Source organism: Thalassophryne amazonica, chromosome 6 (assembly GCF_902500255.1).
Source record: "Thalassophryne amazonica chromosome 6, fThaAma1.1, whole genome shotgun sequence".
NCBI classification, from domain to species: Eukaryota; Metazoa; Chordata; class Actinopteri; order Batrachoidiformes; family Batrachoididae; genus Thalassophryne; species Thalassophryne amazonica.
The window spans coordinates 52725608-52797696 of NC_047108.1; the positions used below are offsets into that span (position 1 = coordinate 52725608).

At 40.7% G+C, this 72089-nt stretch overlaps 1 protein-coding gene across 1 annotated transcript; it reads left to right on the forward strand.

The window, feature by feature from the left end:
• Nucleotides 1-44915: 44915 nt before the first annotated feature.
• Nucleotides 44916-55294, forward strand: krt8 (keratin 8). The gene is made up of 8 exons (XM_034172184.1): nucleotides 44916-45452; nucleotides 47843-48051; nucleotides 51071-51131; nucleotides 51244-51339; nucleotides 51705-51869; nucleotides 52154-52279; nucleotides 52376-52640; nucleotides 54472-55294. Exons 1-8 carry the CDS (start codon nucleotides 45024-45026, stop codon nucleotides 54702-54704), a joined length of 1584 nt encoding a protein of 527 aa, XP_034028075.1. The 5' UTR covers nucleotides 44916-45023; the 3' UTR covers nucleotides 54705-55294.
• The last annotated feature ends 16795 nt before the right edge of the window (nucleotides 55295-72089 follow it).

Here is a 72089-nt window from a genome sequence, read left to right on the forward strand (position 1 = left end):
CCAGGTGGAGTGTTGCAGAACCGAGGAACACCTGCAGCTCATCTTCTCCTCACAGCTGATGCTCATGAGCTTCTAATCTGGAGTCAGCTACCCCGCTCTGAGCTTAGTCTTTGCCAGAGTCTTCGGTGACCCTGACCTGCGAGAGTCTTCCGTGACTCCGTGACCCTGACCGGCTGGATTCGGCTCTTCTGTGAGCCTTCCATGAGAAATCCGTGACCTTGACCATGCCAGATTCAACACGTCGTCACTCCTTCCGCTTGCATGCACTCTGACGTCTGAGCTTCAGGCAGTTCATCTCCAGGTAACCTGACTATCTCTAATTCCCGTAATAGAGCTCATTGATCTTTTGGTGTTTCCAGACACTTTCCTGCACGGCTTCCACGGTGCATGCTACTTGTTCCCACACCACTCCCTGCACGACGTCTCTTTACTAAGAACTTTCTAAGTCATTTCTGAAGCCAAGTCCTGTTTAATTGGAACTGCATCAAAAGAGGTGCAGCATCTGACCTCTGAGGACAATTCATGAACTGTGAACATTCCTACCTAAAGCCTACAGTGAACTGTTTGTGGTTAAAAGCTTCCAGCGTTACGAGTGCAGTCACTGACCTCTGTTCTCCTCCGTCCTCCTAGTTCCTTGTCCTTGGCTCTCTGCGTCCCACCTGGTTCCAATTCCAGCGCCATATATTCCAGGAGTCCAGTTCGTTCTCAGACTCCCAAGTCTGGCCTTGTGTGCAATGTGGCTCCTGAACGCCCATGACTATATGTGGGCCCGGTCTGGGCTCAGCAGCCTTCCTCCAACTCAGCACCTCAGTTATTTATTATTGTAAATAAAGCTCTTTTGGTTTACAACCTGTTCTGGTTCTTGCTTCCAGTGTTTGAGTCCATCACCTTGTAATGGTTTGATCCCGTCCGGACCTCTAACCACAACAATTTCATGAAAACAGCAGATGCAAGAAAGGGAAGGGAGCAACTTTTGCACCATCAATAAGGTGCCACCATCTTATCTGTGATCAGAGACAATTTTTTTAAAGGGAGGGTAGCATTAGGAAAACACAGCAGGCCACAAAGCAGGTGATTAGAGAGCCTGTAGGGCTATTACTAAGTGGGTATGGAATCTACTAATGTATTGGGGAAACTAAGGCAGGAAAACCATTATGGTGACAGTGCCTTCTTTGTGCCAGGGATGGAGATTTTTCATATTGAGTGTGGCTTGTATCCATCAACATACCCATAAAGGATCAAGAGGTTTATACTGTACAAATGTAGTGGCTATTAGTATTTTGGATATTATTAGAACTGAGGATGCCCCACCTGCTGAAACATATCAAAAAATTCCACATTTATCCCCTTCAGCCTGTGTGGACCTCTGTAAACATAAAGCTCAGTTGTGACATCTTAAATCATTAGGACAAAACCACTCTTGAGTTCAGCTGGTCCAACTACCAATCCTAGTAAGGTTCTTCATCTAGGTTTCATTAATATAACTTCATTATTGTCAAAATCATTTTATTAATGGCCTAATTTTGGAACATCATTTAGATAGGATTGGCTTATGTGACACCTGGTTAAAGCCCAATCTCCTCCTGTTTTTAAATAAGTCCCACCTGTGCACAATTTAGTCATGTTCCCCATGATATAAAGCATTGTTGCTTTCACTGACAAATCTGTGTTTAGATTAATGGGCCATTGTAATCCTAAACTGAATTGATTTGAATATTTGGTTCTCTGCACTGTTTGTGGTGCCACAAGCAGTCATGAGCAGAAGGACAAAATTCAGTCATGTTACTTTGTCACTGTTTATAGGTTTCTGGGCCTATATTCCACTTTTTTAGATGAATTTGGTGAGTTTATTTATGACCTGGCAAATTGCACTGATAACATTCTGATTGTCAGTCTCTGAAGTCTCTGATGCCCTCATCAAAGCATTTATGTACATTATGGAAATATTGGGATTTCATGTGCATTGAGGAATTGATCCACAGTCATGGTAACACCCTTGTCATGGTCCTCCTTTGTGGTATTATCATCTCAGATATAGACATTGTTTATTTTACAACAGTGGTTTCAGTTCACTAACTTATTACATTTACAGTTTCATTATCCTGTCTACTGGATACCTCTTTATCATCTCTGTTTCACATTAGCTCCTCGACCATAAAGAAACTTTGTGTCAGACTACATGTTATTTTAGTGACACTTTCTGGATATGATCATTCAGTTGATAGCCTTGTAGATAGCTTAAACTCAGTGCCCACAAGTCTACTAGACACAATTGTTCCATCCACTATAAAATCATGCCACCAAAATGCAAATGCCTTGGCTCAATAAATGTCACTGTTATTACTAACTATAAATTGCACAGTCAGTCTCCTCTGTGTGGGTTATAACAATATGAGTAGTTATTTTTCAAATGAAATGGAGGGACTTTTCTTGTCCGGTATCTGATGCTTGGTGTTGGGTGTTCCCTTCCTGTCCTCTTTCCCGCTTGCCACACCCCGTTCTAGATCCTTCCTCACACACCTGTCTTGTAGTATTTCCTTCTAATCACTTCCTCTATTTAAGTCACACCTTCTACCCTACCTGTTTGTGAGATTGTTGAGCCTTGAGCCACTTTTGAGCACTTCCTTCACAGTATTTTTGCTTTGTATCATCTACCGTTGTTTTTGACATGCCTGCTTATTTTTGGACCCCGTCTCTGCCTCGTGCTTTGGTTACTGTTATTTATCTTGGCCTGCTTTTCTCTGTATCAAACCCAGCCTGACCTGGGTTCAGGCTGGGTTTAAACCCTGTTACGCTGTCATCTGAATCTTGCACTTGTGTCCAACCACTTTGTGCCACTAAGCCTGACACCTAGGGTGAGTACACCCTTAAACCTCTCCAATCAATATCAAAATGGAACTGGGCACATCCAAAAGCACTTAGACACCATGTGCTTTAAATCAAATGCTATAGATCATCAAAATTGGGCCCATAATCAACTATATGAGACTTCTACATTTCCACAAGTGCACCTTCAGAAGCCATTTGATATTAATGGATGAATTTGCATGTAAAAAAAAAAAAAATAGCATAACTGTCATCTACAACTGGGACCACTTCAGAGGAATATTTGTTAAATTTTCCCCTTATTTTCTGTGTTTTGCTTTAAGACACATAATGAAGCACACACAACAAAGACCTGCAAAAGGAATGGCAGCTTGTGTATGAGCACACAACAAAGAAAGCTGTTTGCATGTATACAGGCATGTTTCCGTGTGAGGATGTATTGTGAGAGGCTCTGTTTAAACTATCGCATGACTGCTGGTGATAGCTTAACACCTTTTGTGGACCATCTACTGACAGCTTCAATTATTGATATGGCCTTACACCTGGTTGGCGTATTAACACCTCCACACCCACACAAACACAGGAAAGTGCCTTTCAGCATACTGCAGCCTTATCTAAAAAATTACATTCAAAAATACTACGAAGGGGCACCGCCAGTTCAGAGGAAAGCCACACCCAGTGCAAATACCACAAACAGAGCAGTATGCATGATAAAACCTGCTGCAGTGAAATTGGTTTGACCAAGCGAACAAAGAGCGGGTAGATTGCATGATTACTTTTTCTTTGGGGGTGTTGGGGATTTGCAGGTCAGCTGTGTATAGGGATGGGTATTGATAAGATTTTATCGATATCGATGCCATTATCGATTCTGCTTATTGATCCGATTCCTTATCGATTCCTTTATCGATACCTTGTGAATTTTGTACTAAAAGTAGGCTTTACAGGTTTTCTATGTATTTCATTGAGTCTTAAAGTAAATAAATATGAAATTGGTCACTATATCCTTGATCTCTGGACTTAAAAAAAATAAACAAAACGTGTTTCGCTTTGAAGTTATTAATTCTGACTGGACTCTACCGTTCTAACTTGACTCGGCAGAGAGCCGCACAGCGTTCGGATCTGTGTGAACAGAACAGAGGACGAATCTCATTTCTTTCTCGCAACAAGGCCCAGTTAGTATCTTTAATCCACACAAAAGTGACTCACGATTGACATATTCAAGGATGAAAGTGGTGAAAAACAAAAAAAGCTGAAATCCAAAATTACCCCCAAACACCACCTGCACAAAAATGTTTGAATTCTGGAAGCTCTGAAATGCAATCTGGGACTATTCCAGACAATAAACTGCAGTGAGTGCAGCATTCATTTAGTGAGAAAAACAAAACAAAACAACTTTCCTTATTGAAATTATTTCCAGTAGTATTCTGCTCTTACTAGGATGCAGCAGTTTTTTAGCTTTGCAGATAGTTCTGGAGGAAATCACTGAAGAAATTAACACATTGAAAATATGGTTTGACCGAAACAAACTGTCATTAAACTTAAATAAGACAGGGATGAAATGGAGGTGTAAGAGTCACTAGGTGTTCACAGGAAACAGTTATTTATTTCTATATTTATTTATTTATGTTCATTGTTAGTTGGTTTTATATTTTCTGTTGTGTTTTTATTCAGGTTCTTTTTGTCTCTTTCTCTAAAAATGTATATAATCATTAGATTAGTTATTATTACTATTATTATTAATATATAAACAAAAAAAAAATTACAATTTGTAATACATTTGACTCTTTTACAACAAACACTTATTATACAGAAAACAATCCACCCGAACGTGCTGACAGCTGCAACTGCTTAATGCTAACTTTAACATTGAAAATGCCATAGACACGCTAACATGTTAGCATCGGTCCATTTTTAAGTTATAGAATACATCTACCAACTGTGTCAGAAGACTATAACAGGTCGGTTTAACGTAGAAAAGGTAAATAATACTCAAAGACATATGCTCTTAAGGGTTTTAGCAGGGGAAAATTAAGATAACGCGAAAGAAAAAAATGAATCAACGAAGCAATGATCAAAGCACTGTTTCGATCTGCGAATCACTGCTTTGATTGGTTCAAGGTTCAAAGCAAAGCCGCGCTGCAGAAAAGTTGATTACAGACCTGCTGCAGGGTCTGCAATCAATGTAGAGAAATTATCATTTTCCTGACAAACACCCCCCAAAACAACAGCCACTCTGAAGGACCGATAAGCGAATCATTAAGCAAAAAGTTTATTGATGTCGGTGGATCGAATCATTTCTTAACAATACCCGAAAGGAACCGGTTCTCGATACCCATCCCTAGTTGTGTATATTACATAATTATTAATTCCTGAAATTTAAGCTTTATGTGAAAAAGCAGGTAGCTCAGTATGGGAGTTGGGCTGCTAATAGACCCCTTTCCATTCTGGGCATGGTTACCCATGATGTGTCGCGCAACACCATTTTGTCCGGCAAATTTGCTACAGACTAAAGCTGAAGGAGGAACATTCAAATTGTCTAAACACACTGTAAACACCTCCATTTTCACCAAAAGAATCACTGCAACAAGGGAGGGAAGGTGATGGTCTAGTGATTAATTGTTGGGCTTGAGACCAGAGGACCCTCGGTTCAAACCCCAGCCTGACCAGAAAATCACTATGGGTCCTTTGGCAAGGTCCTTAATCCCCAAGTTGCTCCCGGTGTGTTGTGAGTGCCTTGCATGGCAGCACCCTGACATCGGTGAATGTGAAGCATAATTGTAAAGTGCTTTGATCTTCTGATGCAGATAGAAAAGCGCTATATAAATGCAGTCCAATTAAGCAGCATTTTTTCGCAACAAGTTGAAGGTAAAGGCTATTTATGGCATCAATCATGACAAAGTAGAAGCTTGTGACTGTAGTTTGGATGTTATTTGTTTTGTCAAAGAAAAAATAGTTCAAGTTCTGAAAGTGATGAGTTTTACAGATAATGTTCAACTGTATATTTCCAATATAGACTGCCTGCTCACTGTTGGGCCACAATGGAAACAAGGGCGTTATGCTTTTTTGTGTTACCCTGTATATTTATGTAGCCATATTTAATACATTTTATTCTGTATTATCTTACCTGTTTACATTTTATATGAATAAAAATCAATCAGTCAATCAATCAATCAATCAATCAATCAATAAGTCTGAAAAAAAATCTGCACCTTTTTTCAATGGGTTGCAAGTCACATCGCATCACAGCAGCTTACATCACCTTTTTGCATTATCAACATGACTACAATTAAAGTTTGATGATTGAAATCACTTCATCTGTTGTGTTAGATAAACTGTGCTATATATTTTTGATTATTTTGATGAAATTTTATGTTTAAGCTTTGAGCTTCGCTGTGGACTGGTTAGCCCATTAGCCGAGTTAATGATGCTTTCCTGAGGGGGACAGATGGGGTTTAAGTGGCCCTGCTGTCCGCACCTGGATGTCCAGTGATTGAGAAAAGGTCACATTTGACTTGACAGTTAAAAATACTTTGTTTGCAGTGACTGAAGTTAAATGGGTTAGCATGTTAGCTCAGTGTTGTTGTGATTCTGCTCATCTGTTTAGACAACGCATAATGTGAAATGAGTCGGTAATACTGACACACCTGAGACCAAATGCTCAGAGTACACTATGGAATCCTGCTTGCTCAGGTCAGGGTTGAAATTTGCAATGTTGAGCCAAGCTAACCGCAGCCGGCGTCTTTGATGTATAATGACTGTTTTTAATGTCAAAATATTTTAGTGACCTCTTGCCTTTATTTCCACAGTTTGTACAGCCAAACTCTACGCATGATTTAACCATTGACTCGCTTTAGCGATAACTAGCACTACACACCTCACCGGTGCTCGCTCTATGTTTACGTTCTCTGCCTTGCACTAGGAATCACCCTTTACATGTTAGATTTTAATTAGGACATCAAAAAACAAAGCAAAAATTCAGGCCTTGTATATTTGAATTCCTAAAATCAGGCACTTCAACCCCACAGTGAAAGGTAATCGCTACATCATGAATTAAAAGAAACAAAAATCTAAAAGCCAAAATGATGGTGTGAATAAGTGCCCCCTTTAGTATAGCATATGTAAACCATCACTTTTATATAGTTTTCTTTGGACAAGTCAGGGGATGGATACATGAACATTCCCAAGACACTGACTATGTCTTGCACATTATTTACATGAATTATGAAGAAATACAAACAGTATAGCACTCTATGGTAAATATGTGTGGAGTAGACAGTTCTCAAAAACTGTGTGACTGTATAAGAAGGTAAATAGTGAGGAAAGCCACCAAGACACCAGGACAGCCCTGAGGAAGATTTCTGTGGCTGTGATTGAAAAGATTGTGCATAGTGCAGGTTTTGAGTGTTGCATTACCAGTTACACAGCTTCGTGATGAAGTGATATAGAGAAGGTTTCTATAAAAAAAAAGAAAGAAATAAAAACACTTGAAAGTTCAGCTACAATTTGCCAGAAGGCACATTGGAGATTCAAGCATAGATTTGATGTTTTGTTGAAAGAAAATTATTCTCTGTGCAACTCTATGAAGGCAGGAGTGGTGATACAAAATGCAAAACCTGCGACAGCATCACGTCGACCCTTGAAGTTTTACAACAGTTTGAAGATGCAGAAGCTTTTATGAAACAAGATCAATTTGACTGATTTATAATATTAAAATCAAGCCATCATCCAGGTCAAAGCACATTTAGTTTGATTAAGGGGTCCATTTATGAAAGTAATCACATGTTACCTTAACATCTATTTTTGTTTTTTTATGTTACACCCCTAATGTCTAGGTCATTTTTTACTTCTTTTTTTTTTCCAATTCATTATTATGACTTTATTCATTATTCATTATTGTGACTTTAATGGCTGAAGTCCAATGCACAAAATCACACAAACCGCTTTTTGACACACATACATACATACATATACATATATATACACATACATACATACACACACATATATATATATATATATACACACATACATACACATATATATATATATATATATATATATATATATATATATATATATATATATATATATGTGTATATATACATATACACATACATACATATACACACATATATATATATATATATATATATATATATATATGTGTGTATATATACATATACACATACATACATATACACACATATATATATATATATATATATATATATATATATATATATATACATATATATATACATATATATATACACATACATACATACACACACATATATATATATATATATATGTGTGTGTGTATGTATGTATAGCTTTAACACTGTTTTCGCTTGCATGAAAGATTTCAGAAACCTTTCCACGTCATCACCCCCAGAATGCACTGTGCAGGCAAAAACATGGCGGCCGCGTTGTATTTAAATACGTGATGAATAAACGCTATTTTATATCATTCAAGACTTGTTTATGCACTTCTAACTATATATTATAATAGCAGACGTCAGTGTTTCAATTTTTTGACAAATTTGATGTTATAGTCGGGGTTCCTTTTAAAATAGTGCATTTAGTGCACTTTGAGTGCACTGAAAGTGAAATAGTGCACTTTCAATAGAAAGACAGACCTGTGGAGCTGAAAAGATGTGGGGGCAGTTATAAATGACAGTCCTGGTATCTGGATTCAAACGTTTAGCAACAATCCTTTGAACTTTCTTGGGACCAAAGCTCAAAATATTAAATCTTAAAAAAAATAACCCAAAGGCTGTAGACTTTAAAACGATTAATTTTGAATTCCAAAAACTGTTTCCACTGTAAGCCCTTGGCATGAATCAATTCATGCTCTTTTGTAAAATCCCATAATAGTCATTTGGTTCAATGGTGACCGCTTCTGGTTTCACATCCCACACACACACACACACACACACACACACACACACACACACACACACACACACACACACACACACACACACACACACACACACACACACACACACACACACACACACGCATGTCCAGACTGCTACTTCCACCATGCTGAGTTGTATTCCAGTATAGCTTTTTCTTTTGTTTGACATAGTAAGAAACTCCTTCATGTTGTCTTTAATCAATGGATTACAAATCTATGTATTACTTTTAAGTAATTGAAATCACATGGAAACTAAACCAAGGGCTAGTATTATAATAAGCAGTGCGTGTTTTCATTGGCAGCAGATTCAACGCACAATTTGTTGTAGTTGCAGTTAGAAAACTAATTTGACTTCCCGTTCCGTTTTAAACCTGTGTGTTTGTCTTTACATTGTTCGAGAAGCTGGAGAGGCTGTTTGTGTTATTGGACCAAAAAAAAGGCCAAGTGAACACTCATGTTGAAAGTATGAGCTGCTGTGGAGCAGCAATTTACACAAAGACTTGATCTGTCACAAAGTCTGATCAGGAAGTACGGCAACAACAGAACTGTGTTTCCACACACAACCACATTCTGTACAGAATCACACACTGTATGGTTCTGTGTATCTCTGTGTCCATGGAAACCGTGTCTAAACTGTTTCCGTGATATTCATATATATATGTCTGGCAAAGTCATCACAGTCCTGTTGTAAACCTGTTGCCATAGCAACCATGGGTGTGGTAAGGGGTAGAGTGACGGGGGTGTGGGCGGAGGAATAAGTGTGGCAGAGGGATCAGACAAGGACACACACGCGCACACACACACACACATATATATATATATATATATATATATATATATATATATATATATATATATACACACACAGAAACACAAGAACAGTGTGCGATTAATCTACACAGTAAGAATATGTTTCCATACTGTACAAATAACACTTTATTTGTACAGTCATATAAAACATGAAATCCTGCTCTACAAAAGTGGGGAGGAAGGCAAGCAGGAGACAGAAAATCAAATAAGGAACTCAACTGTTTGTGGGCTGTGGTAAAAAAAAAAAAAAGGCACATGGCCTCCACACTGAATCCAACCACGTTTTTCCATGGAACATGTTAGTTTGCTCCCATCCCTTCCTTTTCAAAACCCTTTCTTCTGCTCAGTCCTGCTCAGTATAATTGGCACCACTGAATTTTACATAAATAATTTAATTTCTAAAAATAAATACAGAGAATTTTTTTTTTTTAATTCAGACACTTTGTAAAATGTCTAAAGTTAGTGAACTCTACTGACACCAACCGTAGACCCCAGAGCAGAGAACAACAACAACAGTAAGTAAAGCTGGTTTATTATTAACAGTTCCAGGAGGTCCCAATCCTGGATAAGCGGTTGAAGATGAGTGAATGAGTGAGTGAGTTCCAGGAGCCTGTCAAAATAAACACCAGCAACAGTTTCTTAAAAGTTGTAGTTCTTAGAATGGCAGATGATAAGGATGGTCGCTCAGTTAGGCTGAGGTCAGGAATATGAGAGATCATGCTAACATGCTTTTTTTTTACCCTCTGAGATAAATGGACTTGCAGGTGCGTCCAACTCATTTTTTATAATTTTCTATTACTAAATCAGTGATGGAATGTCACAGAGACTTCATTCAACCACTTACTGAAACTACAGTGTCACCTCCCTTTTTCACCCCCGCTGTAGATGGTCTTTGCCTCATATCCAATCATAGAGCCCAGAGAAGGTCACATGGGTCTATGTGTGTTTCTCTCCCTCTGTTATTCTCATTCTTTCTCTCTGGCTTTAGCTAAAACAGGCTCATTCAGAGTGCACTATCACTCTGTTAAAGAGTCAGAGTGACATACGGCCACTAAACCCTCAGAAATGCTAAAACAACAAGCATCTTTTCTTTTTATTTCATCCTACAGACAACACATAGTCATTAAAAATTTGCTTTTGTCATGATATACAAGCTCCACCACCCTCCCACCCCACCCCCATGAGTAAATGGACATTATTTTGTAAGGGAGTTTTCAGTTTTCATCCAGTGATGGCTCTTTCTGGACATTTCTGGACAGCATGAAGGCAGAAAACTTCAAAGTGAAAATGGTGAGTTACTGAAATTCTGTGGAAAATATCACTAGAAACCAATTAAACCACATGGAATCATAATATACAGGAGAAAATAAACATGGGCATTGAATAACGCAGAGAATGAAATTTGGGGTTCCACAGGGGTCTGTGTTAGGCCCCTTGCTTTTCTCACTTTATATAGCGCCCCTTGGGCATATTCTGCTGCATTACGGGATTGCCTTTCATTGTTATGCTGATGATACTCAATTGTACATGCCGGTAACTGCTGGTAATCTTGCCCATATAAAAAGCCTTGGAAGATTGCCTTATATCTGTGAGAAGTTGGCTGTCTAGTAATTTCCTACTCTTGAATTCTGATAAGACTGAAATGATGATTCTTGGTCCAGCCAGACATCGGCATCATTTTGACCAGTTGGCGCTTTTGGTTCGTGTGTTGTGCATCATACAGACAAAGTGAGGAATCTTGGAGTACTTTTCGATCCTACATTGTCTTTTGGTCCCCACATTAGAGACATTACGAGGACTGCCTTCTTTCATCTGCGAAATGTGGCGAGGATTCGTCCCATCCTGTCTATGGCTGATGCTGAGACTTTGATACATGCGTTTATTTCTTCCAGACTGGATTATTGTAATGTTTTATTTTCTGGCCTGCCGCAGTCTAGCGTTCAAGGACTTCAGTTGGTACAGAATGCTGCTGCCAGACTTTTGACACAAAGTAGAAGGTTTGACCACATTACTCCCATTCTGGCATCCCTTCATTGGCTACCGGTTTCTGCCAGATCGGATTGTAAAGATTTATTGTTGGTTTATAAAATTGTTCATGGACTGGCACCTTCTTACCTGGCGGACTTGGTTAAGCCCTATGTACCTGCAAGGCCCTTGCGTTCGCAGGGCGCAGGGCTTCTGTGTGTTCCGAGGATGAATAAGAAGTCGGTGGGGTATAGAGCCTTCTCCTACCGTGGTCCGACTCTTTGGAACGATCTACCTGCTGTTATTCGGCAGTCTGACACGGTAGAGACGTTTAAATCAAGACTGAAGACCAACTTTTTTTAGATTGTCTTATCATTAATTTAATTTGTTTGTTTGCTTTGTAATTTCCTTTTATTCTTCTGTGTTTTATCTTTTTATTGTGCTTTTCTTGTTTTTAATTTTGATTTTAGATTAATTTGTGTTGTTGTGAATTGTGTGAAGTGCCTTGGGCGACTTTGCCGTGAGTTGGTGCTATATACGAGGTCTGTTAGAAAAGTAACGGACCTTTTTATTTTATGCAAAAAATATATGGATTTGATTCATATGTTTTTACGTCAGCCAAGCTTGAACTTTCGTGCGCATGCGTGAGGTTTTTCATGCCTGTTGGTTGCGTCATTTGCCTGTGGGCAGGCTTTGAGTGAGCACTGGTCCACCCCGCTCGTCGGATTTTTATTGTCAGGGAAATGGCGGAATGATTTGGGCTTTGCTCCATCAGACTTTTTTCAGAAACTGTTAGAGACAGGCAGCTGGAAACCATTCGGAAAATTAATTTGGCTTTCAGTGAAAATTTTTTGGGCTTCACAGAGATTAAGGAGTGTTACTACCGCTTTAAGGACGGCCCACAATGGCGCACGGCGCGCCGCGCTCCGAGCCGCGATTGACAGGCAGAAACGACCATTTCATTTTTAAACGGATGGCTGTATGGCTCCGGGACCATCGTGTACAATTTCTCTGGTTATCAGAAGAGCTGGACATCAGCCATTTTCCGGCAGATTTCACTTTTAACAAGAGATTTTGTCATGGAAAGCCGCACAGAGGCTTTGTGCTTCATGACAGAGCCGCTGATGGAGCGACACAAAGAACACCTCCGTTTTGGAGTGTCAGAGGACAAGTACAAGTGGACAAGTAGGTGCATCAATCCACCTACAGAACTCCTGCCAAAATCTGGAAACAAACTGGGGACCATGGTCTGAAACAATGCCTATCGGGAGTCCATGCAAGTAGAATACACTGTGAATCATTATTTCAGCTGTTTCTCTAGCAGACAGTAGTTTAGACAATGGAGTGAAATGAGCCATTTTAGGGAAGCAATCAATCACAGAAAAGATAACCATATTCTACATAGTGGGAGACAACCCAGCAACAAAATCTGAAACGAGGTGGGATCAGGGGTGACAGAAAACTGAACAGGTAGGAGGAGACTGGTTGGAAGGTTTTTGGAGCATTTATTTTAGCCCAGATACAACAGGCATTGATGTACTAACATGCATCATTGGACAAGTGCCTCCAGAATGTATGCTGAATAAAACTTTCAGTTCTGGTCTCTCATGGGTGGCATGTTAATTTGGATAAATGTTCACAAAACCTGTGCGTGATGGATATTAGGGATGAACTGTAGGTGAGGTGGATACTCTACTGACACCTGAACCCTCCTGACTAGCTGCTTAACCTTCCATGCCACTGCTGACAGGATGCAAGAGGAAGCAGGATAGCTGAACTCTCAGTGGGGTGATCACCGGAGGAGAACAAACAAAAGCGAGAGAGCATTGGCTTTTTTGTTGTAAGGGCCTGAATGATAGGAGAAAGAAGTTACCAACCAGAATAGAGCCCATATCACCTGAAAAGAGTTAAGCCTACAGGCATACTTAAGGGCCCATTCACACATAACACGAAAGACACAGAAACAGAGAAAATCCGCGATGGATCTGGCATGGTCAGCGTGGGACCAAGCCAGACCGAGACTTCAGCTCATGAAAAGCTTCCTGTTCACAAGAGGTCTGGAGAAATTTGACATTATTAGACACTAGATAATCAAAATTAGCAAACCTGAGGAACTGTTGAAGCTGTTTGTAAGAATCTGCAGTAATCCAGTCCTCCACGCCACTCAACTCTGAGCAATCCATGCCCACCTTGCCAGGGGAGATCACAAAACCTCCAAACAAAACAGATGACTGGTGAAATTCCCTATTTTACTGCCTTTATGAATAATGGATTTTGTATTAGGCATTCCAGTATTTTCTGACATGTCCTGTGTCAGTTTTGTACTTACTTAAATCAAAATATCTTCGAGATACACAATCAAATTTAACATGTCTCAAAGAACATTGTAAATCAGGTTTTGGAAGACCACCAGGGCATTAGTCGAAAGGATGTAACTAAATATTTCTCGTGGTCCCGACAGAAAGTCTAATCAGCCCCTGGGACGTGTGGCCCCTGGCTGATAGTCTATGGAACATTCATAATCTTGGTGTGGTGTCAAAGATGTAATTCTTCTTTTAGTAAATGGTTATTGCAAGTCTGTGTTACTCCTTCAGAATGACCATGATGTCAGGATGTTTGACTGCCAACTGTTGTAGTCCACTCTGTGAGTCACACTTCAGACAAACTGTTCTCCAACAACCCCAATTCCAATGAAGTTGGGACATTGTGTAAAATGTAAATAAAAACAGAATACAATGGTTTGTAAATCCTCTTCAACCTATATTCAATTGATTACACCAGAAAGACAAGATATTTAATGTTCAAACTGATAAACGTTATTGTTTTTGTGCAAATATTTGCTTATTTTGAAGTGGATGCCTGCAACATGTTTAAAAAAAGCTGGGGCAGTGGTATGTTTACCACTGTGTTACATCACCTTTCTTCTAAAACACTCAATAAGCGTTTGGGAACTGAGGACACTAATTGTTGAAGCTTTGTAGGTGGAATTCTTTCCCATTCTTGCTTGATGTATGACTTCAGTTGTTCAACAGTTTGATGGCGCCATCACGGATGTGTAAGTTACCCATTCCGTGAGCACTAACACAACCCCATACCATCATAGATGCTGGCGTTTGAACTTTGCACTGGTAACAATCTGGATGGTCATATTCCTGTTTTTTCTGGAGGACACAATGTCCATGATTTCCAAAAACAATTTGAAATGTGGACTCATCAGACCACAGCATACTTTTCCACTTTGCGTCTGTCCATTGCAAATGAGCTGAGGCCCAGAGAAGGTGGCGGTGTTTCTGATTTATGGCTATCGCTTTGCATGGTAGAGTTTTAACTTGCAGTTGTAGATGTAGCGATGAACTGTGTTAACTGACAATGATTTTCTGAAGTGTTCCTGAGCTCACGCGATAAGATCCTTTACACAATGATGTTGGTTTTTAATGCAGTGCCGCCTGAGGGATTGAAGGTCACGGGCATTCAATGTTGGTTTTCGGCCTTGCCCTTACGTGAAGAAAGTTCTCCAGATTCTCTGAATCTTGTGATTATATTATGGACTGTAGATGATGGAATCCCTAAATTCCTTGCAATTTAACATTGAGAAACATTGTTCTTAAACTGTTGGACTATTTTTTCATGCAGTTGTTCACAAAGTGGTGATCCTCACCCCATCTTTGCTTGTGAACGGCTGAGACTTTTTGTGACGCTCCTTTTATACCCAATCATGACACTCACCTGTTTCCAATTAGGTGTTCTTTGAGCATTCATCAACTTTCCCAGTCTTTTGTTGCCCCGTCAACCAAAACAGTCTATCAGTTTGAACATTAAATATCTTGTCTTTGTATTCTGTTTTTTTTTTTAATGTCTTGGAGGCATCCATTTAAAAATGACCAAATATTTGCACAAAAACAATAAAGTTTATCAGTTTGAACATTAAATACCTTGTCTTTGTGGTGTATTCAATTAAATATAGGTTGAAGAGGATTTGTAAATCACTGTATTCTGTTTTTATTTAGATTTTACACAATGTCCCAACTTCATTGGAATTGGGGTTGTACATCCATCCATTTTCTACAATGGCTTACTCCAATTAAGGGTCACTGGGGTGGCTGGAGTCTATCCCAGCAGTCATATGGCATGAGGCGGGGTACACCCTGGACAGGACACCAGTCAGTCGCAGGGCTACATATAGACAAACATATTCACACCCACACACAGGTCTATGGGTAATTTAAAGTTTCCAATCCATCTAACCTGGATATCCTTGGATGCGGGAGGAAGCCAGACCACCTGGAAGGAACTCACACAGAGACAGGCAGACCATGCAAACTCCACAGAGAAAGAGCAGGAAGTGATCCCACAATCTTTTTGCTGTCCGGCATCAGCACTAACCACCAAGTCACTGTGCCACCAAAACTGATCTATGTATAATCTTTATCCATGAATGCATGGGAGTGGCATGTTGGACTCGTGGTTAGTATTGTTGTCTCACAGCAAGAACGCTGTGGGATCACTGCCCACCTGTTTCTTTGTGTGTGAAGACTACATGCTTTCCCATTTTTTGCATGGGTTCCCCTCCTAGTGCTCCAGCTTCCACCCACTTCCAAAGACATGCAGGTTTGATGAATTGATGACTCTAAATTGACTGTAGGGGTGTGTGTGTGTGTGTGTGTGTGTGTGTGTGTGTGTGTGTGTGTGTGTGTGTGTGTGTGTGTGTGTGTGTGTGTGTGTGTGTGTGTGTGTGTGTGTGTGTGTGTGTGTGTAACTGTGAATGTGTCTATCTGGCTGTATGCACCCATGAAATGGACTGACATCCACTCTCAGGTATACCCCACCTCAGGCCCAATGACTGGGCGGACAGCCCACCCCCAATGATCCTTGATTGGAGATAGCAGATACAGAAAAGGAATGAATGGATGCATGTCACTCATCATTGTAATAAAGCTTTGAATCTCAGTCAGATCCAAAATGTCCTTTGTGCCACCTATTAGAGATCCTGCAAATAATTTTTTAATTTCATTTTATTTTCATTTACATAGTGCCAAATAACAAAAAGTTGCCTCAAGGCCTTACCAACCCCTAAAGTAAGCACACAGGGAACAGTGGTAAGGATAAACTCACCCTGATGATTTGAGGAAGAAACCTCAAGCAGACCCAACTGCATGAGGTTTGAGGGGTGACCCTCTGCTTGAGCCATGCTAACGACACAATTCACAATACAGGAAATTTTGGAAGATTTCTGGAGTTTTTGGGAGTCCTGCAGAAGAAAACACCCACTCCCATGTCTGGATGGAGCTGCACCTCAAACAGAGAGAAAAAACAGAATCAAGCAGCAGAAATACAACAAATACAGTATAATTTGTCAGCATTAAGCAACAAGAAAAACAGAAAAAATAAAAGGTGATCACCGGCAAGAATGGCTATTTTTCATTTCCAGAATATATTGAAGATTCGGCCTACTCTGTCCATTAAGCAGAAATGTTGTTTCCTGTTGTCCAGCCAATGTGACATGATTGGGCAGCATTTTGTACTGTCGCTGAAAACAAGAAAGTCAAATCTGACCTTGGGTCAGATAAGTAAAGGATGTGTACTCACATTAAGGACTGCATATCTCCACTCATACTTTCAAACATAGAAAGGACGAACATGGAGTCAGACTGTGGAGTTTTACAGTGTGGATACACCAAGTTATTTTGGTCAAGGTCTGTTTCCCCCTAAATTGGAATAAATTCTGCTTATATCCCTTGTAAATTTTATTATCACCAGTCATGGAGTGGGGAGGCCTACTACTCTGATTTGATTAACAAAAACATGTATTCAAACTTCCTGCCCGACAAGGTGGCAACACATACTCAAGGACAACGACATGTAAGTCACTCTCCATTTACAGCTCAAAATGTCTTAGATGACTTCCATCAGATGTTATTTGGTCAAATATTTCCCAGCATGCCTTTGTCCCACCACTGCACCCTGTTACTGATATGTGACCTTCACTGATCCCTCACTTAGATTTACTGCACTTCATATTATTTTGTTGGGTGTACTGGCGAAACTTGTCAGCACACCTATCTTTTTGACCCTATACCAACAAAACTGTTTAAGGGCCTGTGGTCTACACTTGGGCCCACTGTACTGGAAATTAATAATCTGTCACTAACCTTGGTGTCTGTTCCTAAATGTTTTAAATCCACAGTGATTACCAATATTAAGAAAGTAATCTTGATCCCAGTCAACTGAAAAATTCTATGGTAATATCAAACCCATCATCTTGTTCTAAAATTCTTAAAAAAAGTGGTTTCACAGCAGCTCATGGACCACCTTACTAAGAATAATCTCTTTGAGCCACTGCAGTCTGCATTTATAATGCACCATTCCATGGAGACAGCTCTTACTAAACTGGAAACGATCTTCTGCTTGCAACGGATTCAAACACCACCAATGTTCTGTTACTGTTAGATTTTAACACTGAATTCGGTAAGGTGGATCATTGTATACTACTCGATAGGTTGGAGAATCACTTTGAGATTGCTGGGAATGTCCTTGCATGGTTGAGATCCTACCTAACCAGTCACTCTCATTGTATCCTGTAAAATAATGCAACCTCAAACCTTGTTGCTATGAAATACGGGGTTAAACAAGAGTCCGTCTTAGACCCCCTGCTTTTTTCCCTTCATATAGCACCCCTTGGGCATATACTGCGATGTTATAGGATTACTTTTCACTGATATGCTAATGATACTCAGTTTTACATGCTGATAACTGCTGGTAATCTCATTTATATAAAGACTAGAGGACTGCCTTGCTTCAGTGTAAAGTTGGATGTCTAGCAGTTTCTTACTTTTAAATTTGGGAAAGACTGAAATGGTGGTCCTTGGTACATTGAGGCATCAATCAGGTGTCATACATCACACTGACAAAGCGAGGAACTGTGGGAAGATTTCTGATCCCACTTTGTCCTTTGACCTACGCATCACAGAATTCACTAGGTCTGCTTTCTTCCACCTTTGTTACACAGCAAAGATTCGTCCCATCCTGTCTATGGCTGATGTAAACTATGATCCATGCATTTGTCTCTTCTAGACTGGATTATTCTCTGTCTTAGCACGGTCCAGCATTAGGGGTCTCCAACTGGTTCAAAATGCTGCTGTCAGAATTTTGACAAGAAGAAGAAAGTTTGACCACATACATCAATTTTGGCATCCTTTCAGTAGCTTCCTGTGTCTGTGAGGTCTTGCTTTAAGATTCTGTTATAAAATTATTCATGGATTAGTAGCTCCGTACCTAGCTGACCTAATTGCACCCTACGTATAGGCCTGTACTATGTGTTCTCAGGGCGCAGGACTACTTTGTGTCCCTAAGGTAAAAAAAAAAAAGTCAGCAGGCCACAGCACCTCCTTTTATCATGCACCTGTCTTGTGGAATGATCTCCTTGCAAAGAAAAAAAAAAAAGTCCAGTTCGGTAGAGACATTCAAGTCAAGACTAAAGATGCATCTATTCTCCTTCTCACGATGTCTAAATTCTGGGTCTTCTGGGTCAGGACTAGCTGCTGGCAACCACCTCACTAATCTCTTTGCTTCCCTGTTGACTTACTGCTGGTAAAGATTTAGGTGCCGTTATTTCTGGCCGAATGATTCTGCTCTTTTTCTCTCTGTCCGAGGCACTGATGAGACCTTCAAAGTGATGTTGGCCCTGCATCCCAGGGCGCCGGACAGACCTCAGGACACCCTGGCTGCTCATGATCTAGCAGCAGCAACTGCAGCTTATGGACCACCTTACTGAGTATAACCACTTTGAGCCACTGCAGTCTCCATTTACAATGCACCATTCCATGAAGACAGCTCTTTCTGAAGTGGCACTGATGAGACCTGAGGCTGTCCTGCACCCCAGGGCACCAGACTGACCTAAAGAGGCCCTGCCTATTGTACCCATGACTGCATTCCTTTTGTCTCAATAACAAACTCTGTTTTTGTTGGTGAGTTTTTTTTTATTATTTTGTTTCTGTTTTCTGTTTCTTCTCCTTGTAAAAATTAGTAAAATTTTGTAAATAGTTTGTACCTGTTAGAATGGCCTAAGCAGTGGGTCACCCCTCTGAGTCTGGTCTGCTTGAGGTTTCTTCCTCATTATCATCAGAGGGAGTTTTTCCATACCACTGATGCCTGTGTGCTTGCTCAGGGGGTTGATAAGGTTCGGCCTTACTCGTGTGAAGCGCCTTGAGGCAACACTGTTGTGATTTGGTGCAATATAAATAAAATAAATTGAAGAGGCACACTGGAATGGGTTTTGCTCAAACTTCTGTCTGTGTGTCTGTGTGTTCCTTTGTACATTAGTTTTTGTGTGTGTGTGTGTGTGTGTGTGTGTGTGTGTGTGTGTGTGTGTGTGTGTGTGTGTGTGTGTGTGGGTGGGGGGAGTTGGGGGTCTAATACTGAACAGAATTAGACTGAATTTGCCAAGTCTCTCCATTGTGTACTAGTCTTAACTGAGTGTGAAGATGTTTTGGCATGGATTTTTGATAGTCATGAATGGCTAGTGTTTGTCATGTTCAAGCTTGAGGTGAGCAGACCTCAAGCTTGAACTTGACAAAACAATGACCTGTGTTGGCCAGCTCAATATCAAAGTATTGATTATTTTGATACAGCCATCTTAACTGAAAAATCTATTTTCACAATGAAAATATCAATTCTATGATTTAATGAACTACATATTTTAATGACACATTTTTGTAAATGATGGCAGCAATATGGTTAAATCAAACTATTTCTGAAAAAAAAAATGTTTATTTGCTCACTTATACTCTCCATGAGTAACAGCTCGGGTTGCCAGGTCTGACGTTTTTCAGGGAAATCAGGCTGCTCTACTTTTGAAGTGCTGCTGCAGGTTGATTTTTTTTTCATCTCATTGGATAGATACATTTAACATGCAAAATATATGAAAAAAAACCGTTGAAATGAAATAATTAATTTATATGCAAATCCTGCCAAACTGACTCCTCCAAGGTTGCATGTGCCTGGAAGACCTCCCTAGGGAGATGACAAAGGAGCATCCTCCCTAGGTGCCTGAACCACCTCAACTGGCTCGAAAAAGCAGCGGCTCTACTATGAGTCTCTCCTGGATAGTCAAGCTTCTCACCCTGGCTCAGCTCCTTCTTCACCGTGACGGCCCAGTACAACATCTGCCAAATTTCAGATGTTGCCCAAATCCATCTATTGTTCTCCCACTCCAACTTACCCCCACTCGTGAACAAGACCCTGAGATACCTAAACTCGTCCACTTGAGGAAGTAACTCTCCTGACCCAGAGGGGACAGTCCACCATTTTCTGACAGACGACCATGGTGTCAGATTTGGAGGTGTTGATTCTCAACCCAGTCACTTCATACTCGGCCTCAAACCTGCTCAGTGTGCATCGGAGGTCACTACTTGATGAAGCCAACAGAACCACATCACCTGCAAAAAACAAAGATGTAACGCTGAGGTCACCAAACTGGACACCCTCCAATGCCTGACTGCACCTTGAAATCCCATCCATGAATATCAGGAGCAGGATTGGTGACAAGGGGCAGGCCTGGCAGAGTCCAACACCCACTGGAAATAGATCTGATGTAACACAGAGAATGCGGACACAGCTCCTACTTTTGTCATATAGAGACCTGATCACACATTGCAGTGTATCCAGGACCCCATATACCCACAGCACCCCCCCCCCCCCCCCCCACAGGATACCCCAAGGGACCCAGTCAGACGCTTTTTCCAAGTCCACAAAACATGTAGACTGGTTGGTCATACTCCCAAGACCCCTCTAATATCCTTGCAAGGGTAAAGAACTGGTCCACTGTTCCACGACCAGGATGGAACTCGCATTGCTCCTCCTGTATCTGAGGTCAGACTAATGTGAAGCATGTTTAATTAAGCACAGGATTTTTGCAACTGCCCCATTAGCCAATTCTGGTTAAGCGGATGAAGATGAGTAAGTGATATTTGCAACTAGAGCCTGGAGACTTTGGGTTTGGACATCAAGGAAATGTGTGAATGCTGAAAGCTTGATTGATATCAGTAGGAAGGGGTGTTATTTCAAAAAATTTGGAAATCTATAAATGTTTGCATGGAATATGGAAATGTACACAGAATAAACCATAGCAGGATAAATTTAGGGTCATTTGGTTCCAAAAACCCATATGGACGGAGCCAGTGAAGATATCGGGTTCAAAAATCACCAAAAATATCGATGAAAATGTCATCTCTTGAGAACTGCTGCACCTAGAGACTTGAAATTTGGCTCCAAATGTTGCTTGACCCCAAGTTTGTATTCAACTTCTATAGTAACAATAAGCCTATCTGGTGTTTTTTAAGAGTAATTGACAAAAAAACTAATTTTCAGTACATATGTTACGATCAATTGTAACAAACAATCTATGTAGTTTTTATTTCAGGAACATCAGTTGAGTATATTCATCACATGTAAAGAATGACATGGCCACAGTGAACTAATTATAAGCAACAGAGTGGTTTTCTATGTCAACAGCACATATACGACACACGCGTTACTTGAAATTTTCAAACGCTCCGTCCATATGGGTTTTTGGAACCAAATGACCCAAAAATGATCCTGCTATGGTTTTATTCCATATATATTTCCATATTCCATGCAAACATTTATAGATTTCCACATTTTTTTAAATAACACCCCTCCCTAATATCAGCTGGTTGCTTCGTCAACATCTTGGACTTTAGAAAGAACTGATAGACTTTGCAACTGGTGCTGAGATTAGGAAAAGTTTGAGTGATTATACATACGATGGACTCAGGATCTTCTGATTTACAACACTGTTTGCTCACCACTACACCATGAAACTTTCAATACCACATGTAGCCAGGGTTGACTTGAAAAAAATTACAGAAGAATCATTTTGACAAAAGTCAAATTGGTGAAATTATCACAGTAATATTTTGTTACAAGTTAGGATACATCATTCGGAGCTATTGTGTTGAATTGGAGCATTTTCTGCATTCTTGTCACTGACAAACATGCATTTTTACCCAAGGCCAAAACTTGGTCATTGGGTATTGCAAAGATTTTTCATCCATCCATCCTTCTGTCTGTCTGTCCGTCCATCTGTCTGTAATCAGCTCAAGTCCAGTCCTATTACTGCCATGTAGATGAGACACACCAAGTTTTGTGATAATCACATAAATTAACTCTGAGTAATTCATTTTATTTTCTCTTTTGAATTGATGAAAATGCTGAAAATAATGTCGTGGTGGAATTTGAAATTCACTGTGCAAAAAAGCAAAAAGGCTCTTTGAAATGTTGATATTAAAATCAGTTTGTTTATACAGTGCCAAATCACAGCATACTGTAAGTCGCCCCAAGGTGCTTCACAAGTCTCACAAATCTCTGCAGCAATCCACCAATCAGGCCTGTATGATAGAGTGGCCAGACAGAAGCCACTCCTTAGTAAAAGGAACATGGCAGCCCACATGGAGTTTGGTCAAAAGGTACCAGAAGGACTCTCAGACAATGAGAAACAAAATTCTCTGGTCTGATGAAACAAAGATTGAATGAATTTGGTGCGCATGCTAGGTGTCGTGTTTGAAGGAAACCAGGCACCGTTCTTACAGTGAAACATGGTGGTGGCAGCATCATGCTGTGAGCATGTTTTTCAGTGGCAGGATGGGAGACTAGTCAGGATTGAGGGAAAAATGAATGTAGCAATGTACAGAGACATCCTGGATGAAAACTTGCTCTAAAGCGCTCTTGACCTCACACTGTGGCAACGGGTCATCTTTCAGCAGGACAATGACCCTAAGCACACAGCCAAGATGTCAAACAAGTAGATTCAGGACAACTCTGTGAATGTCCTTGAGTGGCCCAGCCAGAGCCCAGACCTGAATCTGATTGAACATCTCTGGAGAGATCTGAAAATGGCTGTGCACTCACACTCACCATTCTATCTGATGTATCTTGAGAGGTGCTGCAAAGTGGAATTGGAAAAATTGCCCAAAGATACTGTAGGTGCGCCAAACTTGTTGCATCATATTCAAGTAGACTTGGGTCTGTAATTGTTGCAAGAGGTGTATCAAGTATTGTACTGGTTGTGATTAGATTAGATAGTGTCAGGCTGGGTGGACAGAGACATCTGGACACAAGTGCATGACTCAACAAAGAAACTCTGGTCTTTAAGACTGTTTATTGTATAACTAAGCACGGTCTGGTACACAAAAAGGCAGTCTAAAAACAGCAAACAAATCAGGTACATCAGGTGATAAGGTGTGGTCGAAAAAACAGGCAGGTGGTCAAAAAACACAATGTGGCAGGCAGGATTAGGAAAACACAAGAACAGAGCTGGAAGTGAAGGCATAAAGCACAATGATCTGGTGAGGAACTAGTGCAACCAGTGAAGCTTATATACACCCTGGTGATGAGCTACAGGTGTGTGGAAAGCTCTAGAATAGAGTGTAGTGGCCCAAACAGTGTGCACTGCCCACCACCAAGCACAAAGAGAGACAGACAAGAGAGATAGGGAAAGCGAAAGCCCAAGCAGGAAAAAGCCAGCAAGAGAAATCACACACACAAAACAATCAAACCTAAACTAAGCAGAACCAAACAGAAAGAAACATGACACAAAATGTCCAGATCATGATAGATATAACTTTATTAATGGGTGATTCTTTAACTACGGGCACTATTGGCCTTGTAAATGTAATTTCCACCACACCATTGCCTTACAATATAAAGCGCCTTGGGGCAACTGTTTGTTGTGATTTGGTGCTATATACATGTGCTCTGATGTCACTGTTTATCGCCATAGAAACTACCCAAACAATCTTTCATATAAACTGTTTAGGGACTTTACAGTGTTGTGGTGGAAATTACGGCAATAGTGTGGGACAACTACATTTTGTTTAAAAAAAATCACAACAGTTGTATGAAATTGAATACCCCAATTATGTTTTGATTATTTTACTGATATTTTATTCAGAGATATTTTAAAACATTAGAAAAAATGTTTCTTTACCATTCATTTTTATCATTGAAGATCAAAAGTCTGGGTGTGGGACAAGCACAAAACGGCAATATTTGCATATAATGATGCTAAAAAAGGTGAAAAAGTCATCATAGACTACTAGAACAAATTTCTTAACACACTTTCATTGTAAAGATAACTATAAAAGTGTGAAATTTCCCCTTTTTTCTGTTTTTCATACAATATGATCAAAGGACATAATAAGTGCCCGTAGTCTAAGAATCACCCTAATCCTTTGGGAAGACTCCCTCAGGGAAATTGAGGTTCCAGCAGCATTGTATAGCAGCACACAGGGTAAGTGTCAGGATTTGGCCCTGCTCTGGGTTATGATTTAATTTTTCCTCTTTTCTTTTAACAACAGTCTGACCCGATTTATTAGTTGTTTATTGTTGTCATGTGTTTATTTGCAGTTCTGTTTTCCCTTGCCACTTTGTTTCTTTTTTACTTTTCATACTTTAGCCATGGTTCAGCTCCGTTCTTGATTTGTTCAGTCACTCTGTGTTTTCATTGTTTATCATTTAGTTATCATCTGTTTACTTTTGGTGTTCTCATTTCTGTTATCATCTGTTGTGCTTTCGTGTCGGGTCTTGTTTATCACTTAGTCTCTGTTTTACTTAGACTTTGTTTCTTAGTCAGTTCAGTCAGTTTAGTTTTGTCTTAGTGTTTATTTTCTCGTTGTTCTCAGCTCTTTTCCCATGTAGTTTTTCTTGTATATTTTTTTGTTCTCATGTTCTGTTCATAGTAATTTATTATTCTGCCCTCGCTTTCTGTTTTCTCCATGTGCTCTGTTTTCCTCATTACATTTGTTTGTTCTCACTCCACACCCCTGCACCTGCCATTGTGTCTTCTTCTTTCACTTTGATTCTTTCTGCTTTGTGTTTTAATCCACTCACACTCTTGCACCTGTTCACGTCTTCTGGTCTCTTTCTTCACTCCACTTTGTGTATTCTCTTCCTCACTATCTTGCACCATGTATAATCTTTGTCCTCCAGCCAAGCCCCCTTTCTAGATTATTCACCTGCATGTGCACCTAGTTAACACCAGCCTATTTAAACTCTTGCCTGCCACCACACCTCTGCCAATTTGGAGTCTTTCTACACATTCCAGCTCTTGAATTCAGTCCTGTTTTTGCCTAGCCATGTTACCAAAATCTGCTCTGTTTTTTGACTGTGCCTTTTGCCTCATCCCTGAAATCTGTGTTTGCTCGTGCCACTGAACCGTGCCTGATTATGACTACGTGTTTACCTAGCCCTGTTTTGTACCTTTACTCTGCTGACTGATAACCTGTGTACTGTACCTAAGCCAGGAATAAAGATGATGACTTCTTTTACACCTAATCCTGGCCTGGGAGTCTGCATAGGGGGTCCACCCTCTTTGGGTGCCAGGCACCCTCACAGCCTGATAGTGAGAAGCACACAGAGTATCAAAAGTAAAAGTCAAAAAATAAAAAAAATTGCAAAATGTAAATGCAAATATAAATTCCAGAAATACTGCTTGCTCCTGGCTGCTACTGTTCCTCTCCTTCCCACCCTCTGTCTTCCTGTCACTCCTCCTCCCCCCAAATGAGGAGTTGTACAGTCTGATGGCCTGGTGGACAAAGGAGTTTTTCAGTCTGTTAGTACTGCACTTGGGAAGGAGCAGTCTGAAAAGGCTCCTCTGGTTGCTGATAATGGTGTGCAAAGGGTGACTGGCATATTGAGCAAGGATTGCGAATACCTACGTACATGTGATTTCTTAGTTTTTTTTTCTTCTTAATAAATTTGCAAAAATACTAAAAAAAAAAAAAAAAACATGTCGTCATTATGGGGTGAGTAGAATTTTGAGGGAAAAATGAATTTACTCCATTTTGGAATAAGGCTATAACATAACAGGTGGAAAACGTAGAGTGCTGTGAATACTTTCCAGGTGCACGGTGTTTTACAGCAGTTATAGACAGGCATGCACATAACTGGTACTCAGTGTGCTTGTGCATGCTAAAAATAAATGATGTGCAGCAGAAAACACAAAGGACAGATTGTAGGAAAAGTGTTTCCCTCTGTGTGTCTGCTGTGCATCAATGATTTTTAGCACACATAAGCATGATGAGTACCAGTTATGTGGACCACTGGTTACAGAACAGGCTGGGCTACACCTCTGCACAACAGGTGAGAAAGAGGTGTTGAACTACAGCAGGACAAATACACACAGGTCATGCTTTAGGTCTAGCCACATTCTTGCTCAGATATTTCTTCCCCCCCCACTTCAGGACAACACCATGGCAGACGTTGAACCTCACACGAGGAAAGGCAGAGGTGTCAACAATTATGTGTACAATAACATTTCTGTCCTGACAGTAATCTTCTTACATAACAGGGCAAAAAGATTTATTTGCGAATCACTGTACAGTCTCATTACTACTCATTCAAGTACAGCAAAAGCGTATCACCTGCTGAGGAAATTGGATGGAATGAAAATTTGCTGGCTGTGTGCCTTCTGTGGCACGTGATCACAACAAGTTATGCCAGTGAACTTTCACAGACAACAAAGAGACATGCAAGGGCATGCCAAAAAAGTATTTTTATTTTCATAGACTTACAGGTATGAGTTCACTACAGCGCACGGTCTTCTTAATCCCAAAACTGAGCTTTGCATCATACATGTTGTCCGGTTTTGACACATTGTCATGATTTTATTCTTTAACACTTATCTATGAAATACTCACCTAAAGCATTTTAAATGTGTTTACTCAAAAACTAAGTCGCCCAACTATTGTATGTAATCTCCAGGGTAAGTCCACATAAAAGTCATGAGGTCAGAAAGGTTCAAAATTTGTTAGAATTCTGAGATAGAGTATGTCAATAGATCATGAGATTTACGTGAAGGCCCTCTCACAATGTCTGTTAGTGCCAATAGGACTGTGGCAGAACTGTAAAGCCTGAAGAACTGTGGAATGTTGTATAAGGCTGTTTCGCTGCAACATCACTGTCAGTGCATCTTGTGACAGTCTTGTGTTGTACTGTTAGTTTTATCCTATTAGTATAGCTAAAGCAGATGGTTACCCCACTGAGGTTGATCCACTTGAAGTTTATTCTATAATAATAATAATAATAATAATAATAATAAAAAACACGGCAAGATTTTTTTCTTTTCCCCATCACTGTCATCATCATGCTTGCCCATGGGGTAGGCAAAGTCTTTGCTATGCTTGCATGTAGTGCTTTGAGCTGACTTAAATTAACTGAGTATCCTCAACCTTTTTTCATTCTTTAATTCAGCCACATGGGGTGTGCAGCCAGTACATTCTAAGTGCTTGTCCCAAGCCCAGATGAATGAGGAGAGTACCGTATTTTCTGCACCATAAGGCGCACCGGATTATAAGGCGCGGCCTCAATTAGCAGGTACTTAACCCTTACAAAAGGCACAAGCTAAAACATATAGTCGACAAAAAAAAGAAAAAAAGAAAGAAAGGTCACAGAAGCAAAACGGTGAGTTTATTTGAACTTTTTAACAACTTTGAACTACCGGTATTTAACAATATGGTACTCACATTATTTTTATTATGGTTCTGTCACAAATCCATCGAAGTCTTCATCTTCTGTGTCTGAATTGAACAGCTGGTCTTCTAGCTGTGGCCACCTCGCTTTGTTTCTGCGGAAACTCCGTTTGGTCTTTTTAACTTGGTGCAATTCATTTTCTTGTTTCCTCTCGCAGCTGCTCTATTCCCATGAACAACCGCGTAACTGATAGCCTGCAGTTTGCCTTGTAAGCATGTCTCTTCGCTGGCGCCATTTTGGGGGGTCCTTAGACAAACAAATGTTGTTTTGGAGGATACCTGTAGTATACGGTAACTACCGGAGGAGTGGCGGAGGTACGTGTACGTACCACGGACTCTTCTCTGATTGGTTTATCGCTGGCAGCGTACATACTCTACGCTAACAGCGTACGTACTTTACGTATTAGGTAATGTTCTCCGATTGGTTTATCGCTGCCAGGGTACGTACTCTACGCTGCTAGCGTACGTACTTTACGTATTACGTCCTTGTGTCAGCGGGAAATGGTCCGCTATTCCGACGTTCAAAGACAACGTCGGTCGTTTTTACATATTTTGGAATTCAGTGCGCACATAAGGCGCACCGGATTATAGGGCGCACGGCCGATTTTTTGTGAAAATGTAAGGCTTTTAGGTGTGCCTTATGGTGCGGAAAATACGGTAGAAATTTATCAAATTTCAGTCACATGGGGTGTGCAGCCAGTACACTCTGAGTACTGGTCCCAAGCCTGGATAAATGCACAGGGTTGTAAAAGGAAGAGCATCTGGTATAAAACAAACACCCCAAAAAAAACACGCGGAGTATAAACTGAATTTCCGTACCGGATCGGTCAAGGCCTGGGTTTTGTCCCGCGCCATGAGCGGTTCCGTGGCGCATTCCTCCGCTTCTCTTTCCATGAAAAAAACTCCTGTAACAGTGGAATGTGCCGAAAAAGTCTTGATGTCCACGTCTTCTGCCATTTTAGTGGAAGTCAGATGACGTCCCGGATCAACAAAGCCTTCACGTTGGAAATGATCTGGTTGCTTCAGCAGGGTGTCAGCCTGTTGATCGGCGCTCGGAGTGCGCCGCACTCTCAGATGCTGTGGGCGGTCTTTAAACCGGCCGGAGCACTCCTTAATCTGTGTAATCCCCATAAAATCGTCCCTGAAAGCCATCTGAATTTTCTGAATGGTGTCCACCTGGAGGTCTCTCACAGTTTCTGGAAAAATTTGATGCAGCAAAGCTCCAAATCGTTCAGACATTTTATTCGCAATAAAAATCCGACGAGAGGGGTGGACCACTGCTCACACAAAGCCTGTTCACAGGCGAATGACGCAACCGACAGACGTGAAAAAACTCACGCATGCGCATGAAGGTTCAAGCTTGGCTGATGCAATCACACGTGGTTCAAATCCATATGGTTTTTGCAAAAAATAAAAAGGTCGGATACTTTTCTAACAGACCTCGTAAATGGTAATGTGCTGACAAGTGAGGAGAGTGTGTTGGGAAGGTGGAGAGAATATTTTGATGAGCTGATGAATGTAGAAAATGAGAGAGAGAAAAGGCTGGATGATGCAGAGAGAGTAAATCAGGAAGTGCAAGAGATTAGTAAGGATGAAGTGAGGGCAGCTATGAAGAAGAAGAGGGGAAAGGCAATTGGTCCAGATGACATTCTGACAGGGTGCCAAAAGAAAAGATGTGGTATGAAATTGCCCCTTGTGGGATTAATAAAGTTGTTGATTGTATTGTTTGAGGAAGTCTGTAGTGGCAGAGAAGTATGTGAAGTATGCAGTGAGATGCGGCTTTTTGTTTGCTATTTTTTGCTATGAAAATAAAATAAAATAAAAATCAGTACAAAAAGTGGTTTTCTTGGCTTTCTTTCATCGTCTCCCTCAAACAGAGCTGTACAATGTGGGGCCTGTGCACTACGTTTAGACCCCACTCTCTTTACGTTGGTCTGCCAAACCAATTGATACATTCTCTGTAAAATAATAAATGACTATTAAACAGATTAAACTAACATATTTATTTTTTGCAATTTTATTTTGACTCTGATTGCATTTCTCTGCGACATATTGTTATGTAACATTTAACTGTAGTGTAATTATATGGAAGTAATTCACACATTCACTTTATGCCTATCCTGTTTTTTGATCAAAGGAAAGAATTTGTGAATTGCTGCACTCAGCATATGAAATTAGTCAGTTTCATTAATTTCTAAAGCCTCGATCTGGTGGCCACTAACGTTGTCACTGCTTGTTTGAATTTTAGGGCTCCTTCACACATAGTGCGAAGTTTGGTCGAAGTGCGCATGATGCAGGAATCATGCAGACCGTGTAAAATCGTCCCTGCCTCTAAAGCCTCGTGCACCGTTGCTACAACTATTTGCGCACACCAGCGAATGAAAGCAGAGCATCTGCCTTTTTCTTTCTCAGTTAAATTCGTGCAAAATCCTTTCCAAAAGCTTGTGTGGATGTATGACCATGTTATTTGAGTTTTAGACAGGGAGGTGATGGTCTGGTGATTAAGGGAGACCAGAGGATTCAGGTTCAAACCTCTGTCTGGCTGGAAAAATCACCCTTGGGCAAGGTCCTTAATCCCCAAGTTGCAAGTGTGTAGTGAGCGCCTTGCATGGGAGCACCCTGACATCAGTGTGTGAATGTGAGGCATCAGTGTAAAGCACTTTGAGTTGCTGATATAGATGAAAAAGCGCTATATAAATGCAGTCCATAGATGGTAACTGCTGTTGAATAATCAGAAAATAATGGTTTACCTCTCTAATTTAGTGCATTTCTCTACATTCCAATTTTCTGTCTGTTTCACATAATAATGTAAAAAAGGACCATACAAAGTAACAGTTATTTGAGAAACATCATGAATAAATGATAACACTTATACAACTTTAAATAAATAAATAAAAATCTAACAGAGCCTAAGCCTTCACATTGCATGGTGCCAGTACAATGTAAGCTTTAACACCCAACCTCAAGGGATAAATACTCCCTTTGAGTGTTTGTGAAGGTTGGGCTGCAGAGGTTTTCTTATTCATCCAGAGGTTGGAACCTGCAGTACCAAAGGAAAGTGAGGTAAAACAGGTCTGTGCAATCATGCAATGTGAGACAAGGGGTTTTTATTTCACCAGTTAAAGGTATAGAAGGTTCAGCTACAACACAATGGGGCTGAAAAACACAAAGGTTATTCAAAGTACATGGTGCGTCTGCAGTATCCTGCCAGGAAGTGCTGTTGGACAGCGTTAATCCAATGGTACATAACCCTCACTGAAAATACCACCAACATTTTTGTGCATGGTTGAAATTCAAAAGAGAAACGCAACAGAAATCATGAAAATGGCCCATTTTAACATACTCAAGCATCCTAGCAAATTCCTCCCACAAATTCCTCCATTTTGATTAACTCAGTAAATGTGCCTCAGCCCTTTGTTCCTTATCTGGTTGACTGCAGCACAGGGAGGAAAGTTGCGCTGATCAGCACATAGTCTCAATACCGCACATTCATCAGACACACCTTGTATCAGCGTTTGCAGAGCTGACAGCGATAAGTTCTCCCACATGTTCAAAGTGTTGCAGCAGAGAGGGCATGAAGGTCCTTCTGTGTGCATACTTATTTATCCTGCTGTAAACTGCACCTCGCCACATTTTAGCCCCAATCAAACAGGTAATAACTCTTGTCTGCTTTGCCTGAGATAACCTCCAGACAGAGTAGCAACCAACAGCTGGTGTTGTAAGGACGCACAACCAAAATCACTTCAAGCATGTGACCCGCCCTGATGAAAGGCTTGCATGTCACATTGATTGATTCATCAACTATGATCAATGCAGCCTTACTTCTGTCTTGCACTGACCAAGTGATTGAATAAAAGTCATCAATACATCTTTGTCAGACATTATCAAAGTGATTTCTTTACTCAAGCGATAAGATAACAATCCAACCTGTGGAACTATGGACTGTCTTTTGCAGCAATATGGGAATGACCAAGTGTGTGTGATTTCTAGAGTAAATAAAAATTCAAATAAAATTCCTGCATGGAGGCTGAAGCATGTAATGGACATAACACATTAAGGTTTTGTGTCAGTTAATACTGAAGTTGGAGTTTGAACAGCTGGTGTTTCACAATTAACAGCTTGAATAAACTGATTCGCTCATGTTAATTTTCTCGCTAATATCTTCAATCACTGATCCATTCATATTTCACCAAATTCCATCCTCATTTTTATTAATTATTATTAAGTTGGAGAAGGTTATGTTTTCACCTCTGTTTGTCTGTTTGTGGACAGCCTGCAGCCAGAAGGACCCAGGTTCACTTCCACCTTTCCAAAGTATACCTTACCTTACGCTGCTGAGAAAGGCTCCAGGCCCACATGAACTGGCATAAGTGGATTTAGAAATAGATGGTTGGAAAATATTGTGGAAGTGCCACAGCTCTTTAACATAACCTTCATCACTGGTGGAGAGGCATTGTTTCATTTCAGTGAAATTAAGCTTATTAAGCAGTGTGGTGGCCAAGTGTTTAATGTGCTTGCTTCCAGAATGGAAGGTTCCTGGTTCAAAACCACCACTGCCCACTCTCCATGTAATATGAATTTGGGCCATGAGTGGCATCTGGAGTAAAACCTGCACCAGATCAACATGAAGATCCATCTCAGATCTGAGATGGTGACATGAGTGGAAAAGGATAGAAGTTGAAAAAAAATACTATATTATAAATGCGTTGCATTCCTGAAGTGCTTTTGCATCTGAATCAAATGTCCCCGCCTAAAGTCGTTCCATCATGGTAACATCTGATAGAGGCGCAGTACATGTGTTCAACTCTTGGGTTTGGACATTGGGATTGGCATGCACTGCAGACAAGAAAAAAATTCACATATGTGTAAGAAGGTTACCTACACCTCTTCCCCCAAATGACACCGCGCATGCTGCATTTGTTTCTGACATAAAATAAGGTACTTTTTAGATAGATAGCAGAAGGTATTGCTCTGCTGGAGTGAACATCAGTGCCCTTCACAGTTCCAACAGATCAATGATTCTCTCCCCTTCACCACTCGTCTGATCAGAGAGTGGCTTATCATGGTTTCTAAGATCAACATGACAACCGGCGCACGATTAGTCATTTTGGACGATCGGCTCCTGCTTGTCTAATGGAAGCTTCACTTGGGTTCAAACAATCAAGTTAGCTAGATTTTTAGTGATATGGATGAATTGATCCTGGACCTTAGGTGTTTTAAGCCCCGTTTACACATAGACGGTAAGAGCTCCCGGAAGCGTCCCGGAAGAGTTTTTGGCCATCTTAAGGATCACACACCGTTGTTAACACCGGCACTAGGGGGCATGGCTTAGTTCCGGCTTTACCGGGAATTGTCGAAAAAATTATTCAACATGTCGAATAATTCCGGGAGCGCTCCCGGAGAATTCGTGTGATGACGGAGACAACGCGAACAACGGCATTTGATACTTTTTAATCGCCGTTTCATCCTGCCCCTTCCTGTAGTGCCGCAGTTTACACCGCCGTAAATGGAGGCCGGCGTTGTATCCCTAACCAACGGCGTGTAAAACGGCGATAGAGCCCACATCGGCGTCCTCAAGGGCGTTTTAACCGGCGACAGAGGCAGACAAAATGGCGGCGCTAGCGGACAGTACGCCGTTCTAAATGCCACCTCCCGGTTAACGGCGTTCCAAACGGCCAATAGGCGGCAGTCAATATAAAAACGCTAGCGCGCTGCATGCAGGCCTCTCACTCACGGCCAGCTCCACATATTTTTGCAGAAAAACTCCAGTATGCCTCCTAAAAGAAAATTGGCAGCGGCAAGGACTTAAAGAAGAAGGAAACCAAGAGGTCTGGTTCCGAAGCAGAGGGGAGGTGGAGACGGAGCAACACGTTGAGGAGGGGAAAAAGAAAGGAGAAGAAAAGGCTGAGTATCTCACTCCCCCTGCAGTGACAGAGGCTTCAGCCTATTATACTCTGGGGGTGGTGCCTATATGCAAAAGTTCCTGGAGTAACGCAGGATTTGCCTGGATAAATCCAGCGGTACACAGGGCATTATCGGCGGCAGCAGAACACCGCCGTTCTCACGCGCGTCTTAACCTGCGATTGTAAAGGATAGAACTGGGTATTAAGCCCCGTTGCCTGACGTGTGCCGGATGCTACGGCGTCAAAATGCCGCTTTATTCGGCAGATTTAGCGGCGTTTTATCCGCGTATTTGGGTGATTCTTAGACTACGGGCACTTATTACGTCCTTTGATCATATTGTATGAAAAACAGAAAAAAGGGGAAATTTTACACTTTTATAGTTATCTTTACAATGAAAGTGTGTTAAGAAATTTGTTCTAATAGTCTATGATGACTTTTTCACCTTTTTTCAGCATCATTATATGCAAATATTGCCGTTTTGTGCTTGTCCCACACCCAGACTTTTGATCTTCAATGATAAAAATGAATGGTAAAGAAACGTTTTTTCTAATATTTTAAAATATCTCTGAATAAAATATCAGTAAAATAATCAAAACATAATTGGGGTATTCAATGTCATACAACTGTTGTGATTTTTTAAACAAAATGTAGTTGTTCCACACTATTGCCGTAATTTCCACCACAACACTGTAATGTCCCTTTAAACAGTTTGTATGAAAGATTGTTTGGGTAGTTTCTATGGAGATAAACAGTGACATCAGAGCACATGTATATAGTGCCAAATCACAACAAACAGTTGCCCCAAGGCGCTTTATATTGTAAGGCAATGGTGTGGTGGAAATTACATTTACAAGGCCAATAGTGCCCGTAGTTAAAGAATCACCCATTTGCAGCTATTACGTCGGTCAAAACGCCGGCGAAATGCTCCGCCCCTTTCCACCGCGAAAACAGCCGGAACTACCGCGAACTTCGGTCTACGTACTACCCGCCAACAAAACCGTCTATGTGTAAACCATGCTTTAAGCAACATATGAAGAACAGGGATCAGGCTGGCAGCACGATCAGATGACAAGTAACAATTTTTGTTGTTGCTGTTTGAAAAAAACAATTCCTCGCACACACTGATGTTTCAGATGTACTCGTAGTCTCCACAGTGAACAGTTATCAGACAAAAATAAGTCAGAGTTTCCTGATTTCATGAATTTTAATTGTTCTTTGAAGTTTTATTCTGTTGGAAAGAGTGCAGAAAACAAACTCCATTTGTCCCTGACAAATTAACAACATTCACATGATGAACTGTTTCACACTGGTTCCTCATTTCTTGTGGAGTCGCCTCACTTCAGTTAATATTAATGTTCTCTGAGATTCATTGCTCATGTGCATTTTGAATCACATGAGACTCAAACCACTCTGATTTCATAGCTGTCACGTGAAATAGTGGAGCAGATCAGTATGTCATTTGGCCAGAATTGTTCACTTGGTGATACAAACATCAGATTTGGCATGAATGTTCTTCATAAATCAGTGTTTGAGAAAAAAAGTGCAGGGACACTTTAAAATCCAATATGGCAGCCAGGTAGGGGTGAATGAAGAATTACACAGGAGTCAATATTTAAACATGTTCATATCATATTGAAAAGTATAAGACATTATTTGTCTGATCATAAATATTCTAAAAATGTATAGTTTGGACTATCTATGACAGAATGTTATGGGGTAAAAAAAACAGCAAGAATGGTGACAACGGTCAGTTTCAGTTTGTACAGGGGTCAAAAGTTAAAGTTGCTCCAATTTTTGTAAAATATGATGCAAATTATTGGTTGAGTTAATAAGGGTTTAAAAAGGAACAGTTTGCACTATGTGTCATGCTCAGTTGTCATGTTACAGGGTAACATATGTCACATGCCATCCAATGTATGTTGACATTGTTTGATATTTACTTTGCAAACCAAGCATTCAACAGTCAAAACTATTCCATTTATTAATTCTATTAGGTCAACCAATAATTTGCACCACTTTTTACCAAAAGTTCTACACAAACTGAAACTGACCTTTGTCACCATTCTTGCTGTTTTTACCCCATAACTCAAAAACATTCAGTCATAGATAGTCCAAACTATACCTTTTTAGAATCTTTGTGATCAGACACATAATGTGGCATAGTTTTCAATATGATTGGAGCATGTTTAAATTTTGACCTCTGTGTAATTCATTGACCCCTACCTGGCCGCCATGTTGGATTTTCAAGTGACCAGCACTTTTTTCTCAAACATTAATTTATGAAGACCATTCATGCCAAATCTGATGCTTGTATCACCATGTGAAAGATCATTTTGGTTATCTGCTGCACTAAAATTCACTAAAATTTAACACAAATGGTGCTTTGTATTTTCCTCTTGTGACAAACATTCAATCTCAGATTAACAACATTGTGTCACAATGTCAGGATTCTTGAGTGTACTTTAGAACTTACAGTCACAAATACCCCAGTCATGGGCTGCAACCATTTCAGCCAAATGAGCCAGTGTTTTTTTTTTTCCTGTATGTTTCCATGACGATAATGAGGTCAAGAGCCACTGGCGGGAAAAGAAAGGCTGGTATAGATGTGGGGTAGAGGATACAGTGGAGGATTGGATTGGTACTGCCAAGACTCATGACTCACTGCGGTTAGAGTTTGGAAGAGGAAGTGCATAAGGGAGGAGAGGAATGCAGGGTGGTTATTGGTGGAAGGAGAGCTGAATGTTGCATTGCCATGCCACTGCACTTATACCTACCTGTCAGTGTGGTAATAATTATCTACTAATGTTTGATACTATTTGCACAATTTACTGAGAGTTATGGAATGCACTCACAGTAGAAATAAACAGCAATATATCTGTTATTTTTTTCAAGACGCACACTCACATGTGAGTTGTGCATAACTTGTAGGCTGCAAACATCAATATAGTCACATAAATTGTTTTTAAAGTCTTTGTGTGGCATTAACCTAACATACCTCTTGGTCAGTAACAATGAAATCCAGCTGGTTTGTGCAGTTCACCTGGTTTGCAGACAGAGGAATAAAACACATGTGGTGCCTGTTATATTCAGGACATGTCACGGAGCTATGAGCAGGTTGTCTGCACAGACAGAGGTTTTGCCCTCAAGCATCGAAAACTCTTCTGTTGCAGTGGATTTGAAAACTGCAACACCTATATGTGTTGGAAAAGACTGCAATGCTAAACAGCCTGTGGGATTGTAATTAGAAATATGTGTGTATGTCAATACGATCAGGGATTAGGACACAGATACCAACTCACATATCATGTACTGGCCCGATGCACCAAATCCGAACACGTTGAAGAAAGAGGTCTGTTGTATTTTGTTCTGGTTTTTCTAGTTCATTTCCCACTGTGAATAAAGCTGCCTAAAGCTACTGTTGACTCTAACTCAACCCTACCGCTGTGCTGTTCTGTAACATTTAAATATTAAAGGATTTTAATGTGAAGGGAGCAGTAGGGTTTTATTCTGAACCTGAAAATGCACTGCGAGGTTGCTGACTTTGTCCCACACCAAAACCTAACAAATACTGTCAGCACCTTTTGCAATCAAGATGCTTTGAGACACAAAATAGTAACACAGAGTGAAGAGAGACAAAAACGTTTGAAGACAAAGCGTCATAGAATGCAGCTTTTGACAGTTTTCTAAAGGTTTGCATGTGTTAAAATGTGTGTAAACACCACAGCAATCACAATCAAACATGAATGCCGATTTACAAACAGAGCGCAATGAGGATTCTTTCTTTCAAATGCACAAAATAGCAGGTATTGTCAATTTAGTGTGTTTGCCTTCATGAACATGTAATTTTGGATTTGTCCACCTGAGTGGGCAAAATTGTAGGGGGGAAATGTAAATAGGATAGCTTAGTGGGTAGAACTGTTGCCTCACAGCAAGAAGGCTCACTTCTTGCTTGGTCTGTTCTGTGTGGAGTTTGTATGTTCTCCCCATGTTTGTATGGGTTCCCTCCAGATGCTCCAGTTTTTTTTTCCACTTCCAAAGACAGGCAGATTAGGTGAATTCATGACCAAAGGTATGATAGTGTGAATGCTGATATGTGGCCCTGTGATAGACTGGCGTCCTGTCCAGGGTGTACCAAGACTTTTGCCCTATGACTGCTGGGATAGAGAGGTCACGGGAGGGCTTGTGACCCTTGATTGGTGTAAACAGGCATCGAAAACGAGAGAATGTATGAATGAGATTTGCAAACACATCCCAATTTTTCAAGGTTAAAAGAAAATTTAGCAGCTGCTATTAGCAACTGTAACATCTATTGGAATTAAGTTCTTGCACTTGACAGACTGCTGTTCCACCAGCAGAGACACTGTCACCTCCTTGCACACGGAATTAAAAAAAACGTAAGTCATTCCTTGTAAATGTTGCACAAATTTAAGGGCCCCTTCACACATAGTACAAATAAGGGCCACTCACGGCAGTACAGCTTGTATGAGCTAACCGCGAAAACATCGCGCAGACGGGCAGGCATGCACAATACCGCTGTGATGGTTTGTGCATGCGGGAACACAGTGCTGTAAAATAAAAAAATAAAAAATACATGCCACCCACGGAATTTGAACCTGCACTTTCCAAAAGCTCTAATTGCCAGTCAGAAACTTTACCACTGAGCTGATTGTCTGCTGACTGTTTTCATGATGACAGTGCGAATGGCCACACATTTTCTAAGTGCCATGCGGCAATGTTAGATGTTCATGTGTGTCAGCTGAAATTTGGCCGACACCTGCTGCGTGAGGGTTCGATGGGCTTGCACAGCACATGCTCTGTCTTTCAGCTGCTGGTGTGCACAAAAAGGCTGTAGCAACAGCAATCTCGTTCTTTTGGTCATGAGCCAAATCTCATGACCATAGGTGAGGATCGGAACATAGATCGATTGGTAAATCGAGAGGTTTGCCCCCCTACTCAGCTCTCTCTTAACCACAATGGTCCGATACAGGGACCGCATCACTGCAGATGTTGCACCAATCCGTCTGTCGATCTCATGCTCCATCCATCCCTCACTTGTGAACAAGACCCTGAGATACTTAAACTCACCCACTTGAGGCAAGGACACTCCAACGACCTGAAGAGGGCAAAGCACCTTTTTCCGGTCGAGAACCATGGCCTCGGATTTGGAGGTGCTGATTTTCATCCTGGACACTTCACACTTGGCTGCAAACTGCCCCAGTGCACGCTGAAGGTCCTGATTTGACGAAGCCAACAGAACCACATTGTCCGCAAACAGCAGAGACGAGATTCTGTGGTTCCCAAACCAGACCCCCTCTACACCCTGGCTGCGCCTAGAAATTATGTCCATAAAGATAATGAACAGAACCGGTGACAAAGGGCAGCCCTGGCGGAGGCCAACGTGCACTGGAAACAGGTTTGACTTACTACCGGCAATGCGAACCAAGCTCCTGCTGCGGTCGCACAGGGACTGGATAGCCCTTAGCAAAGGACCCCGGACCCCGTACTCCCGGAGCACCCCCCACAGGGTGCCCAGGCCTGGGTAATGGATGAGTCTGCCTCTGAGTCCCCAGTCTCTGCTTCCTCTTCGGAAGACGTGACGATGGGATTGAGGAGATCCTTGAAGCATTCCTTCCACCGCCCGACAACATCCCCAGTCAGGGTCAACAGCTCCCCACCCGCACCGTAGACAGTGCTGGTGGAGAGCTGCTTCTGCCTCCTGAGGCGTCGGACGGTTTGCCAGAATTTCTTCGAGGCCGACCGATAGTCCTCCTCCATGGCCTCCCCGAACTCCTCCCAGACCCGAGTTTTTGCCTCTGTGACCGCATGGGCTGCGGCACGCTTGGCCTGCCGGTAACTGTCAGCTGCCTCTGGGGTACCACCTACCAATAAAGACAAGTAGGACTCCTTCTTCAGCTTGACAGCATCCCTTATTTCCGGCGTCCACCACCGGGTTCAGGAATTGCCGCCGCGACAGGCACCAGAGACCTTGTGACCACAGCTACGAGCGGCCGCATCGACAATGGAGGTGGAGAACATGGTCCACTCGGACTCCCTCGGGATCTGGGAGAAGCTCTCCCGGAGGTGGGAGTTGAAGACCTCGCTGACAGAGGGTTCCACCAGTCATTCTCAGCAGACCCTCACGATACGTTTGGGCCTGCCAGGTCTGACCGGCTTCCTCCCCTCCCAGCGGATCCAACTCACCACCAGGTGGTGATCGGTCGACACCTCAGCCCCTCTCTTCACTCGAGTGTCCGAGACACGTGGCCGAAGGTCAGATGATACGACTACAAAGTCGATCATCGACCTCCGGCTCAGGGTGTCCTGGTGCCACGTGCACTTATGGACACCCTTGTGCTTGAACATGGTGTTCATGATGGACAAACTGTGACTAGCACAGAAATCCAACAACTGAACACTACTTGGGTTCAGACTGGGGAGGCCGTTCTTCCCGATCAGCCCACTCCATGTCTCACTGTCACCGCCCACGTGGGCATTGAAATCCCCCAGGAGAACAATGGACTAAAACAAACAAGGAAGTGGCATTCTACTCCTTTCCAAAGGGTATCGTTAAGAAATGATTCGATCCACCAACAACAATAGCCTTTTTGCTTAACGATTCCCTTATCAGTCCTTCAGAGTAGCCGTTGTTTTTGGGGTGTTTGTCAGGAAAATGATAATTTCTCTACATTTATTACAGACCCTGCAGCAGGTCTGTACTCAGCTTTTCCGCAGCGCAGCTTTGCTTTGAACCTTGAGCCAATCGAAGCAGTGATTCGCAGATCGAAGCAGTACTTCAATCTAATGCTTCGTTGATTCATTGTTTTATTTCGCTTTATCTTCATTTTCCCCCTCTAAAACACTAAAGAGCATATGTCTATGAGTAATATTTACCTTTTTTATGTTAAACCGACCTGTTATGGTCTTCTGAAACAGTTGATAGATGTATTTTATAACTTAAAAACGGGAGGTGGTGGTCTAGTGGTTAAGGTGTTGGGCTTGGGACCAGAAGAGCCTCGGTTCAAATCCCAGCCTGACTGGAAAATCACTCAGGGCAAGGTCCTTAATCCCCTAGTTGCTCCTGGTGTATAGTGAGCGCCTTGTATGGCAGCACCCTGACATCGGGTGAATGTGAAGCATTATTGTAAAGCACTTTGAGTGTCTGATGCAGATGGAAAAGTGCTATATAAATGCAGTCCATTTACCATTTAAAATCAGGACCGATGCTAATGCGTTAGCATGTCTATGGCATTTTCAATGTTAAAGTTAGCATTAGGCTGTTGCAGCTGTCAGCACGTTTGTGTGCATTTGTTTTCTGTATAATAATGGCTCAGCGTTTGTTGTCGTAAATGAGTCAAATGTATTACAAATTGTAATATTTTAACAGCAACAATAACAGTAATAACTAATAATGCTACAATACAATTTTAGAGAAAGACAAAAAGAACATGATTAAAAATACACAAAAGAAAATATAAAACTAAATATAAAAGATCAGGCTGCCTAGGTTATAATATACTTACAGCACCTTATTTTCCACTCTATACACTCCACAATCATAACAGCTGTTTAAATAAATGTTTGTAATAGTGGTTCCTTATGTCCTAAAGTCAAATAGTGCATTACAGTAGCTTGTAGTACACTCAAGAGAAGTTTTGTTTACAAAACGTCACTCTACTGCAGTAGCCAAGCTGCCCCACTTACACACAATCAAAATGGTGTCCAGAATACATCAGTTGGCCCTCTCTATGTTCTCTCTGCCAGACGCATGTGTTGCATCTTGTGTACAATGCTCCTTTACAGAATGCCTATTTTTTTTACACAAATGTTGTGAGTGACAGCTAAATATAAATATTTAACACCTTTTACTGAATTTTCCCTGACTGGGAAAGAACTCACAGCCAGGAATATTATCAATACAATTTTTAAAAAAGTTAATAGTGAGTCTAAATGTACTTGTGTACTTATGTATATTTAAAGTTTCTATATTATAAAATGGTCAAGATTAGGTGTGCTTTCTGGTAGGTGCTGTTGGATGGACGGCTATATTTGCTGAACTGAAAAATATGCACACAAGAACCACCCAAACAGAATTACTTTCATATTTGAGATGAGATAATATGTGAGTTTTAACCAAGCCAGTCTCACGGCAGTTCATGATGGCATTACAAAAAGTAAATTAATCTATGGGTTTGTGATACCATCATGAAAAGTGCCCCATTTTCGTGACAGGGATACAAATTAATTTTGTCAGGGGAGCACGAAATGCAGGGTGATGGTGGAGTCTGGGGGTTATGATTAGAGTTAGGAGATGGGGAGAATTACAAATACTAATATAATGCAATGCTAAAATACCCTCAGCTGTATGCGCATTGGGTTCTTTATACTGTATTTTGCAGTTGTTTAATTAATTATTGAGATCCTGTTTTACACACAATTTGTACATTTTCAAATCAAATCCTCATTTCTTCATGTTGTACAAATCAAGGAATAGTTAGAGATCAGCCTCTGTGCATTTGCACATATTAATATTAATGAGACAAATTTAACTCCATAGGAAGTTAACTTTGAGTTAGTGAAAGTTACCATGCAAGCTAACGTCCACAAAATGCCTTGTAAATGACACCAGAGGTGTTATCAGGTTACAAAAACAGCATTTTCAGTTTTAGAAGTGTTTGTTTCTCTCAAACGTTTACATAATATACCAGAAACAAAGCGGTTAGCAAGTCGCTAAACTAGGAAGTGATTCCACCATGCTAACCTTTGTAAAATGTCTTATAAATATGTTCATAGGTGTTAATAGGTTCTAAAAATAGCATTTTCAGTTTTAGAAATACTTACTTCTCATTACCTTTTACATAATATATGAGAAACATGTATAAAAACACAGAAAACAAAGTGGTTTTGAAGAGAAAAGGCGACTGACATCATGGTGCAGCTCTACTCTGATTGGCTGTCATCTGTGTCACTGAAACACAAAATGGATCAGATTCTAAGAGAATGTGACTTTTTAAATCTCTTAAAATACATCAAGGTTCGCTATCTTTGAACTTAACCAAGGTCTGTGTCCAGGGAATGTTCCCTGTGAATTTTAACACTCTGGGCGTAAAAAGACTGGACTTATGCTGAGCACAGACAGACGAACGGACAGACAAAAAGCCTTTGTAATATCCGATGGCCATATTTTGGCCTCTGGTTAAAAAAAAAAAAAAAAACGTCATGGCAGTTTCTGAAGATGATGAAAATACTCTGAATCCACCCTTTTCAGGTTTCAAATCCCACAAAACCTCAGAGAGTTCACCACGCTCTGAGATCTCAGTAACATTGCGAACTGCATTGATACGCTCTGATCACGCTGCACTTTAACCGCTGCACACGGACAACACCATTAACATCGCAACATAAAACTATTTTTATATTGTGCCTAAAACTCTCGTGAATATATTCTCTGGGTTTATAGACGTTGTTATTGTGTTTATTTTATGTAAACATGCGAGAATCACAGGTCGTCTCTCTGTTATTTTCAATGGGAGCTGCTGTGAGCTACGCTCGCTTCCTGATCATGTCGTTCTGGGGGAAAGTGAAGTTTGCTCTTAAACGTCTTGATCTTTGATCTGTGCAACACTGTTTGTCCTCTTTGTTCCAGACTAATATATATAATATGTCTGAAATTCGGTTTCCATTTATTAAATTCCACACAGATTAAATGTAGCAGACACGGATTATTCGTTATAATTGTTTTAGCAAGTTTTCAGGGTATCATGCATGCAGTTAACATGATGAAAAGCATAAAAAAAATACATTTTTGTAGTATAATATTCATTTACATTTATCATGTGGATTCTCTATGTTGTTTTGACAGCAGTGACTCTCTGGAGCGCAAGGGATTATGGGATACATGAAAACCCTGAATGACCAAACAAAGAACTTATTAATATTAAGATTACATACATACAAAAAATGGGGTAATTTGCATAAAATCTATTTTGTTGTAATAACGTGGTCACAGCTTTACAGTTTTAGTGGTCAAATATCTAATCATATAAAAATGATGGCTATTCAATTTAACAGCCAGGATTTTTTTTTCTTTTTTTTTTACTATAACTCACTCAAATGCACGGGTAATCTACAAGTCACACAATCACACCTTTCCATTGAGCAAACACACCTTAATATGACAAATATTAGCTACAGCCAAAAATCCTACGTTCCATGTCTGGGCCATTGTTATTGGTTTGAAAACATCCTAACAAAACCCAAATCATTGGGCTGAAATGATACATTTTGGAGGCACATGAACCACTATAAAGGAGTGTTTCTTTAATTTCTGACAAAAATCATACAAGCAGGGGTAGTATTCCAAGCAGTATTCCAAACCTTATCAGCTACCCATGCACTTTGACACAGACGGACACACCCAGCGACTACTGTTTGCCACTTGAGTGGATATCGCAATAACTTTCATGGAATCTCTCATACTTTAAGCCAAAACTAAAACATGCCTAAACCTTCATGTAAACCCTAACAGACAGAATCTGAGCCACACTGGTCATGCACAAATATGTAGACACGCTTATACTGGCATGGTTATCTTATTCTCTTATGTACATCACAAGTTCTTCACATAAAACCTCCTGCAGAATAACATGAACATCTTCTGTGGTGTCTCAGCTGTAGTATGTTTCATAAAATACTTTTATCTGAATTGCCAAATAAAGACGGACGGCACGGCAGAAATGAAAGATTGCTGCTAAGGCGAGCTTGTGTGCGATATCACACAGAACGTTGCAGAAAGGCCAGGTAATGGTTCGAGTGACTGGACAATGTGTCATAGAAGTGTAGTGTTACAGCCCGACCTCCTTCTCCCTTCACACAGGTCTGCAACCAATCACAACTCACCACAGTCTCCTCCCACAGCAACAGGCGCTTTAAAACTCCTCAGAAGTTTCTTCTCTTCCTATCCACTCTGGTCTCTCCCCTCTGCTGGCCAGCCTGCTTGTCTTGCCAACCGAGCTTTCCCAGACCTATTCGCGAGTAAAACACCAGATTTCAAAATGTCTATGAAGTACAGCAGCAGCACCTACAAAGTGAAGAGCTCTACCGCCCCACGGAACTTCAGCAGCTCATCATACGCTGGACCAGGCACCACACGCTCAAGCTATTCTATCAAGACCTCCTATGGAGGACCCGGCTATGGAGCGGGCTATGGCATGGGTGGTGCAGGAATCATCAGTCGCTCCTCTTACTCAAGCCTGGGCTCAAGCATGGGTGGCATAGGAGGAGGCATGAGTGGCATGGGTGGCATAGGAGGAGGCATGGGTGGCATGGGCATGCATGCAACCCCCATTACCGCTGTAACTGTGAACAAGAGCCTGCTGGCCCCCCTGAACCTCGAGATTGACCCCAATATCCAAGCTGTGCGCACCCAGGAAAAGGAGCAGATCAAGACCCTGAACAACCGCTTTGCCTCATTCATTGACAAGGTGAGTGTTTGTAATTGAAGACACATATCCCAGTGTGTGTGTGTGTGTGTGTGAGAGACAGAGTGTATATGAACCATTCATCTTTAAAGTGTGCACTTCAAACACAGAAAATGTGATCGGTGAGCACACAGATCGCAAGGAACTGACAAAGATGGCCGACTTTTGTAAGGTTGCGATCAAGTTGATTGAAGAAGTCCATATGTTTGCCAGATGTGCTCTAATGCTGTTTTACTGACTTTATCAGCTTGGAAAGGGTTGATCTATTCCTCTCTCTGATTACATCACCTCCCACAAATGCAGGCAAGCCAGAAATGCTAAATACGATTCAGCTCGACGCTAAGGTTATATAGGCTGTGTGCTTTCTGAGTCTAACGGTCATTTTACTCTGATCAAAAAGTGGAACGCATAAAAAGAGTAGGCGGTTGAGGGGGGAGAAAGACAAAGAGAGAGAAGGGTGTGTCAGGTCACAGCTCAAAGGTTTGTGATATGTGTTACCTTGGGACTGGACCCTGCCTTAGCTGGGGTGTGGCTCTTTATACAGCCCTGGTGCGACAACCCCCCTCCCGACACAAACTAGGAAAATACACACGCACACAGCAATGTGTGTCATTCTCACCCTTCTGACAAACTTTCTTTCTAACTGATATAACACAAAGACGTGTTTATGTAAAACTGAATAAACGGGGTTGTGAGTGTCCACGTGCAAGTCTGCTTCATATTGTGGTATTTGTGTTAAGTTACAATAGAGTATCTGTCCTGCACGGCCTTAGCAGTGTGTTAATATTTAAAAAGGCCAGTTGGCTTCATCTTTCTGCTCAGTTCCATCTGACTATCAACACACCTACTGCCAGCTTTTAGACTGACTGAAAGGATTAAGCACATTGTTGTACTTTTTTTGTAATTTGTGGAGCTTATTGCAGTTAAAACTAAGTACATAAAATTGAATTTCTTACACTCTGCAAGAGAAACTCATCGCTTTTACATATCAAACTTTTCACACACACAATAAAGCCCTTTATATTGGGGCATATATGTGAAAATATTGTGTGTTTTATCGTAAAAGCACCAAATTATGGACAGACATTGTTTGATATAGAGCAGTAATAAAGCAGCCAAGCAGTTACTTGCGCTTTGTTTCCAGTGCCGAACGTTCTTGGTTAAAACCCAATCCCTGACCATTCTGCAAGTAATGCGGAGTTCTTTCAGGAAGGGCATGTGGTGTAAAACTTGTGCCAAATTAACATGCAGATCCTGATCTGCTGTGGCAACCCCGAGTGAACCAAGGGAGCAGCAGAAAGGGATTTACTAGATATTATGCAAGTTATTTCTGTTTGTTTGTGTTGTAAATCGATATGATTGTCGCTGGAATGTATTCCGTGTGTATGAAAATATAAAAATATAGAAAATGAAGAAAATCACAGCACATTGATGATGTTCCAGAAGACCACGGTGGCCATCTTGGATTTTGCTATTCATTATCCAAAGGCGAAAAAAATATACGACATGATGTCTATGGGCTTATATATATATATATATATATATAAGCCCATAGACATCATGTCGTATATTTTTTTCGCCTTTGGATAATGAATAGCAAAATCCAAGATGGCCACTGTATACTGTATACTGTATATACTGTATATATATATATATATATATATATATATATATATATATATATATACAGTATATAGTGCTTTTACCATAATACACACAACTGTAGTGGTATTGTACACATATCTGCCCCGTTTCATTCTCTACTCCCATTTTAACATATTCTTCCCACAAACGCTTACAACACAATCAAATATTTACCTTTCCTGTATCCGTGAGCACAACCAGCTTTGCAGCACCCCTCCCCCTGGCAGGACTAGCATTACAAAAAGCTGCCAAACAAAAACAGGAGAATATATAGAAGAAGGGTTAACTAGCACTAGTCCTGCATCAATGTCGTTTTTCCACCCTGCCCGCCCCCACCCCGTACTCGCTGCTGTCAGGATACACGTATGGCAGGCCTTCCTCTGGAAAAACCACAGCCACTCTGGAAACGAAGCCAACAGCAGCTTACAAAGCTCCAAAGATAGATAAGATCAACAAAGCCTGTGTAGACCATGAATGGGAGGAACGGTCAGCCTGATCCCGATGATTAATTATGAGGATGTTGTTTCTGTGGCAGCTTTGTCATGTCAGAGAGCAGCAGATTGCGGACACTGTCTACATTGTTGCATTTAGTCGTTACTGACTGAAAAATCATTATGCATAGTTAAGATGGGGCCAATTATTTTGGCTTTGTTTGTTTGCTCAGTCTGGTCTAGGTTCAGTTCTTACACACACTCATATTCCTTTTTTCACCAACAATAGAATTCTTTGTATCCTCTCCATCCATGCAGGTTCGCTTCCTGGAACAGCAAAACAAAATGCTGGAGACCAAGTGGAACCTGCTGCAGGGTCAGACCACCACCCGCTCCAACATTGACGCCATGTTCGAAGCCTACATTGCTAACCTCCGCAGACAGCTGGACAGCCTGGGCAATGACAAGATGAAGCTGGAGGCCGACCTGCACAACATGCAGGGCCTGGTTGAAGACTTCAAGAACAAGTGAGTGTGTATGGGATGTCGGGTAGCAAGTGCCGATACTAAGTAGTTTCAGGCTCATTCAGACCTATAAAGGCTTATGGTCTTTCTCGGATCACTACTTGTTTCAGATAAACTGCAGCATTCTTTTTAACTGTTTACAATACAGCTGTACGGAAGGTTAAAAATACAGGACTAACATTTTTTTTAACTGAGCATTAAACAGGAGGGAAAAATGTGAATATAATAAGAAAAAACCCTTCATGATCAATAATGTTATAGGACAACAAAGTATAGCTGATTACTTAGTATATAGACTGATTTGTATTGCAATCACTAGAGGTGGGCGATACCGGGAATTTTGGCATTGATCCGATACCAAGTAAATACAGGCCCAGTATCGCCGATATCGATACCAATACTGATACCAGTACCGATACTTTTTCATATTTAAACTTCACAGAGCCAAAGGATCCAAAAGACCTAGGATAGAATTTCGCCAAACATTGTATGTGACAACAAAATACTTTATTATCACAATCAACATTTTTGTTTAAAAAAATATCACTCAACACAACTTAAAACAAAATCTCCTGAGGTAGAGGGCTGACAAACCACAATACAAGGGTGCGCTGCTCTGTGTTGTGTGACAGCGCAGCGCTGCTCTTACAGTCAGAGAGTAGACTTTGATGAATCTGTGTGTGCAGCAGTCAGTACGTGTGGGAGAGAAAAAAGCTTGAGTATCGATATTTTTACATGAGGATCGTTCAATATCAATACCTGTGTTGGTATCGATATGATCGATATTAGGATTGATCCGCCCACCTCTAGCAATCACCTTCTTCTTGCTAATTAGAGCAATTGTTAGTCACTAGCAGTCGGCCTCTCGGTAGGAGGGGTCTGGTTAGGTTTAAAACTCCAGCTTTTGTGGCTTCTGTTTATTCTTCTCTACAAGAGTCAAGACAGAAGTCAGACTACCAGAGCAAGAAATTTAGCTGAGGAAGCTTCTGTGATCAGACGCGAAACGTCCTCGCGTCAAGCAACCCAGTCCAGTCGAAGATTCAAGCTTCTCTACTATGGAAACCACCTGGACAACTGAGAACCTACACAGAAACATGTCAGTTAGCAGCAAGAGTAGTTAGCAGTAATTACATTATAATACCCCCAAAACAACTCACATTTATTCTATTGTAAAAACATAGTTTAACTACAATTAATGCCAATGTTCAACTTCAACAATTTTGACAACAGTCACTGGCGCATCTGTTTTGTCATGCTAGTGCTAGTGTGCTAACAAGAGCTCTTTTTCAGTGATTGTCAAGGAAATAGAAAAGGAAGTAAAAAAAAGCAACCACATACAAATGAGAAACAAAAAAACACTACAAATAACAAAACAATCTTTATCTCTTACAACTTTATGCTCTGAAAGTCCCTTTTAAACAAGTATATTGGAGTCTTGAGATATCTACTTTGCAGACTACTCCCTACATCTGTCCACGTCTTACATCATCTAAACCCAAGAGAATGACAACACTGAGCAGGCATTCTGTGTACACCCATTATATTATATAGGATTGGAGGTGAAACTCAATGACCAAGATGGATAATGGTCTGCAAAGATTTATTTAAAGTGACAGAACCATTCTTGTGTGAATGCTGGCTCACATAGAAACACACAAACACAGTTCTGCTGAGCATATACGCTGGATGTCTACAGCTAAATGGAGCAAACCTGCAGAGGTTTTGGGACCCCTGGGGGTCAAATATTAGTAACACCTGTGATGCTTGGCCTTGAGTCAACAATGTCAGACAATAGTCCCAAATTATTTCAAGAACTACAGATAGATCACCAGTGCCCCCTGCTGTTATTTCAGCAAATAAACTCTCAAAACTGCAGGAACAAGAAATGAGATTACAGCAGTGAATGACGTCTGATGTTGAAAATGTAAACTAACACAAGATTTGACATTAAATTGTGTCCATGACAAGCTATTTGGACAATGGAGGTATTCTATTACATTATCCATAATCAGGCATTCACATTTTTTTCTTTGAAGGTGGTCAAATTCCTTATAATAATAATAATAATTATTATTATTATTTTATTGTGTGTGTGTGTGTGTGTGTATATATATATATATACCATATTACTGAAGATGGAATTTGACCTGAATGTTTCATATTTTTTAAGAAACACACAATGGCAGTTGAACTGAATATATCATATTTAAGAAACACACAATGACAATTTCAATTTATTTAGTTTATATAGTGCCATATCATAATAATAACCTTACCAACCCCTAGAGCAAGCACACAGGCAACAGTGGTAAGGAAAAACTCCCTCTGATGATATTGAGGAAGAAACCTCAAGCAGACCAGACTCAGAGGGGTGACCCACTGCTTAGGTCATTCTAACAGTTAAAAGTAAGATTTTGCAAACTTTTACAAAACAGAACATAAACAACAAGAGGTGAATTAGATGACAATCAAGGAATCATGACAACGATGGAATTGTGGTGAAAGATGACTTATCGTTGAAGTGTCACATTTGGCTCCTACCCAACTGCATCACCAAAAGTGCCTTCTTTCAAGCCTCATTTACTTGCCCAATAATGTACAGTTACTATGATGTTATAAGCTGGAATACACATAGCACAGTTTTAGTGGACATGCAGCAGCAAGCAATATTATAGCCATAGATAGATAGATAGATAGCAGAATAGTAAGTTTTTTAATAGTCACTGATAATTATTTTGTCATTTTCAGTACCTTCTTACTCCAGTTAAGGGTCTTGGGTGGCGGGAGCCTATCTCAGCAGTCATAGGGTGAGAGACGGGACACACTCTGGATAGGCCGCCAGTCTATCATGGGCTACATATAGACAGACATATTTGATTATTTTAATTAAAACACATGTGGATGTTGCACCTTTTCTTCTATAGGACAAGTAAAAAAGTGTCCCATTTGTTCAGATGACATGTGTCAAAATGCTTCATGTCAAAGACTGTAACCGTCAGTGTTTTTATTTTTCTTCTTTCAGGTATGAGGATGAAATCAACAAGCGTACCGAGTGTGAGAATGACTTTGTTCTCATCAAGAAGGTAAATACAACAGAAATATGTTGGAAAGTTATGTACCACCTGCATTTTTGTTTAGGATTTTGTATTTCACAGTACTGTATATGATTGCCTAACACTTGCTTGTGCGTTTCAGGATGTCGATGAAGCCTACATGAATAAGGTTGAGCTGGAGGCCAAGCTGGAGGGTCTGACAGATGAGATCAACTTCCTCAGGCAGATCTATGAAGAGGTATTGTATGGAATCACCTCAAAGGTGTTGTTTGCTTGATGCTTTGACTGACATTGTACCTTGAAGCTGGAAAACGTCTTGTCCATGCTCCATGCAAATATGGACCTTGCTTACATAAGACATGATTTTAGTCTCATTAAAAAGCTATTGATTGTGACCTGCATGTTCCTTGTTGGCTTTCTTGAATTGGGAACTTGCTTTTGTACACTTTTCCCTACAAAATGAAGTTTCTCTGGAGCCATGTTTGTAGTTTCTTGCAACATCTGTTAAGTATCTTCAACTGCCTCTTGCACCATCCCTGGAAGCATTGCAGAATGTTTTAGTGAGGTGTGGATGACTAATTTGTCTGTTTCATTATTCTGTAGGAACTGCGTGAACTCCAGAGCCAGATCAAGGACACATCAGTAATTGTGGAGATGGACAACAGCCGCAACCTGGACATGGATGCGATTGTGGCTGAAGTGCGATCTCAGTATGAGGACATCGCCAACCGCAGCCGCGGTGAGGCTGAGACATGGTACAAGACCAAGGTGAAGGAGAGATCTTTTCCTAATTTGCATATTTTAATCTCCAGCCACATACGTCTGCTTACATTTGAGTTGGTGACGGAAAGTGAAACATGTTACACCCGTGCAAAAACTGTTCATGGCTACAGTTATGATTTCAAAGAAAAGCAATACCCTGAGGCTGGAATTGTAATCAGTTGTGATGCTTCACACTTGTACAATTATGGAAGAGCACCCTTTTAAGTAAATACAGCACAGTTGTTGCAAGACTTTCAAATTTGTAATCTGTTTTGTTGATGTTCTTGAAGTATGAAGAAATGCAGTCATCTGCAACCAAATATGGAGATGACCTCAGAGCTACCAAGACAGAAATCTCCGATCTCAACCGCATGATCCAGAGACTCACATCGGAGATCGATGCCGTCAAAGGACAGGTGAGGAAGACTTGCTTTTTCATCAACATTCAGCAATATTAATAATGTGATGAAGCTTATAGAGCGTGGAATAATCTTTTTTTTTTCTTAACCCAGCGTGCCAACCTTGAGGCCCAGATTGCTGAGGCTGAGGAGCGTGGTGAGATGGCAGTGAAGGATGCTAAAGGCCGTATCAAGGACCTCGAGGAGGCCCTGCAGAGAGCCAAACAGGACATGGCCCGCCAGATCAGAGAATACCAGGACCTGATGAATGTCAAGCTAGCTCTGGACATTGAGATTGCAACCTACAGAAAACTCCTGGAGGGAGAGGAGGACAGGCTGGCCAGCGGCATCAAAGCAATCAACATTTCAACACAGAGCTGTAAGTCACTTTTCTAATCCTCACTGTGGTTTGCCTTGTCTGAAGTCACAGTACATATTCATATTTATTCATTTTGTAAGTCAAAACCTTTGTTCTCTATTTGTACAGAGAAGTAAACAAGTTTTATGAATATAATTATCATCTGAATTGGTATAAATCTGACTTTGAGTATTCTAAATCACATTTAACAAATATTAAAAGTAGAACTATTTAAACCCAGATGATATATATTTAACCAGATCAAATGTAGTTGAAGCAGTTGTGTCTTTCAATTAAAACATTTTAAAACCAGTTAAAAATAAGGTGATATGTACGCTGCTTAAAATACAGTGCATCCGGACAATATTCACAGCTATTCACTTTTTCCACATTTTGCTATGTTACAGCCTTGTTCCAAAATAGAGTAAATTCATTCCCCCCCCCCCCCCAACATTCTACTCACAACACCCCATAATGACAACATGATTTTTTTTTTTTGCAAATTTATTAAAAATAAAAATGAAGAAATCACATGTACATAAGTATTTTCACCCTTTGCTCAATATTTTGTTGATGCACCTTTGGCAGCAATTGCAGCCTCAAGTCTTTTTACATATGATGGCACAAACTTGGTGCACCTGTCTTTGGGCAGTTTTGCCCATTCCTCTTTGCAGCACCTTTCAAGCTGCATCAGGGTGGATGGAAGTGTCGGTGCACAGCCATTTTCAGATCTCTCCAGAGATGTTAAATTGGATTCAGGTCTGGACTCTGGCTGGGCCACTCAAGGACATTCAGAGTTGTCCTAAAGCCACTCATTTGATATCTTGGCTGCGTGCTTCGGGTCATTGTCCTGCTGAAAGATGAACCATCACCCCAGTCTGAGATCAAGAACACTGAGCAGATTTTCATCCAGGATGTCTTTATACATTTATACATTCATCTTTCCCTCAATCCTGACTAGTCTCTCAGTTCCTGCCCCTGAAAAACATCCCCACAGCATGATGGTGCCACCACTATGCCTCACTGTAGGGATGGTGCCTGGTTTCTGCCAAACATGATGCCTGGCATTCACGCCAAAGAGTTCAATTTTTGTCTCATCAAACCACAGAATTTTGTTCAACTCTATCACAGTGTAAAATCAACTCTAATTGGAGTAGAAACACTTGATTTGACAAGACGGTAGAGCTGATTTCACTCTATAATGGTCTCTCATGGTCTCAGAGTCCTTCAGATGGATTTTGGCAAACTCCAGGCGGGCTTCCATGTGCCTTTTACTAAGGAATGTCTTCTGTCTGTCCACTCTGCCATGCAGGTGTGATTGGTGGTGGATGCAAATTAAACTGTATAAACATCTCAAGGATAGCAAAGGCTGTGAATACTTATGTACATGATTTCTTTCTTCTTTTTTTTTTAGAAATTTGCAAAAAATCTTACAAAAAAACAAACAAAACAAAACCCTTTTTCACATTGTCATTATGAGGTATTGTGTGTAGAATTTTGAGGAAACAATGAATTTTATCCATTTTGGAATAAGGCTGTAAATAACAAAATGTGGGAAAAGGGAAGCGCTGTGAATACTTTCCAGATGCGTTGTGTACTTGAAGCAGTTTCACAACTGTTTCAAAAAGCCTTTCTTTGCATATAACATGCGACTTATAACAATCAGAATTTCTTAACTAAAGAAGCAAAAAGTAAAAATTTGACTTTTTGACTTGGTGTGCAAAGAAATCTAAAAATACATATAAATATTTTTTTCTTTTAATATAATTGCTCCAACACTGATCATTATGAGAAAATAGTTCATTTTAAAACATTTTACCAATGACGTCCGCTACCTTCCTTCTGTTAACAGCAAGCTACGGTGGTATGCCTTTGGAGAGCATGAGGAGCACCTACTCCAGCGGGGTCTCCAGTGGGTTTGGCGGATACAGCGGCGGCGGTGGCTACAGTTACAGCAGTGGCAGCGGGTACAGCGGGTATGGCCCCTCAACCACCTCCCAGACTAAGAGGAATGTTGTCGTCAAAATGATTGAGACCAGGGATGGCAGAGTGGTGTCCGAGTCCTCTGAAGTTATTGATGAGTGAGCTGCTTAGTTTACTGACGTAGCTACCTGTCTGCATTGATCTCTGCCTGTCTGATAGTTTTATACTCACAATTGAACCCCTGCCCCCCCGCATCCTGAAAATGTTGCAATAAACAAGTATGAAGTAAAATGTTTTCCAGTCACTCTCTAGCAGAGACTAAACATGTTTTCTAGTGAAGCAATAAATGATCCTAACACTACCAAAGAGCTGTAAGGGACCAAAGAACCTACTTTATATGTCATACTGTCTGTACTAAAACAGTAAAATGTAACTTAAAAAAAGACATATAACATTCCCTTAAAATCTTTGCAACCCCAATTTTGTACACGAAGGGCTGTCCCATTTCAGAACTATGTTGCCTTAAATGGACAGTACTATCGTCACAGGAATGTGAACAAACTGAAACAGAGCTTCAGTGTTTGTGATCAACTAATGCCTTACAAATGCCTGCTATAGTAGGTAGTGCATGTCTCCCCTGTGCGTGACCTATAACTGAAACGATTTGACCCCTTAGGAGGCTCCACACATCACGCTGTTGTCCTGAGGTGCTGTTTTTGCTACAAAAACAAATAAAAAGTGTTTACTGAAAACATTTGTGTTCCTGTGTTCTGGTTTCTTTCAAATACATCCTTCCAATAAAGTGTTGAGGACTTGGGCTTTTTATATGTAGACCTGGGTTAGATTCCCAGTCACGCTACTGGTGTCCTTGGATAAGACCTTTTAATCAGTATTGTCTCAGTCCACCCAGCTGTAAACTGGGACAGCCTTGGCTGAAGAAGTAACTTGTGTTGGACTGGAATCCCAGCCAGAGGGCACCATTCACAACCATCTCCTACGTGTTGTGTAGAATCTGTAGACATTATCTTATAAACATTCTCAACCATAGCTCTCCCAAAAAACAGTGCAGGAGGGTATTTTCCCACTGAATGATAGCGATACTGTTTGCAAGTATTGAATCTTAGGGTAGCTTTACTGACATAAGATATCAAGGTTAAATGCCCAACATTTTCATATGATAGTGCGGATGCAGCTTCCATAAGCTGGGCAGACTGATTTCCAGTAGGTAGTTTCTTATGCAAGAATGTCTTCATTGATTTTTCACAACCTGATTGTCCTATGAAAACCTACAGGTAATTTAGGGTTAGTAAAAAATTGGCATTCTGGTTGGATCTCCATACATGATCATAGATACCAACTATTGATACCTCTGGGATGCATTAGTCAAACCCTGCATTCAAATTTTGTTAACACAGATGTCCAAAATAACAGAGGAGCAAAACAATAGCAACATAGATTAAACTAATTGTTTGTAAAGTATTTCAATTGAAAGAACATGTCTTGTCATTCATTCATTCATTATCTATGCCCACTTGCTACAATTAAGGATAACGGGGTGCTGGAGCCTATCCTAGCAGTCATACGGCATGAGGCAGGGTACACCCCGGACAGGACTCCAATGTGTGTATCTACTCATACACATAATAAATTTAATTACACTGCATTGAATATGAGTAAATATATACATAATGTAGCATATACATAGCATAGGTCATAGATGGTTGCCATAACAACCTGGGAAAACACTTCTAAAAATTATCTCAAGACAAAGGTTAGGTGGTTGCCATGGTAATCGAGGAACATTTTTAAAAATTATGCACAGAACTAGTATTTTAGTTGACTGTCATTGAAACCAAGATATATATATATATATATATATATATATATATATATATATATATATATATATATATATATATATATATATATATATATATATATATATATATACAAATAATGGATGGTAAGGAGCCCAACATAGAGAAATATTGGATGAAGAAAAGTTATATTGGACGAGGCATAGCCGAGTCCAATATAACTTAACTTGCCATCCATCAATTGTTATGTTCTCCACCCCCTCCCAAATTAAGCAATCAACAAAGAGTCAAGTAAATTAGATCAATTTATTTTGTTGCGAACAGCATATGATTGATTCTGATACGATGAATGCTTCTAAAATGTCAGTAGCGTGCTTGTCTACCTTCTTAGTGTTTTTGGCATCCTTGGAGTTCAATATTTCCACCAGTTCCTCCTCTGTGAACTCAGCAAACCTCGCTGGCAGACAATTTCTGCTGTTGTTGACGTTTGTTGCCATTTTTCAAGCAGCGTCTGTCAGCTAGTTCCTGACCTTCGTATGCTACGCTCTGATTGGCTAGCTGTTGGCAGTAAGCTCTAACGGTATTGGTCAGTGGGAACCGATCCAATATAAGCCTTTTTGGATCCAACATAACTTCCTGGTGCCAAGCATGCCAAAATACAGGTAAATGATGGACAGAAAGGCTAATCTGTGATTGGCTATTGCAATCTGAGTGGAGAACACACACACACACACACACATATATATATATATATATATATATATATATATATATATACGAGGTCTCTTAGATAATAAACCGACCCTTTTATTTTTTTTTTTAACTATATGGATTTGAATGACATGCGATTACACCAATCATGCTTGAACCCTCGTGCGCATGCGTGAGTTTTTTCACGCGTGTCGGTGACGTCATTTCCCTGTGGGCAGGCCTTGAGTGAGATGTGGTCCCGCCCTCTCGGCTGAATTCCTTTGTTTCACACGCTGCTCGAGACGGCGCGCGTTGCTTTATCAAAATTTTTTCTGGACCTGTGAGGAATATCCGAGTGGACACTATTCGAGAAATTAAGCTGGTTTTCTGTGAAAAGTTTAACGGCTGATGAGAGATTATGGGGTGTTTCTGTCGGTGTAAGGACTTCCCACAGAGCGGGACGTCCTGCAGCGCTTCCAGGCGCTGTCGTCGGCCTGTTTCGAGCTGAAACCATCCTAATTTAAGGCTTAATTCACCCAGGACATCGTGAGAGAACAGAGAAGATTCAGAAGAGGCCGGCATGAGGAATTTATGCGGACATTCCACTGTTTAAGGACATTTTTTTAATGAAAGACGTACGCGCAAATTCGCCGAGAAGTTTCCGTGACGACTCGGCAAATCTGTGTGCGCCGCGACAGGAAAAACACCTCCGTGTTGAAAACCATTTGTAGAATTCAGGCGGCTTTTAATGGCTTTCAACAAGTGAGTAACTGAGAAATTGTTTAACAGCTTGGGCATGTTCCAACTTGCCCGTTAAGATTTCCAACGGAGGTGTTTTTCCTGCCGCGACCCCCCACGGTCGGGTCCAGCCCGACATGCGACTCTGCCCGCACGTTCTTTCATTACAAAATGACCGTTAACAATGGAATGTCCGAATAAACTCCTCATGCCGACTTCTTCTGAAAGTTCTCTGTTCTCTGACGACTTACTGCGTCAACAGAGCCTGAAATGTGGAAGTTTTCAACTTGAAACGGCGAGACGCTGCCGCCTCGAAGCGCAGATCGCCGTCAGGCGCCGTGGACCGTCCTTAAAGCGACACTACCAGACCAAAATCTCTCATCAGCCGTTAAAATTTTTACCGAAAACCAGCTGAATTTATTGAATGGTGTCCACTCAGTTGTGCCTTACAGTTTTGAAAAATTTTTTATCAAACAAAGCAACAGTCTCTGAGCCATTCCTAAACAATGAAAAAAATCGACGAGCGGGTGGACGACTCCTCACTCAAAGACTTCCCACAGGTGAATGACGTAACCGACAGGCGTGAAAAAACTCTCGCATGCCCACGAGGGTTCAAGCATGTCTGATGTAATCACACATGATTCAAATCCATATGGTTTTTGAAAAAATAATAAGGTCGGATACTTTTCTAATAGACCTCGTATATATATATATATGCACCTGCCACTTCATTAGGTATGCACTAATCAATCACATGGCAGCAACTCAATACATTTAGGGATCCAGAGAATGTTGAAGACAACTTGCTGAATTTCAAACTGAGCATCAGAATGGGAATAAAAGGGATTTAAGTGACTTTGAATGGCATGGTTGTTGGTGCCAGACGCTGGTCTTAGTAATTCAGAAACTGCTGATCTACTGGGATTTTCACACACAACCGTCTCTAGAGTTTACAGAGAATGATCCAATAAAGAGAAGATATCCAGTGAGCGGCAGTTGTGGGGACAAAAGTGCCTTGTTGATGTCAGAGATCAGAGTACAGTAGGCAGACTAGTTGAACTGGCGATTGCATGATGCTATCATGTAAATATGGACCAACATCTCTGAGGAATGTTTCCAAAACCTTGTTGAATCTATGCCACTAAGAATTAAGACAATTCTGAAGGCAAACGTGGGTCCAACCCAGTACTAAAAAGGCGTACCTAGTAAAGTGACCATTGAGTACATATATATATAGGGTGTCCCAAATAAATATACAACATTTAAAACACTCGGTTTCACCCTTAAATGCTACAAACTTAATCATTTATGTTTCTTTTTTACTTGCAGAGACCCTGAAGTGTATGTTGATGCCAAGCAAGACTCAGGAAAATGCCAAGATTAACCATACTACAACGAACAATAATTACTGAGTTTTGACACCAGACCAAGAGTGTCAAACACATGGGCGTAGGTTTGCATATGGACCATAGGGACAAGTCACAACCAATATTTTGGGATGGCAAAATAGTCCCTACCAATATTTAGCATTTTTGTTTATATAACAAAATCATTCACTATTTTTTTGCGAACTCGATACTATAATTTTAGTCGTCACGTTTTGTGTTTTCGACGTGCCAGAGTGACAGGGTTACCCATGTTGCAATTTCATTGGCTCACGTTCTTCTCACATGGACGTAAACAAAGCGCATCTCGTGGCAGGCAGTGCTTCATTTGTAAAGTGGGAGGTCCCGGAGCGCAGAGGATGGGTGGCTCCGGTGCAGTGTTGCCAGATGTACGATAATTATCGTATTTGTACGATAGTTTTGCCATCTGTACGATGTACGATCTATAATGGGAAAAAACCCAATAATTGGTCATTTCAGTTGGTTGCCCAAACACGCATCTCTCTCTGACACCCAAGAATCATTTTGCAGGCGTTGCACTCAGGCGGCATCAAAGACACACCACACACAGGGCTGCTGCTGGCTTAGGGCTGCCGGGACAGTCATTTGAAAGCTCGCCCCCTCCCCATACAAAGTAATGAGTTCCCATCCAATCTCTGCAGGACAGGACAGGAAGATTCCCCAACCAACATCTTTTTTTTTTTTTTCGAAACTGTATTTCAACAAATGCAATAACAAACGAACAAAACACAAGAGCAAAGAGATATACAAGAAAAATTAAAAAAAAGTTCAAGTTCCTTATGGAGGTGTCAACATTTTTTCTGTGTTCAACAAAATCTGCACAAGTGGCCATGGCATCGGATGACGACAGCGACCTCGAGGTTGAATTCGACTCTTTCTAGTCTGGTAATTAACACATGTTTGTGTTACTTCACAGTCTTGCTTGTGCATTTGCGTTCTTTTTGTGCCATAGTTTCCCCATTACTATAATTACTGTTTAAAAATGTGACATAAAATTCTTTGTAAATAAAAAAAAAAAACCTAAAATAGCTACGTTGTATGCGTTTTGTTTATGTACAATAATTTCTCCCAAAATACGATAATTTTGAGGTTTTGGTACGATAGTTTCATGTTTCATATCTGGCAACACTGCTCCGGTGCAGAAAAACAAGAAGGGCGGGGGGAGGGGTTGCGAACAATGCTGTGCGCCACACTTAAAATAAACTGCACACACCTTCACAAATGACACTAATATCCTGCCTTTTCCTCAAAAAATACTACATTTATGTTTGCTGTCTGTCTATGTACTTTTCTGTCACTTTTGCGCTCTTTTTCATACTTTTCCCTCGTTTCAAAAGTCACCGAACGCACTTTACTGTAATATATGCAACATATAGCACACTGTTGGAAAGCACGGGTTCTTGGCTTGCTGTCAGTGTTGAAATTTTTCAGAGTGAGGGCTTACATGAGAACTTACGGTAATGAGAATCAGCGGCGCACTAGTGTGAAACTTCCGTGTTTTTCCTCTGCGTTATGACATCACAGGCTTACGTTTACCATAATACACCATATATATCATTGGAAATCCCTTTATTTATTTTTTTTGGCAAATTAGGTTGCCAGATACCTACAACTGCATTATTGATGAAGAGAATAGATTATACATCTTGTTTGCAAAAACTTTTTTTTTTTTGTTAGCTCCACAAGTATTTTTTTTTGTTGTCTTGTTCTCTCAGGTGTAGGCCTATAGAATAGATTCGTGATTTTGGGTGCAATTTTGTTATTTAAGCTATTTGTTTGTTTGCCTACACACTTAATATTGTAAATAAAGTGTTAAATTATTCAGCATTATGTCGTCATATGTTATGTATTATGCTGTACTTGTGCGTCTAATGGTATGAGTGGGTTAGGGGGTGATGGTGGTGAGCAGGGGGGCCGGGGGGTGTGTGGTATTGTCCCTACTAAAGCTGAGACCAAACCTACGCCCTTGGTCAAACAGGTGCAGCGACTTTATGTTAGACTGACAAAATGCAGGGCCAATACTGACATTGGTATGAAAAACTTCAACCTTTTAGCTTTCTATCCAGCCATAAATTTATTTCCTAGACATATGCTTTGACCATTTTCTTTGCTGATAAAATGCTGCATATTTTTTTGGGACACCCAATATATCCAGCAGATCCAAGGTGGACATGCATGTTTATTTTAATGCCGGATGTCTTTCCTGATGTAAATCCACATTACATGGAGAATGGGCGGGGGTGATCTTCAAGTAATAACTTTCTGCACTGGAAACAAGCGCAGTTTCCCGCTTGGCCACCACCCCTGCGCTTGCACAAACACACATACACACCTAGATATACATCGAAGTACCTAAAAAGCCTTCAGTTGGTTCAGAATGCTGCAGCTAGAGTACTGACGGGGACTAGCAGGAGAGAGCATATCTCACCCGTGTTGGCCTCCCTTCATTGGCTTCCTGTTAATGCTAGAATAGAATTTAAAATTCTTCTTCTTACTTATAAGGTTTTGAATAATCAGGTCCCATCTTATCTTAGGGACCTCATAGTACCATATTACCCCATTAGAGCGCTTCGCTCTCAGACTGCGGGCTTACTTGTAGTTCCTAGGGTTTGTAAGAGTAGAATGGGAGGCAGAGCCTTCAGCTTTCAGGCTCCTCTCCTGTGGAACCAGCTCCCAATTCAGATCAGGGAGACAGATACCCTCTCTACTTTTAAGATTAGGCTTAAAACTTTCCTTTTCGCTAAGGCTTATAGTTAGGGCTGGATCGGGTGACCCTGGACCATCCCTTGGTTATGTTGCTTTAGACGTAGACTGTGTTTCATAATTATTGTATGGCCTTGCCTTGCAATGTGGAGCGCCTTGGGGCAACTGTTTGTTGTGATTTGGCGCTATACAAGAAAAAAAGTTGATTGATTGATTGAGTTGATACCGGGACTCGCATTTCGTGACATTACTTAGCTCATTAGCTGTGCTCCTTAACACTGTGTGTGCCTTATAAATGAGTAATACATCAATCAAATCCATTTTGCTTCTTCTTGCATGAAAGGATAAATGCACGTGATACTCCGGAGTGACTTATATGTGAGGTTTTTTTTTTACTCACCCTGGATTGGATGACAGTCTGACACAGGTTACTCCCCACCCAAAGACAGTACCCATTTATAGCTGGATGGACTGAGATAATGCAGATGAAGTGTCTTGTCCAACATCAGACACAGGCAGCAGGAATTGAACCCAGGCCTACATACTGGCGGGCCAAAAACCCCTTATCCAGCTGCTATGCTACTACTAGGTGGGTTGACACCACCATCCAAAATAAGAGTTCTCTGCACACCTGGTACAGTGCCCAGTCATGACCAACTGGTTATTTGTAATATGATGAACAGATGTGGGCTTTGTTTTAGTCAGTTAAAAAAATACACTGTTTCTATTACACACAGTTCATGAGAAAAGTAACTCACTCTTTGATATATATATATATATACGAGGGCTGTCAATAAAGTTACGGTCCTTTTTATTTTTTTCAAAAACTATATGGATTTCATTCATATGTTTTTACGTCAGACATGCTTGAACCCTCGTGCGCATGCGTGAGTTTTTCCACGCCTGTCGGTGACGTCATTCGCCTGTGAGCACTCCTTGTGGGAGGAGTCGTCCAGCCCCTCGTCGGAATTCCTTTGTCTGAGAAGTTGCTGAGAGACTGGCGCGTTGTTTGATCAAAAGTTTTTCTAAACCTGTGAGACACATCGAAGTGGACACGGTTCGAAAAATTAAGCTGGTTTTCAGTGAAAATTTTAACGGCTGATGAGAGATTTTGAGGTGATTCTGTCGCTTTAAGGACTTTTCACGGTGCGAGACGTCGCTCAGCGCTCTCAGGCAGCGTCATCAGCCTGTTCAAGCTGAAAACCTCCACATTTCAGGCTCTATTGATCCAGGACGTTGTGAGAGAACAGAGAAGTTTCAGAAGAAGTCGGTTTCAGCATTTTATCCGGATAGTCCACTGTTAAAGGAGATTTTTTTTAATGAAAGACGTGCGGACGGGTCCGCGCGTCGGGACGCAGCCGCCGCGACGCTCCGCCACAGGAAAAACACCTCTGTTGAAAGCCTTAAGGACAAGTTGGAACATGTCCTGCCTGTTAAACAATTTCTCATATACTCACTCCACTGAAAGCCATCAAAAGCCGCCTGGATTTTACAAATGGTTATCAACACGGAGATGTTTTTCCTGTGCCGCCGCACCGCGTCGGCTGCGTCCCGACGCGCGGATCCGTCCGCACGTCTTTCATTAAAAAAATCTCCTTTAACAGTGGAATATCCGGATAAAATGCTGAAACCGACTTCTTCTGAAACTTCTCTGTTCTCTCACGACGTCCTGGATCAATAGAGCCTGAAATGTGGAGGTTTTCAGCTTGAACAGGCTGATGACGCCGCCTGAGAGCGCAGCGCGACGTCTCGCACCGTGAAAAGTCCTTAAAGCGACAGAATCACCTCAAAATCTCTCATCAGCTGTTAAAATTTTCACTGAAAACCAGCTTAATTTTTCGAACCGTGTCCACTTCGATGTGTCTCACAGGTTTAGAAAAAATTTTGATCAAACAACGCGCCAGTCTCTCAGCAACTTCTCAGACAAAGGAATTCCGACGAGGGGCTGGACGACTCCTCCCACAAGGAGTGCTCACAGGCGAATGACGTCACCGACAGGCATGGAAAAACTCACGCATGCGCACGAGGGTTCAAGCATGTCTGACGTAAAAACATATGAATGAAATCCATATAGTTTTTGAAAAAAATAAAAAGGACCGTTACTTTATTGACAGCCCTCGTATATATATATATATATATATATATATATATATATATATATATATATATATATATATATATATATATATATATATATATATATATGTATGCACTGAGATGTGTGCAATCTATACTAGAACTTTGAACTCCGTTTACGTTCCGGAACTATTTCAACAAGCATTCAGAGAATTCATACTCTCGCCCATACCATCTCCCTACACATGTTGTAGAATGGTGATGGTCTAGTGGTTAAGCGTTGGGCTTGAGACCAGACGATCCTCGGTTCAAATCCCAGCCTGACTGGAAAATCACTAAGAGCTCTTGGGCAAGGTCCTTAATCCCCAAGTTGCTCCCAGTGTGTAGTAAGTACCTTGTATGGCAGCACCCTGACATCAGGGTGAATGTAAGGCATTACTGTGTGAAGCGCTTTGAGAGTCTGATGCAGATGGAAAAGCGATATATAAATGTAGTCCATTTATTGCAAACACAGTAGAAGCAATGGAACATTACTACTGAGGTGATCACAACAAATCACAATCAAAAGAAGTGAGAAAACTTTGTAAATACTCATTTATAAACAGATTTGTTCATACCATGATCATACAGACAAGGCTCTCTGGTCACTACAAATCATAATAGTGTCATTACGATGACATCATCATCATGACAACAAATATACAGTTGAATATGACATTCTATATTCTGATTTTCGTATGTGCCCTTAAGATCATCCTTCAAGCTCTTCTATTTTCACTTACTGAGAAAAATATATTTATTGCATCATTTATTGACACATGGCGGCTTATAGTGATGCCGTCGTCACATCTCATACAAATCAATATTGGCAGCCTGTCTGCTGATTCCTATGCACTTGAAATTATCCTTCCAGCTGTTTGTTTCAAAGGTATTATGTATAGTGTGAGAGTGGTCTTGGGACTTGCAGAATGATGACTTGAGAATGACTTGACAGTGACTTCGTCCCACTTCTGTCATTTAGTGACATATTGTGACGCCGCATATAAAACAGCAGATGGCCATTGTGTTTGCTGATTCATATGCGCTTGAAATCATTAATCTAACCCTCTTTGTTTCAAAATTGCTATGAAAAGGTGATTTTCAGACACTGACCTTGGACCTTCATTTCAGTGTTATGCTGAGACGTTAACACTAGCAATTCTCACACACAAACACTGCCGCTCCATTTGATTTATTCCCTCTATTGTTGTCCTTTCAGCTGCTCAAATTTTTGTTGTTTAGCATCGCCACAGTGGATAGCTACATTGGTATTTGGCACACGTTTTACACCAGATGCCCTTCCTGATGCAACACCAGTTTTAGTTGAAGACATCTCCCATCCAAGTAATAACCAGGCCTCATGCTGCTTAGCTTCTTAGTTCTGACAGGATCAGACTAACACAGAGCAGACAGGCTGCATATTAATTGTATTGTACTGGAATTTAAATCTTCCCCTCATGGTTGTCCTTTCAACCATCTGCCATTGTGAACACTAGACTGTATATAGGGGCACAGTTGTACCAGGAGACTCAGCCAGTTGGAGAAGAAAACTTTACTGCATAGGTAGCTATAGAGTACAATTATTTTTGGGCTTAGTCCCACTTGTGGGAATGGAATGAGTAGAGACTGTCTCTAGAGGAGGCAGGGAGCGGAGCCCATCCCCTGTGGCAGACAGGGACCAACTGGTGGCAGAGGGGCGGTGGAGGGAGCGTCAAGCTGCACACTGCAAAACATAAGAGGTGAGTGAGACAAAGAACTTTTGAAGGACAAGCCTGCATCATATTGCAGTGTTAATAATTGATAACATGTACTTCAGATTAAGGTGTGCAGCTGGATCCAATTTGCTGAATCTGAAAGATGGTGTATCGTGAGTCTCCTGACTGAACTTCATGCTTATGAAGTTCTGCTCTTAATTTTGACATTCTGGACCCTATGACAAGTGGATACTCATATTTCTGTAAGTTGATTTCTCGATGGCTCTCCCCACATGGTAGACTTGGAAAGAAACTTCCCTTTTCCCCACCATCTACAATGTCGCTGACTGTATATGGTTGCTAGGCTGCAACATCTGTTTTGTTAGTATGGCTGAAGCAGATAGTCAACCCACTCAGTCTGGTAGTACAGGGCGATACTACAACCCCAATTCCAGTGAAGTTGGGACGTTGTGTAAAATGTAAATAAAAACAGAATACAATGATTTGCAAATCCTCTTCAACCTATATTCAATTGAATACACCACAAAGACAAGATATTTAATGTTCAAACTGATAAACTTTATTGTTTTTGTGCAAATATTTGCTCATTTTGAAATGGATGCCTGCAACACGTTTCAAAAAGCTGGAACAGTCGTATGTTTACCGCTGCGTTACATCACCTTTCCTTCTAATAACACTCAATAAGCGTTTGGGAACTGAGGACACTAATTGCTGAAGCTTTGTAGGTGGAATTCTTTCCCATTCTTGCTTGATGTACGACTTCAGTTGTTCAACAGTCCGGGGTCTCCGTTGGTTGCTCATGGCATGGGTAAGGTCTAAACTGTCATCCTGTGTGGCTGTTAGAGACGACATATGTTGTGATTGGGTGCTGCATAAATACATCAATTGTAATAATACATACCGTATTTTCCGGACTATAAGTCGCACCGGAGTATAAGTCGCACCAGCCACTTTATCCATTATAAAGAAAAATAACCATAAATAAGTCGCACTGGACTATAAGTCGCATGGACATACAGGTATGTTAACATGAAAAGTTCAGATGATAATATTGTGACGGCTACCGTTTTTGGATGCATATTTCACCAGTCGCAACTTGTAATGTGCAGAGTATGATTTTCTTTTTGGTGGCATTTTTTTGGGCCTTCTCCGTTGTCTTGTTATCAGTAATGTTGAAATTTTTATTTTTCTATGGTAGTCAGAAGTCACAGGAACAGTCACACAAGCCTTAAGCGCCCTCTCGTGAGCTGCATTTTACCTACGGATATGTTTGTATTTTGTTGACCACATTGCGAACTGAACCATAACCTGCACCATTGCTTAACGGTTCTTTTCTAACATATTACCTGCTGTGGACCATAGTACACACCAGGTGTCAGCTGCCGATGTTCGTGCAGCATCTACCTGTGCAGCTCATGACCTCCCTGTGGTGTCGACACCAGCTCCTTCCAAGTGCAGACACTAATCCTCCGCTGTCGCTCACCCAGTGCTCCCACACAGCTCTCAGCGTCAACTTAAACACTCTGCTCACACTGATATCCAAGGGTTGAAGCTGTTTTGTTAGCTTTCCCGGAATAACAGCAAGCACCGTGTTCGTCTGCTTCACGCACTGTTTCACAATCATTGTCTGGGTGAGGTGAGGAATACGCGTCCAATGTTCTGTTCTCTGATTGGTTATCACAACCAGCGTGACCTATAGGGCGGCCTCCATACTACAGTGCCCATGATGCATTGCATTTCCGTTTCCGGTGGTCATTGTAAAATATAGAGCAACTCTGTCATGTAAAATTGTTTTATTATGGTAAATTAATTGAGAATCTATATTTTTCATTTATAAGTTGCACTGGAGTATAGGTCGCACCCCCGGCCAAAACATGTAAAAAAAAGTGCGACTTATAGTCCGAAAAATACAGTATATACAGTACATGCATACGTACATACATACATATGGTTAATTGAAACTAATTACACAAATCATTCTAAAATGACACATCTGAGTCACAAGAAACAAGCGTCAGGGTCACATGTTACAAAATTAGGTGGCCTGATAGAAAATGTGCAATCTTTTTGTTGTTTAACACATTTTTTTTTATAAATACCATGAAGAAAAGCTGACTTTCTAAGTCTTCTTTAAATATTCATTGAATAATCTTCAACCCAAACTGTTTTCAGTGTACCGTACAATCAAATGAAATGGCCTTGCTGTTCCAATACTTTAAACTTATACTTGTACTTGCTTTGTAATTCTTTGCCACCAGGGGGCAATATCTTAACATTGGGAAAATGAGCACTTTAGGTGTGGCACTCAGAAGTCATACTGCAGTATAAAAGACACAAAGGGTATAATTTCATGGCTGAACTGTTACAAACAAATGTGATATTTTTTTAGTCCCCTGAAGCTGTGGTTGCAAATTTCATACACTCATGAACACGACTGTCATAACAATGCTCGTCTCAGTGATTTCAATGAACTGTTCTTTTTTTCTGGGGATGAATGATTAAACAACATACATCTTGAATTGAAATTATTATTACGATTGAATGTATTCTATATTTTCTGACATCACCACCTGTTCAAAATTATGCATGCGTCCCACATATTTGGTTTAATGTTCTTTATTACTTTGAGCCAGGGGCGTAGGTTTGCATATGGACCATAGGGACAAGTCACAACCAATATTTTGGGATGGCAAAATAGTCCCTACCAATATTTAGCATTTTTGTTTATATAACAAAATCATTCACTATTTTTTTGCGAACTTGATACTATAATTTTAGTCGTCACGTTTTGTGTTTTCGACGTGCCAGAGTGACAGCATTACCAATGTTGCAATTTCATTGGCTCACGTTCTTCTCACATGGACGTAAACAAAGCGCATCTCGTGGCAGGCAGTGCTTCATTTGTAAAGTGGGAGGTCCCGGAGCGCAGAGGATGGGTGGCTCTGGTGCAGTGTTGCCAGATGTACGATAATTATCGTATTTGTACGATAGTTTTGCCCTCTGTACGATGTACGATCAATAATGGGAAAAAATCCAATATGTACGATAATTTCAGTTGGTTGCCCAAACACGCATCTCTCTCTGACACCCAAGAATCATTTTGCAGGCGTTGCACTCAGGCGGCATCAAAGACACACCACACACAGGGCTGCTGCTGGCTTTGGGCGACCGGGACAACGTCATTTGAAAGCCCACCTCCTCTCCATACAAAGTAATGAGTTCCCATCCAATCTTTACCGTGACAGGAAGATTCCCCAGCCAACATCTTTTTTTTTTCGAAACTTTATTTCAACAAATGCAATAACAAACGAACAAAACACAAGAGCAAAGAGATATACAAGAAAAATAAAAAAAAGTTCAAGTTCCTTATGGAGGTGTCAACATTTTTTCTGTGTTCAACAAAATCTGCACAAGTGGCCATGGCATCGGATGACGACAGTGACCTCGAGGTTGAATTCGACTCTTTCTAGTCTGGTAATTAACACGTTTGTGTCCCTTCACAGAAAAAAAAATGTTTCTAGTCTGGTAGTGCATTTGCTTGTGCATTTTCATTCTTTTTGTGCCATAGTTTCCCCATTACTATAATTACTGTTTAAAAATGTGACATAAAATTCTTTGTAAATAAAAAAAAAACCCGCTAAAATAGCTACGTTGTATGCGTTTTGTTTATGTATGATAATTTCTCCCAAATTACGATAATTTTGAGGTTTCGGTACGATAGTTTCATATTTCATATCTGGCAACACTGCTCCAGTGCAGAAAAACAAGAAGGGCGGGGTGGAGGGCTTGCGAACAATGCTGTGCGCCACACTTAAAATAAACTTCACACCCACACAAACACGCACACACACCTTCACAAATGACACTAACATCCTGCCATTTCCTCAGAAATTATTACATTTATGTTTGCTGTCTCTGTACTTTTCTGTCACCTTTGCGCTCTTTTTCATACTTTTCCCTCGTTTCAAAAGTCACCGAACGCACTTTACCATAATATATGCAACATATAGCATACTGTTGGAAAGCACGGGTTCTTGGCTTGTTGTCAGTGTTAAAGTTTTCAGAGTGAGGGCTTACATGAGACCTTACGGTAATGAAAATCAGCGGCGCACTAGTGTGAAACTTCCGTGTTTTTCCTCTGCGTTATGACATCACAGGCTTACGTTTACCGTAATACACCATATATATCATTGGAAATCCCTTCTTTTTCTTTTTTTTTTTTGGCAAATTAGGTTGCCAGATACCTACAACTACATTATTGATAAAAAGAATAGATTATACATCTTGGTTGCAAAAACTTTTTTTTTTTGTTAGCTCCACAAGTATTTTTTTGTTGTCTTGTTCTCTCAGGTGTAGGCCTATAGAATAGATTCATGATTTTGGGTGCAATTTTGTTATTTAAGCTATTTGTTTGTTTGCCTACACACTTAATATTGTAAATAAAGTGTTAAATTATTCAGCATTATGTCGTCATATGTTATGTATTATGCTGTACTTGTGCGTCTAATGGTATGAGTGGGTTAGGGGGTGGTGGTGGGCAGGGGGGCCGGGGGGGTGGTATTGTCCCTACCAAAGCTGAGACCAAACCTACGCCCTTGCTTTGAGCAGATGCTTGTGGTAACAAGTGTCTGGTTGCATATTTGATTACTCTTCTGCAGAACTGGTAGAATTCAGGTGTATTTGTTGGTTTCCTGGCATATACATCAATCAATCAATCAATCAATTTTTTTATATAGCGCCAAATCACAACAAACAGTTGCCCCAAGGCGCTTTATATTGTAAGGCAAGGCCATACAATAATTATGTAAAACCCCAACGGTCAAAACGACCCCCTGTGAGCAAGCACTTGGCTACAGTGGGAAGGAAAAACTCCCTTTTAACAGGAAGAAACCTCCAGCAGAACCAGGCTCAGGGAGGGGCAGTCTTCTGCTTGGGCCTGGTTGGGGCTGAGGGAGAGAACCAAGAAAAAGACATGCTGTGGAGGGGAGCAGAGATCGATCACTAATGATTAAATGCAGAGTGGTGCATACAGAGCAAAAAGAGAAAGAAACAGTGCATCATGGGAACCCCCCAGCAGTCTACGTCTATAGCAGCATAACTAAGGGATGGTTCAGGGTCACCTGATCCAGCCCTAACTATAAGCTTTAGCAAAAAGGAAAGTTTTAAGCCTAATCTTAAAAGTAGAGAGGGTGTCTGTCTCCCTGATCTGAATTGGGAGCTGGTTCCACAGGAGAGGAGCCTGAAAGCTGAAGGCTCTGCCTCCCATTCTACTCTTACAAACCCTAGGAACTACAAGTAAGCCTGCAGTCTGAGAGCGAAGCGCTCTATTGGGGTGATATGGTACTACGAGGTCCCTAAGATAAGATGGGACCTGATTATTCAAAACCTTATAAGTAAGAAGAAGAATTTTAAATTCTATTCTAGAATTAACAGGAAGCCAATGAAGAGAGGCCAATATGGGTGAGATATGCTCTCTCCTTCTAGTCCCCGTCAGTACTCTAGCTGCAGCATTTTGAATTAACTGAAGGCTTTTTAGGGAACTTTTAGGACAACCTGATAATAATGAATTACAATAGTCCAGCCTAGAGGAAATAAATGCATGAATTAGTTTTTCAGCATCACTCTGAGACAAGACCTTTCTGATTTTAGAGATATTGCGTAAATGCAAAAAAGCAGTCCTACATATTTGTTTAATATGCGCTTTGAATGACATATCCTGATCAAAAATGACTCCAAGATTTCTCACAGTATTACTAGAGGTCAGGGTAATGCCATCCAGAGTAAGGATCTGGTTAGACACCATGTTTCTAAGATTTGTGGGGCCAAGTACAATAACTTCAGTTTTATCTGAGTTTAAAAGCAGGAAATTAGAGGTCATCCATGTCTTTATGTCTGTAAGACAATCCTGCAGTTTAGCTAATTGGTGTGTGTCCTCTGGCTTCATGGATAGATAAAGCTGGGTATCATCTGCGTAACAATGAAAATTTAAGCAATACCGTCTAATAATACTGCCTAAGGGAAGCATGTATAAAGTAAATAAAATTGGTCCTAGCACAGAACCTTGTGGAACTCCATAATTAACTTTAGTCTGTGAAGAAGATTCCCCATTTACATGAACAAATTGTAATCTATTAGACAAATATGATTCAAACCACCGCAGTGCAGTGCCTTTAATACCTATGGCATGCTCTAATCTCTGTAATAAAATTTTATGGTCAACAGTATCAAAAGCAGCACTGAGGTCTAACAGAACAAGCACAGAGATGAGTCCACTGTCCGAGGCCATAAGAAGATCATTTGTAACCTTCACTAATGCTGTTTCTGTACTATGATGAATTCTAAAACCTGACTGAAACTCTTCAA

Coding starts and splice junctions, on each gene's coding strand:
- krt8 (XM_034172184.1), top strand. CDS start 45,024: ATGTCTATGAAGTACAGCAGCAGCACCTACAAAGTGAAGAGCTCTACC. Junction 45,453..47,842: donor TTGCCTCATTCATTGACAAG/GTGAGTGTTTGT, acceptor CCATCCATGCAG/GTTCGCTTCCTGGAACAGCA. Junction 51,870..52,153: donor AGACATGGTACAAGACCAAG/GTGAAGGAGAGA, acceptor ATGTTCTTGAAG/TATGAAGAAATGCAGTCATC.